This window comes from Lutjanus erythropterus, chromosome 5 (assembly GCF_056507025.1).
Source record: "Lutjanus erythropterus isolate fLutEry1 chromosome 5, fLutEry1.hap2, whole genome shotgun sequence".
NCBI classification, from domain to species: domain Eukaryota; kingdom Metazoa; phylum Chordata; class Actinopteri; order Lutjaniformes; family Lutjanidae; genus Lutjanus; species Lutjanus erythropterus.
This window is the reverse complement of record NC_139321.1, coordinates 25439814-25511902: the sequence shown is the minus strand read 5'-3', so window position 1 is coordinate 25511902 and position 72089 is coordinate 25439814. Positions and strand designations below refer to the sequence as shown.

Genomic DNA, 72089 nt, shown 5'->3' with positions numbered 1-72089 from the left:
AAACTTCCAGGTCAGAAAAGTGAAGCCAATGCAGAAGTGCCTTAAATAAATAAGTATGTCGCCCACCAGCCTCAAAAATAATTCAGATGGCAACCTCTGTAATGCCAAAATGGTAGTCCACAAACTAGTAGGTGCTAACTAATAGTTCACACCTTTCTTGTGTAATGTGATAACCACAACTTCAGAATACCCCATTATGAGACAGACAGTCATGTAAAGTGATGTGTAGAGCAGTCTGACAACTGTAGAAGTCGTATAGCGTCTGTGTGCCATGATGGAGAAGTAATGGTGTACATTGGATTCATTTCACCCACAGTATGGCTAATGAGTTTGTAACTGAAGGCGCCGACACCTTTGAACTTTGATTAAGAGAAGATAGTCATCCACACAGCTGCCGTACTCCATCCCCTCTATTGTTGGTTGAATGTCACCTCCTCTAATTAGCCCCTGGGTTGGAAACCAGCCATCTATTTTCCTTCGAACCTGCTGTCCAAGAGGGAGACCAGATGTTTCTCACAGTATGATTAAGTCATGAATCTTGGTTTTTGTGAGACTACATGGAGTGTCCTCTAAGTTTTTCGTCGCTATATTTTCTTTTACCGAGATGCCAGAGCTGGCATCGTTGCCAAGATAGTTTCTGATTTGTTGTACTACAACATAACAGGGGCAGGTCAAAGGAAAAAGAAAACTAGAGCAGTGTAAACGTTTAACCCACCCCATGATTCCACATTGTAGCGGGCAGAAAAAGAGTGATGAGAAACAATTTGATTATAATAACAGTGTAATTGGTCATCAGACAGTCACTCTCGGTGGCAATTGATCATCAGCCAATCACACTGATTACTGATTTTAAGATCCACCGAGGCAGCGGGTTATCATTGTGGATACAAAGGACCAAACAATCCTGCAAATATAGATTCTCCTCAGTCCTCCCTTCATCTGTTCTCTACAAAACTAGCTTCTGACGAAATGGAACTGTAGGTTATCTCATTATCATCATTTCATTTGACTTAATCCTTAATCTTAAGTACCCTGTGGAGTTTTAAACCATTATTAGCACTGAACAATGTTTTTTTTCTGACGGGGTTTAGATTGTATTGCGCATGAGGATGTTCATGCTTGTGCGTGGACACATGGGCGATTAAATGCACATTCCTGCCACTGGTTTCATGTTACAATGATCAATATTCAAAGACAGTAACAAGCAAGAAAAGGCAGTGATGCAACAAATTATTAAAACTATTTTTTAAATCTTTTTTTTTTTAATCTTTGTTTTATGTGGATGGAAATGGATTGGATGTGGAAGTGCCAAAAACAGTTGTTTGAATGGCCACTTAAAGCTAGGCCTGAATCTTCTAAGTTGAACAGATTTGGTGGCTCAATATGAAGATTCAGTGATTAATTTCTTTTTTTTTTCAGTTCAGCAGCTCACTAAGTTCTTATATCAGCCTACATGAGTGTGTTTTACCACTAAGATTCATGTTTTATTGCCTTTCTTTGTCACTTGTGGTCTGAAAAATCAGATTTCCAAACAGTTAAAAAGTTACAGTGTCTGTTTTCATGCTCGAAGCTCAGATCTAGAATCCCAGCACACTGTGGAGTTTACAGCACTGCACGTCACCTGCCCTGCACGCTCCGTGGTGCGCTGGAGTACCTGCAGTATTTGACAAGGTGTCACCTGCACTCCATTTCTATCTCTGTTCTCCGCTTCCATCACATTAGTTTTGTGGTTTATGGTGATTTTTAAGCTCCATCTGTCCATAACTTTACAGCTTGTCATGCTGTTGCATTGATATGTGTGTAATGACACAGCTTAATTCGGCCCGCCTCCGCTCCACCCACACACCTCTTTGCCCATTTTTGGATTAGCTGAGTCAGGCGCTGCCAAGATGGCCTGAGCCGCCCCACTGTATGCTTCGCAGTGGCTCTTCAGAAACCTATGGGTGGTGTCACAGAAACTGCATCCATGTTTTATACAGTCTGTGGATCAAAGAATACAAAATGTGTTTTAGTAAAGGCACTGAATGTAAACATAACTTTTGTTTGTTTACTATGAAACTCCACAAGGCAACCTACTTTTCAGGTGAGACATTCCTTCCTACATTACAAACTTTTATTCCCTCAAGGACAAAACAAACAAACATTCTTAAGGATAGTGTGTCCAGTACTGTAGTGTGTGTTGTGCAGAGATAAACATATGCCTATATTATCCCCAAACTTTCATCTGAGCAGGCCACAGCCTCACACTCAGACAGACAGACACACACACACACACACACACACATGCACACTGACATTTATTCATTGACATTTAAATAAATCTGGCCTCGGGGTCTCAGAGAATATTTGGATCCATAAAGAAAAACCCCAAATGGCAACTGTCATTTACTTACAAAAGTAAAATTGTCAAACAGCTCTGACAGTATGAAGGAGATCCATATTTTTTGCCACGGTCTACAAAGTATTAGAAACCACAACAGATGTCGACTAATTGACAAGCCATCTGCATCAAAGGAAATCTTATTTATAGTGAGATGTGTTTGACAATGAATGACAGCTTAATGAGTGATAGGAGGAGCTGTGCAGTTCATGTTGGTGCTCTTTTTAGATCAGATAGCCAGACTTTTCGATCTGCATTTCCCATAGTCTGTTGGTGGGATTTCACAAGTGTCAGAGCCAGATGGTGTGTGTGTGTGTGTGTGTGTGTGTGTGTTTGTGTGCCTGGTTGTATGTTTTAAGCAGAATAGAACAGGTGTGCCTCTCCATAGTCTCTGCAATATTCAATAACTGCAAATTAACATTCATCAACATACACATGAAAGCCACAGCAGAGTAGTACTCTGAAATGCTCTTGTTACCTAATCCACCCCTCCTCCTCTCTCTTTGTTAACAGCTCTCCTGGTGTGTAAATACCAGCCTGGTGATTAATGGTAGGATGTAGGTCCTGTTGTGTCTCTGTCACATCATCCATCATACAGTCCAGGATGACCAATAGCAACGACAAGATGAATGGGCCTGATAAAGCGGGTCTGCTGGCCTCTTACTATGCTATAACTGTTCACCTTTTTGTTATTAGTTACACCTCTCCAACTGGACACTGTTTACTGCACAACTCTGGCTAACATGTGACTCAAAAAAACCCACAAAGAATAGGTTCTGTTTTGTCAACTGGGACTCTAGTTGTTGTGCCTTTGTCTAAAAAAAACAATAAGTTTGTCATTTGTATTACTGCATTATCACAGATGAAATAGATGAGCAGTTAACTTCTGTGCCCGATTATGGTAAAGTTAAAGGCTAACATTTTAGTGATAATACAATCATACGGAGCACAGCAGGCAGCTATAGTACAGCATCCAGAGACAGTTATAAGCCTGCATCTTGGTCAGGGTTATGTAGATGTTTAAAATATGTTGCTGGGGGACCTGAAAAAGCCACATGTATAGTCACATCTTGAATCAGCCAGTGTTAGCAAAATGCTAGCTAATTAGCTAGCTAATTTAAATCAGTCGTTAGCTAGCTTGTTACATCCGATACCTAATGTTAGCAAAGCACTGACATGTACGGCAAAATGAAGGGCACTGCAAGTACCTGGATGTTGTAAGTACCACTGTACTGTTGTTGGATTGAAGCCACAAATACATTTATTTGATTAAGTTTGTAAAGATTTGGTACTGCGAATCAAACATATATCAGCATACTGTTGTGTTTTCAGGGGGTAGGAGGAATGAGGCCCGGCCCATTGTCAGTGGACATTATAGCGTATTTTTAGCCTCTCGAGAAATAGAGGGCTAACAAACGCAAATTAAAGTAAAAGGCTGTTCATTTTGAATGAAGTGAAATTGAACACAAATGAATGAAAAAGCCAATAGATGTTTTGGCGGGTGGCAGGAAAGCTCTGGACGGCTTCAGTTCAACCATGAGGAAGAAGCTGGAATTAGCATTTCCGGTAAGAGCAGAGCAGCCGTCCTCTACCCTGTCAAAATTTGCATGTTAGGCAAGTGAGCATATAGTTTGCAAAGACACATGACAGTGTATTAATGGAATTTGAATTGAGACACAGCTACTAACTAACTAGCTAGCTAATCTACATCAATCATTAGGTAGCTAGTGACATCTGACTGCTAAAGTTAGCAAAATGGTAGCTAACTAGTGAGCTAATCTACATAAATAATTAGCTAGCTAGTTAGCTATTCTTTTGTTAACTTTAGCCAACTTATATGACAGTATGTCACTTTTACAGGTCCCCCAGCTACATCTTCAACCATTCAACCATCTTCAAAATTTGGTTAGACGAGCTTTAAGAGCCAAGTACACAACATATCTAGGTCCAGAAAACAGGAAAGGAGGAAGTTCTGCCAGGTATCAAGCTTGCTCAACTGTTATTGGAGCACAGTGCAAAAAGGGGTGGGACTTAGGAAGGATCAGCTGGCATGAACACAAACACATACACACACTTGACCTCCATGCATCAGCCTCCTAGGGTGAAAACTCTGGCTAGCAAAGTGTTGGGAAATTTTTGTGGATGGACTGGCTGACAGAGCAACCTATAGAGCTGCTAGTCACAGCTGAAATAAAGTCCTGTTCAGATCTGTTTTTCACTCTTTTGCTTGAAGGAGTGCCAACTTTTCAGGCAGGAGTTTTTTTTTGTTCCGTGCCCAAGTTCAAATGGCATTGTTCTCACCTGCCAAAATGAACCAAACAAAAGAAATAAATGCTCCACAGTGTGACTGAACTGCTGTAGACATGACTGGTGTGAACATGCCCTCAGGGTGCTACAAGGAAGCACAGTGTAATCAGAGAGCCAACACATTACATCTGGAGCTGAATCCACATACCTCAAGGGCATGCCCTGCCCTTTCTGAAAGGCTGTGCTTTGCTTTTTGGCTCTCAAGTTCACAGGCCCGGCCTGGTCATCACCCGGACTCTTCTCCCTGCTGGTCTCCGGTGGTAAACTGACCTTCTCACTAGTTGAGAGAGCAGAGTCATACCATTTCTTTGATTGTAGGCGGAAAAAGTCAGAGGTAATGCACCCTAATGTTCACCTCTGCAAGCTAACTGATCCCTCTATCATAGTTGGAAATAGTTCCTTTTGTTTCTTTATACCATATTTAATACTGCTACACCTAAATTAGTGCAAATACGCAGGTTTTTTTTTAACCAGCCTAAACCCACTAAAAATAGGCAGTTATCCCATTTCCCACTGCCAGTAGATGAGTTCGCCTTTCTGTTTTTTTTTTCCTCATGTGCGCTGGGAAGCCAAGACTCAACTCATGTCTGTGCAGGAGAGCACAGCAAAATGTGCCTGTAAGCGTGTATGTGTGTTCAGCTCTCAGTTCTTTTATAGTTTGTAACTGCTTCTCTTTAGTTGGAAGTTTAGTTATTGTCCCGTGACCCTGTTTGTACTTTAAGGTAGTTGATTTATTTCACTGTTTCTTATTCCACAGCTGGATAGGAGTCTTTTTAAGTTACTGATGTTGAAAACCCAACATTTCTCAGTTATGCTGCTTTAGAATAAAAGCTTTTAGATAACAAAATACCAGAAGAATTTCATTTTTTAAAGATTTGCTTGATGAGTGCATCATCAGTAAATGGGTGCAAACTCAGCCTTGTCAAACAGAGTCAGGCCAAGTAGCACATGTGTATGGAAGTGGAGCAAAATAGCCACAGCAATTACCACTGGAAAGAACAAGCCTTCATTGCATACAGTGAATGCTACGTGTGGGAATGAATGCTGGATGAATGCTATTGGAAATGGTACACCCCTCCCCATTAAGACAAAAGCCAGATGTTAGTGGCTTAAATAAAAGTACAGTAATGGTTACTGTTTACACTTCAGTTATCTTATTTTCCCTCTTAACTCTTTTCTCACTTGTTCTTTATATATACCCTTACTCTGCTGTTGGACTGACTGCAAGGCGCTCCAAATGAGAACACGACTGAGAAGGTCATTCACTCAGCTGTCATAGAACAGATAAGATCCATGGGAAATGTAGCATGAATGCCATAAACCTCATCTTTATGTGTCATAGATCACACAGTAGTAATCTGTACAGAAGAGGCCTGTATGTTATATAATGTCTGAGAAAATTCACTATTCAGATGAGCAGTGAATGTCATCCTGCTGCTCAGAGAATTTCCTTCAAGTAGTCAATCTTCCCTGGATTAGTATTACCTAGAGTCCCTGCATGATTTGTAATAATTGGTGATCTTAACCTCCATGTGAACCTGCTGAGTTTTTAAATTGCAAAGTAAAAAATCCATTGCAGATGTCCAATATATTTCACCAAACACAAGGGTCATCAAAATATCAAGGCTGCTGTGAAAATTATTAATAAGGGCTTTGAAGGAATTTTAGCTTCAAATTCAGGATTCGCATGATGTCCCTGGGTAATTCTGGTCCAGTGTGAACAAGGCCATAGTCCAGCGAATCAGAGCAAGTCTCATTGGGGTCTGAGGTTCAGCTAAGTCCGCTGACGTTCCCGGGGGTCATCTACACAGAGCCGGCTGAGCTGGCGGATCCTGGCCGCTCTGCTTGACCTCCCGGCAGTCTGAAGTAATTGGCAGTCGGAAATCTCACCTCTCATCTCCAATAGGATGTGTATGTGCTCAGCATAAAAATAACATCTCTTCCATTTACACTTCAGAACACCGGCTTGTGGTGTCATTGAGCTTTTCCAGGGGAGAAAAAGAAAGTCGAGGGTATAGGTGAGTTCATTGTCTTGTATTTGTCTCTACTTAGGCGATCGATTGTGTGTTAAAAAGATAATCATAGTGAGTATTTTATGGTCCTTACCACTGGAGATTCATGTGCATGTCTGAGGAACTTGACTTTATGAGGTGTGAGATGTCCCAGTTTTATAGTGACCCGTAGGTACAACAGTTTGAACAATCTGTCAATATCTTTTTTTTTATATTGTATAAATCTTAACTACTTCGGTAGCCTTTACTTAAAAGAAAAGAGATTAAATGCACAGTAAATGCAGAAAGCAATTCTCCCTCCAAAGACAAAAGATGTTATATGATGATGTTGTGAAGTAGCATGGAACTATGGGAGCTGTTTTCTTCATTGTTTAACAACCACCAAGCTAATGAAAATTCAAATGACATGACTCGTGTCATGTTCATGGACAAGGTGATATTAACGTTTTATTCATGCTACCTTTATTCACTCCCTTCCTCACTCTGAAGTATCAAATGTATTCCATGTTTTTTTTAACAGAAGTTATAGCAACTAGCTAGCAACAGCTACCAAGAAATGCACCATTACCTTGAATAAATTACAGACTTTTCTGCATTTAAAGATTGTTGGAAACAATTGGAATATTGTAATCTTACAGATGTTACAGATTATAGCTTTAAAGAAGCAATTATTCAGTGACAATATCTTTCCTGTAACACTCCTGTATTTTCCAAAGCATGTTCGCATGATGACCGTATCATGTTAGGATTCAGTGCATAGATGCGTAATAGAACTGGATATGGCCACTCAGTCTTGCTTCCAATTTTTCCCAGTGGCCACTTGTAGCTTTGCGTGAAAAAGTCCCCTCCAGCCAAGAAAGCATCTTCCTTTTTTATTTTATAGAGAGGCGTCTGCTGACTGGACACCTCCAACTGCATCGAAGTCACCTACAACTCTTCCTGTTATGAATTTTTGATTCATGGGGGTTTTATATTTGTGACATCATCACAATGTAAACTCTATGAGAAGAGCGGGAGACTACAGTGGACTACATAAAACGGAAGTAAACCCAGAAGCCAAAAACCTTTTTTAGTGTATGCACTAGGCAAGCAATCAGCGTCATGTTTGGGTCGGAATCCAGTTTGTTAATGTTTAGCTTGTCATTAGTTTTTGGGCATTGGTTCAATTTCTTTTCACACAGAGAAAAATCCTGGGATGCAGGTCCAAGACAGGAAGAATGTCCTGTTCTCTGGACTAGCATATAGTGGTATATTTCTGTGAGAGAATCAGTACTATGCACGTTAACATGGAGCAACAGTAGAGTTGGCGTTTCCTCATAACTGTAGCAATTATCTAGGCCAGGGGTTCCCAAATGGTGTACCGTGGCACACTGGTGTGTTGTGAGACAAGTCCTGGTGTGCTTTGGGGATTCGTAACAACCACCAATTACAACATACTACATACTACACAAAATGTTAGGAATACATTTTTAATTTACTAAATCAGTACTTTGTACGTGCTCATTTCCCAGTACAGCGGCAAATTACAAACACTAAATAAATTCCTTTAAAAACCTTGTGTCAAAGCGAACCCCAGTTTTAGCAATGATGCAGTTGACAGCTAGCATCAGCCACACCGTAGCCAGGGAGCACATTGTATTTGCTCAGTTACGTTGCTGCTTTGATGTAATTTTTGTCAAATTAGTCAATAAAAAGAAACATTTACAGAGCGATGATGATAATAGTGTTATAGGTGTTATTTTACATGGATAGGTGTACCTTTAGACTTTGGCTTGGCTTTTGATGTAAAACTACTTTTCTAGGCAATAAACCTGCAAATTGTACTTGAAATATCTTGGAAATACTTTACCGCTTCAACATACCTGCTGCCTTCAGAGAAGCTCAAATTTGTATTATACACTTGGTAGCCGGGTCGTATGGTGTTCCCACCACAAACAAACCGCTCCAGAGTACATTTGGGACAGCACCAAGACCACTTCCTCTCCAGGCAGTGGTGGACAGTAGTGAAGTACATTTACTTGAGTACTGTACTTAAGTACATTTTTTGAGTATCTGTACTTTACTTGAGTATTTGTTTTTTTTGGAAACTTCTGACTTTCATTCCACTACACTTCAAAGATAAATATTGTACTTTTGACTCCACTACATTTCTAGGAAGGTTGTTGTTACTTTTTGACTGAGCTTTGAAGTCAGCTGTTGCTGTTTTTTCTTTTCTAAAATGCAATTGGTCACATGCTGTGTTCCCCACAGAAGGAAACCAATCACAGTAGCTCCTCTCAAATGGGACTGATGTAAAAGTGGAAATACATCATCCAGGTGCTCTATAACAAGAACAAGCAACCTCTCCCTCTTTCATTCAAACAAAAAGCGGTAATGGTGACGGCAGGAGAAAGACAAAATTAAATTTTAAGATGTTATCATAATTATTAATTATTCCAGGTAGCTTTTAAAGTTGGATTGTTTTTATTGGGGTGAAAAATACAGCATAATTAATGTATATACTGCCTCTGAAGCCAGAAAGAAATCTCAGTTATTTAACAGACACAGAGAACTTCTTACAGTTATCTTCAATCTGATTTTATGATGTGATTTTAATACATCAGAAAACAACAACAGCTGTCCTTTTTGTTTTTGATTATATTTCTATGTTGAAGTTTTTATAGGTGTTTCTATAGGCTTTGTGTAGCAGAGTGGTTCTACAAGCAGGTCAGTGCATCATTAGATGGTTTCAGAGAGTTACAAGCTTCTGTAAATGCATCATGAAAACAATACAGCATGTATTGATATTAGAAAATGTACTTTGTAATTTGTACTTTTGAATACTTAAGTATTTTTATTAAAAACATTTACTTTTCAATACTTAAGTATTTTTAAAAGCAAGAACCCTAGTACTTTAACTCAAGTAAAATTTTGACTGAGCAACTTTCACTTGTAGTTGAGTAATATTTGACCAGGAGTATCTATACTTTGACTCAAGTACTGGGGTTAAGTACTTTGTCCACCACTGTCTCCAGGCTACCAGTGCAGTTGTTTTAGTTATTGTGTTCACACCTGCCCAAACAAATCACACCAAGGGGGAAAATGAACCAAAGTGATTTAACCGCAATAAAAAGCACGGATGTAAAAATACCCTTAGAGATAGTTTATCATGAAGTGAGTGACAACTGAAAAATTTGATATGCTGGTGGTCTAAGATGATTAAGATGTCATTAGGATTCATTCTCTGCGTATCATGAATGTCTGCACTAAATTTAATGGAAATAAATCCTACAGTTATCAAGATATTTGCTCTCATCCAGCCAAAGTTTTGGACTAGTAGACTTACCAACTGCATTAGAACTGCACAATTGTGGCTAAAATGAAGCAACATCAGTAGTTTCAGCAAATGTTGAATAATGACATTGTATTTGCAGTGTCGTTAAAAGACCTCTTGTTGGTTGAAATACTGTGACATATCTCTGCAGAAGAAGCACCAATCAAATGTCTGACTTTGAGATGGAGGATGATTGTTCCCTTCCCTTTACAGTTCATGTTGGTTTCTTTTAACCATCACCATGATGGTCCCCAAATAATCAAATCATTATTCTAACTTTTACTGGTATGCCCTGCTTCATAAGCTGAAAAACGTTCACGCCCCACCTCCACCCCACAACCATTAGATCTGTCAATCATTAACAATGTTATGGGAAGCAACTGATAAAAAAAGATCGAAACTAAACTTTAGTGAAATACAGGTGAAGACAAAAGTATCAAATTGTTGTTTGTGTATTTCCCCTAAATAAATGATCCTTTCAGATTCGTTTCACTCTACATTCCCCCCTGGTCATCTGCATCCTCCAGTTTGGGAACCATGTATCAATCATTTTTATGCCTAAACCAAACCAAACCTCAAACCTCCCCTCCCAGAAAATGTTTTATTAAAAAGATTTATTTTTTGTTGTTTTTTGTTTCACACCTATTAAGGATCCGTTATAAAAGGGATTATTTTCAGCTCCTCTCAATACTAAATAGAAATCAATAAAGAAAACTAAACCTGACTTATTCCTACTCCTACAACATCACAAATGATGGCCTATGTCACAATTGCAACACTGAAGGGATATACTGTGTTTGTAGCGGGTATGAGTAAATGTTATTGCAAACACTTCAAAATTACATTTTACAGATCAGTGCATTATTTTAACATGTTAAAAACACACTGTCTAAGTTCTGCCAGTAGGAGTCTCTCACGTTAAAACAAAAGCAAATAATAAAAGTAAATAAACCATTCATTTTTGGGGTTATTAGAAACATTTGGAATAATCATAGTACACAACTCAACAAAATATCTATCATAAATACAGAGTTATTAGACATTTTAATGCAGAAATTTTACATACCATTGCTTTTAAAGGAAAAGTTTAGCATTGAGGGAAATTTTTGTATTTGATTATTTTCTGAGAGCTAAATGATAACATTTATATTGCTCTCATAAATGTACATTGTTTGGAGCTGGAGAAACTTCATGTGGACAAAATCATGCATGGATTATGATCCACAGGTTCCCGATCTCTGTTCTGGGCGGTATGTGTGCACACCTATAATACATGTTACAAAGACATGCAGCCGGTCCAACACACACCTTCACATATGACCGAGCAGCTTTCTTTGCTGTTTATTTATTCAGTTAAGCCATGTCTCTCTCACAGGGTGACCTTGTCGCTTTCACATCTGTCTCATTTCATCTCTGCCATCACACCTTTCATATTTTCACACAGAGGGACCACTGAACTATTCACTCTGCACCTTTTCCTCCAACCTCCAACACACACACACACACACACACACACACACACACACACACACACACACACACAGACACACACACACACACACACACACACACACACACACCCTGAAAGAGAGTAGAACCCCATTTCCAATGACACATCTCAGTTTGCAGTATGCATGACCAACCTTGCCATTATCTCAACGCAGAAATAATTTGAGTGTCAGATGTTTCGTCAGGGAGCAGAAATTATTCACCCTGTCATAGACGATGGAGTTCAGATGGGTGTTGCGGAGGGATGTTAAATTTAGTCCCTGTATGAAAATTACAGTGGTGATGGGGGAGAGATCTGACCAGGAAAATGAGGCTTGTGACTTATGGTCGTACAGATCAGCTTTTTAAAATGTGATGTGTTATCCCAGTTTCAAGATCGTTACAGCAAAGTCCTATTATCTCTGCTAATGACCTCATCATTCAAAGTGAACAAGCTTTATTCACTCCCCTCCAGATTCACAGAACAAAAGGCCAGACTGGGGGGGAGAGCTGAGTGTTTTTTTTTTTTTGTTTTTTTTTTTACGACAAGCCCACAGGAAATCATCGACCACTCACTGCTACTTCTCGAGTGCTATTGAGTGGAAGTTGAAGAAGTTCACCGCACAGTTACACAATCTGTTTCTTTTCAGCTTGCCTCAGCTGGAATGATGGAGTAGAAAAGATATTTCATCAATTGAAACTTAAGAAAATGGTCACTTTGAGAAAAACTCCCTCTAGACAAAAATGTCCTGACAAGAAACATCACACTAGGAAAGTAGGATTTATAAATGGCAATTATTGTACAAGCCTCCATTTCTGGTGCTCCTACATATCATCCTGACTGACTACTGACAATTCTCTGGGTAGTTTGCCAGATGGGCAGCATTATTGGGGAAGCTGGTTTCCTTGAACCAATGGTTCAATCGATCACACAAAATACTGAATTCTGACCTTAGTTTTGGTACCGAGGGAAATGTGCGGTGCAGAAAACTGAAAAATATCTTTCCAGATGCAGGGTTAAAGGCTGGAGAAATTTAACAGAATAAACTAGACAGCTTGACTTTCACTTTGCGCCCACCTACAGGTTCTGTGATTGACAAGTGCATTAAACCCTCAGCAATCAAACAACAGGCTCCATCAGCTGTTGGCTCAGCGTGATGGAGAACAAAAAGGCTGCGATATCTGATTAGACTGAATGACACCACAGCACAGGTTAGCCGGCACACCAGGGACAGCCTGTTTACAAAGCTGCGGCCGCAACGTCGTAACCTGACTATAGCAACATTACAGTCAGCCAAAACAATGGTCTAAGACAGCTCTGAGGGCATCAATATTTAACCAAGGAGGCAGCCAGACAGAAAGCGCTTGTCCTGGTTTATCTCTCACCGGGGAGCTCAGGCACTCCAGCAAGCTAACTGCATTACATTACTATGCAGGGGTGTAATTTACACCTTATTCCTTTGACAGCACTCAAGGAGGAGAGAGTGCATGTGCCCAGACGTGCCCAGACATGCCTTTTGAACCAAAAGTGCCACAAAGGCAACACTCTACTTAGCTCTTATCAGTGGCATGAGGTAGTTACAGACGGGCCCAATTCCAAGCTTTCGTAACGGGCCCTGCTACATGTTAGTTGCTCGTTATGAAGCATGTACCGGGGCAGATTTTGTCGTTCTGGGGCCTAAGGCAAACACAGGCAGGAGGCCCTCCACATCCATCCATTTTCAATCCTTGAATAAATCATTTATGGAAATAAACTTGTATAAATGGTGGCGTCCTGAGGATAAATTTAGGAGTCTCACAGCTATAGGTGATATAGCTGAAAAGTCTATCACAATAGTTATAGTTGTTCATTCATCCATATTCAGCAGCATAGCGTCCCTCTCCTCAGCAACACTTCCCAGCTGCTCCACCTTCGCTGGCTCCATTCAGTGCAGAAGGGAAACAGTTCTACTCCAAGTTTCCTCCGTATGTCCAAGTCCCTCTCCCTCTAGATAGTTATCATACTTTAAAAAATCCAAAAAAACACACCAGCAAGCTGGCCTGCCCATTCTAATCTGCGCTAATTTGCAAGCTGTTGTCTCATATGTCACTCAGTGGTGTTTCTCACTTGTCAATGGGGCAACAGAAAAACACACCTGTGAAATGATTGGCTGTTGGTGTGTCAGTGTTGACACCAAGAGATATGTAAGTACACACGAGGTGTGTCTGTAAAATGATTGGCTGTTTGCATGTCACTCGAGGCTCGCTGATGTGCTTTCATGATTGGTTGTATTCAGTGTATTCTATCAGATATTTTGTCAAAGTACTTATGACATGTCTATCACCGATAGATATCGCTATTGTTTTTTTTCACCCAGGCCTACTTACAGCCTCAGGAAAGAAGCGGTTCTGAAGTCTGGTCTTTTGCCAGATGGCAGAGGTGTGAAGAGGCTGAGGCTGGGGTGGATATTGTCTTTTATGATCCCCCTGCTTTCTTTGTTTTTCAGCACCACTGGGGTACCTTTTTCTTTTTTTTTTTTTTGATGGAAAATATCTGTACACCATGTAAAGCCATTTATTTACACGAATTGGCAACTGTCCTGCTGAACCGTTTCAGTAGATGCACAGTAAGATCCCTGAATAGTCCATGTTAGTTGGGAGGCTATGAGACACTCATTAAGCATTCTGATGCCATTTTATCAAATGATTTTTAGAAAAAGATAATTAATTATTGAAAAGTTAAAAAAAAAAGCTTAACCATAGGTGTGTGTGCGTGTGCCTTATTACCATAATACCATACCTATATGTATTTTCCCAACAATGTGTTTATTTCGTACATTTAAATTAATTATTAGGCTATTGCAGCAGAAAAGTGGAGAGGTAAAAGAGAAAGCTATCAGAACCATGTCAATCAAAGAGGAGCAGTATGGTGCTGAAAATGATTGCTGGCTTTAACAAAAGGCATTTTTGGTGTAATAACCACACAGGTGCACTCCTACTTGATATAAAGACAAGATATGATCATAAAATAAAGCTTATAGCACATGACAAAACAAAAGAGAGCTGCAATATTTAACAAAAAACAACACTGTGTCCCAAAAGCTGGCCAGCTACACACAGTCTGCATAAACCCCATAAAATGACCAGAATGTCAGTCATCAGGTCAGATAAAATTACCTTAATATACCATCTTATTATTCACGACAAGCAGCGCACACATTGGCTTCACCCATCTGAGAAACATATACACAATGAAACCTACCTGTTAAAAAGGAGCGCGGCAGCTCATCAGATATCTCAGATCCCCTTAAAAAAAAAGCATTTGTACTCCCCTTTTTGAAAGGCACTTGACAAGCCTTGTGAATTCCTAGAAAATGTATTTAATAGTCAAAAGCTTGTCAGTTTTGACAGGTTTTGCACCGAAACTAGCTATCATTGTATTGTTTTGTCACTTGATCAAATGGATACATATTACCCAGCAGTCATTGTTGCGTATCTGTATGACAAAAGTACTAGAGAAAATAAGAAATTATTCATTTAATTTAATAGATTGTCATAGCTCATTCAGAGTTTTTATAGCTTATAGATTTTAGAATAAGCCCATCATTTTGTTATAGACTGCTCCTGACAATTTTACTAAAAATTAATGGAAACCATGATATTAAGGGGCATGTATACCAAATTGCTAGTTCAAATTAACACAAGTTCTGCTGACAACACAATGTTGGAGCGTCTGTTCCCTCTACAGGCCCCCGACCCTATGGGCCCCAGTGCAGTTGCCCCTGGCTCAAGCCAAACTCCCAGGTGTGTGGAATATTATAAAAAATAACTCTCAAACTGTTGAAGCACTGTGGATTAATACTGTATGAATTCACAGCTGGTGATCGTTATAACAGACCTGTAATGCTTTTTTCACTGTTTTACAACATTGTACTGCCGAATGTTAAAAGACCTTGAAATCAGGACACAGACATGCTGTAATATGCCTCTGTAATATTTCATGATCAATAGCCTCAGGGTGCCTTGTCTAAATGAGATGTTTACTTTTCAAATGGAATCTGAAATGCAAAGTAATTCATTATGCAAACATGCTGACTCTTGGTGTTTCGTTCGCGTAGATAAGCTCCCTTAAAGTGGATCTCTTGTAAATGTCAGCGAGGAAGCTTTGCAGAATACGAGCACTGCTACAGTAAGTGATTTCCGTTTGCAGTGTAGAGGAGCTTAGATCACAGAGCACTGAGTATGCGAGAGCTGTATATTTTTGTGAATATACTGTACCTGGATGTGCATTTTCTGAGGTTACTGATTAGATTTCCTCTGGTGCCTAAATGGAACAATTATGTGTAAATGTATGTGAGGCACGTTCGGTGTTCAGAGGCACACTGGCAGATTCAAGTGTGCTGATGGATTTAAAGTCCTGCTTAATTGGATGGAGAGAATTGATGGTCTTCTCCTCTCTCTCCATCAGTGAGTGGGTAGTGCTAAACAACCTGAGCTGCTCTCTCTCTCTCTCTCTCTCTCTCTCTCTCATGCTCTCTCTCTCTCTCTCTCTCGCTGACATTTTAATGCATTTCATTGTCATTGAAAATGTTGTATATTTCTTCCAAAAGAGCTGCTTTAATTGTGCACTTCAACCTGTCCTCTGTCTTTCAAAGTCAGGAAGAAAATGCCACAGACCACTTGCTGCATGTCAGGTTAGCATGAAAGAAGCACTGTGGGTGGATTAACATTTTGTATATTTAGTTCTCAGCAAGAAATGGCTGATGCCTTTGCCTGAATAAAAGGCGACAGGTTTTGTATCCAGCATGAATATTTCTTTTGTTCTCCAGTTAAATTTTTGTATGCAAGATCGAAGTCTATGAAGAGTTGTGTGTCTTTTATATTGAGCTTATTTAAATGTGACTGCACTCCACGTCTGTGCAGAACTCCACCTACTGCATACTTGACCTCTGTGACTGGTCCTCTGGCTGGATTAACCTCTTGGAGCTGGTCAGGTTTTGGGGGGTTGGTGGTGTACAAGACAACCACTGTAGGCGATGTGGCTACATGATGCGGGAGGTAACAGTGGTTAATAAAGCGGTAAACAGCTAGTAGCCAGAGAGTTGGGGCATGTGCTATCTGACTTTATGTCAGCGGTGAAACACTGGAGACACAGAGTCCGCCAAGAAAAACAAATCCTTGGCCCTTTTTGAAAAAGTTCCTGTGCTGTATAGCTAGCTGAGCTAATGCTAGCAGCTCAGAGAGGAGAGGCTCTCTCCACTGTGTGACTGTCAGTACATATCTATAGCCGTGCTGTTTCTCAAGGGATCGAATGCAGGTGGAGCTTCTGAAATATATGAAATATATTAAGTAAAGGTTTAGCAAAAAACAGTGCAAACTCCTGTGAATGAGGAGCCTCAATCAGCATATATATTTGGAAAGGAGCGCTTTTTAACAGCCTTCCACTCAAGAGAGGGGGCTGGGGGAGGTTAGAGGGTATTAACTTGCTTTTTTAAGATAGAAATTTCATAACGTAGAGGCTCCCAAATGATGGACTCTATGTAAGCGTTGGCCTTACAAGTTTAAGGATCATGTTGGTGGTGTTTTGAGCCATAATTTGTAACATAATTTAGTTCACAACTCAAAAAGCATTTTTTAAATGTGCAGTATCTCTCTAAACAGTTTTCCTCCAGTGATACAGGATGTGGAGGAAACAGAGCAGACTGACATGGAGTGCAGAGCATGATAAGAAACAGAAAATCACATGAAATACAATCTTTTATTACTGTTGGCAGAGAGTGATTCAGAGGTTCAGTGAGATAGAGGAGAAGGAGTCAGAAGCACAGCGAAAGAGACGATTAATCAATAAGACAAACTGTGACCAAAAACCTAAATAACCATGCTCCACCTCATTCTGAATGCAGACATGGATCCAAGCCATCTGTGTATATATGCTGAACCTGTGTGCATGGAACAGCCAGGACGAGTCAGAGTCACATTGAGCCGAACCAATCTCAGATAGGTGTAAACAGGGAAAGTGGGGCCACAGAGACGCACCTACTTGAGTTGATTGAGTCAGGAACTCTGTGAGGCACGTGGGCCTCACACATAACCAGGACCTTAATAGTCTGGCCATGCTTTACGCAATGGGCTATCGTGATTGACATCCCTGCAGCCGTGACATCAGGGCCACAGTATTTAATTAAATGGCAGCTGGATATACGATGTCCACAGATGAACGGAGCCCCAGAGGAATTAGCCTTATTATTGGTCATGAAGGATGGAGGGATGGAAAAATGGCTGATAGAGTTGACTGATAGAAGAACGAGGAAACCAGACACTTTCCAAGTCAGACTAGTAATACACTATTCACCATGGGTTCAACAAGAGATTGGGTCATGTTTAGCATCATTTACATGTGATGCTGTAGGCAAGTCAAGGCTGTCAAGACTCACAGTAGCATGAAAACATGAACACACCATACTACCATTAATAATAATACTAATAATAATAATAATAATAATAATAATAATAATAATAATAATACTCTAAAGTCTGAATTCAGTTTATCTTCCTGTGGACTGTTCAGGCTAAGATTGTGTTAAAAACATGCCAGGAGGCTGTGATGTTGTTGCCGTGTTGCTACAGGTACCAGAGAGAAGATGTAAAAAAGGTTCAGTTTGAGTAATACATCTATGAGTTTACAGGCTCATCAGCCTTTACAACACTGCTCATCAGTTTATACTACGGATGCACAATCTGAAAAAAAAAAATTCACATTGCAGTTATTTTGACAGAAATTGAGATATGCCATAAGGTTTGTGGGAATGAACTTGTTTGTTTGACAAATGAAAGAAATGCAGCACTACAATACTTCATTGTAGTGGTGTTTTCTCACATATTTTTCCTTTTTCAAGAAAATGCAGTTTGTTCTGTTTCAGTTCTGGTTCTGTGATTTGGATATTACACTTGGCCATATGGCTATTTTGATGACATTGTGATTAATTGTGCAGCCCTAGTTTAATTTATACTGCTATTGTCTGATAAACAGACCGAATTGCCAGGTGATTTCTCTTCATTCATTAAGCCAGACTGTGTCTTCCTGTTAGCAGATTTCTAGTTTGGAAAGAGGGTTATTTTATTTTATTTTGGCCAGACCAGTCAATGGTGAGTGACATAATTACCACTCCTGTCTTTTTCATTTGATATGTATAACATGTTTTTGGCCACTTAGGGGTAGTGGAAAAGAGTAAAATAGTTACAACATTACAACATTATCAATAACTTTGAGTCATATTTCTGCTGACATGACAAATGTAAGTTCAATATTCACTCCCTGTTAGCTCTGGTTTTGGTCTCCACCAGCTCCTGAGGGAAATATCTGGCTCTTTAGCTGCTAAGTGCTCCACTATCTTCACAAGTTGCTTACTAATTGTGTCTATCTGCTATTTGTTGCTGAGCAGGTAATGTATGAGAGCCGTGAGAATGAACCAAAACAGTAAAGTCACAGATCGGACAGCTGAACATTGAGGCTGTAGGGACCACTGAGACTCCACAGATGAATTTGTCCATTGTGAAACAAGTGAACCTTTACTATGAAATGTAAGCCATCGAACTACACCCTATAACCCCATGACCAGGTCAACTAAACCCAAGTAAAGCCCCTTGATTTTTTCTGCCCTTTCTCGCCAGTCTCTCACTGACTCACACGGCTCTCTGATCTGTGTATTGATCATTGGATTAGACACACCAAGCTTTTTCCACAAGGCAGCGACACGAGAGGCTGCCAAAGACCTCTGGTTAGTTAAATATACTAAGCTAACCGAGTGTAGATGAGTTTGGCATTAGTTTAGTATTAGTTGGCATTAGTTTAGAGTTTAAAACTGATGTCATATAAGCCATTTTCCCTCCACTTGAAACTCACTGTAAATTTCTTTTTTTAAAACTATTTGTCATTCATGTATCTATATATGTAGCTAGATATAAAGGAATATATTGTCCCTACTCGTAATACAATCTACTACGTAGGGGTATAAAAGATTGATTCTTTGGACAATAATACAATATTTGCTGATGTGACAAAGTCTGCCATTCGCTTCAATTCCTGGGCCTGTGATCGATATCAGAAGATGAACACATGAAGCTTAGCATAAGTTCAATCAGAAAGACTATCTATATGCCTCACTCATTCACAACTCACTCTCTCTCTCTCAATTAATTTCTTTCCTGCTCATTCTCAATCAGCTGATTATGGGTGTTCACATCAGTTAACCTTCCTAGATGTAAACGCTGTCTTCATCAGCCAATTTTTTCTGTTCTCCTCTCTGCTGTTGTCATTTGTTGTGGCCCTCCTCCACCCTGTTCACCTCGAGTTCTTCATAACCAGTGCCCAGACTGAGCACATCAAAAGTCCACTCCTCATTACATCCTGATCGTCAGCCGTCCCTTCACCACCACCAGTGTCTAGACTCCATCAGGGGGTTTCCTACATTAATCGTGTCTTCACTATCCTCTTATACATGATAACATCACAATGGAGTCTAAAATGTAGGTGGTGAATCAGAGTTCTGGAACAACTCTTAATCACACAAATAATCTAGCAAAGAGTTGGGGACCTTTCTGGAAGATTGTTAACCAGCTCACACAACACCAGCACCCAAGCTGCGGTTGATTTTTTTTTTTTTTAAGCAGTGCTTTGTCAGAGCATTGTGTTGTGGCAATATGTGCTGTTGGTCCTGTGCTGTGCCAGTGCAGTGGCCTCATTGAAATGAATGAGACATTTAGTTTTTTGACACAGCGCTGTTGTCAGTCTGAGCACGGCTTTAAGCTGCGTGTGCTATGTGGTGGTGAACCTGCCAGCTGATGAGTAGAAGTCAAACTGCATTACCATGTAAGAGGAGTACCATCCGAGAACTGCACTTCTGCCTGCTCTTCTGTCTGGTGTCTTTGGTTGTGTAAAGTTTTTTTTTTTTTTTTTTTCAGACAGCTTCGATTCAGGGACCAAGTCTCCCACATGGAGAGTGACTCAGTGGCAGTGAAAAAAACACATTCAAATTCTTATTTCAACAATGGAGACACCCAGAGATAGAGTGTATCTTCACACCGGCACTCTCAGCATCTGTCATCTTTCTTCCTAGAACAGAGGGTAAAATGTATTCACACACACACACACACACACACACACACTTACACTCGCATTCACCCCCAACTGCACTTTTCAACTTAAATAGTACAACTTAATCCAACCCTAAATAGCCTCTAAAAATCTGAGTATTCAGAAGGAACCTACAGTACTTTCCTGCTACACAATAAAAGTGCCATTTTTATTTGTACATGCTATAATGTAGATATTCAACCTTGCCATGTTGGCGTTTTGTTGTTTCTCAAGTATCAGAGCAGTTGATAATGGTTAGTCTCTATTCAGTCTCAAAATTATGATAATTTGTGCAATCATAAAGCAATGAGAAATTGCTTTATAAGTCCCACACATTCTTTTTTATTTTGTTCTGTCTTTAGCACAGATGTTGCCAAAATAGCAGGGAAACTTTACAGTATAATCCAATACAACAACAACAACGGCTGCTACAGCCTCCAAAATGGTTATAATGTCATTTAACAGCTCTCCGACACAGTCTTCACCAAAATTACATACCCTTTATGAAGGTATATTGTTTTTTGCAGGGCTACTGGATTGCATTGGGTTAAATTGGATTAAAAAGTGCAAATGTTTGTTTTATGTGTAATTACATAAAACTCCTAAAATGCTGAAAACAAAAACCAATGGGTAGAGAACTGATATAAATATTATAAACACACACACATTTTAGATCCTATTCAGTCATTAAGTTCCTAATCAGCAGACATAAAGTCTCTTAGTAATTATATAGTGCATCAACATCAATCACTGATGAATGTCAAATGCAATATCAATCAATGTCACTTACATACTTAAACTTACAACGTTACATACGTACTTAACTACCAACTTCCTTACTTATTTAACCACTTACTTACTAACTTGTCTACTTACTTACATACTTACTTACTTACTTACCTAGACTGAGCACCACTTGTCTTTTGACAGACCAAAACCCAGAACGAGAGGCAGCAACCAGCAACAGTCTCTGGACATATCTGGACACATTTTTTTTATACCAAAATCTTAAAAAACAAGAGATATCTACTTTTAAAAACTCTACATATCAGTAAGACAAAAAAAAAAAAAGGTAACTTTTGGACAATCAGAGAAAATCATGTTCTTATTTTCATCAATGGGTCATCCATTGAATCTGTGGACATTTTTATACTCCTTATTTCACACATCACAGACACCCTCACATGGTCTCTCAACACCAGTTGTGCTCTATAAAAGGCGCAGCAGAGACTGTATTTTCTGAGGAATCTCAGGAGTGTTGGTATGAGCACCAGGACTCTTGTGAATTTTTATGGCAGTACCATCGTGAGTGTCCTGACAGGCTGTATCACAGTGTGGTTTGGACACCTGATTGCTCAGGACTGCAGGCAGCTTCACAAAAAGTCCCAAAACATCATTAAGGACACCAGCCACCCCACTCATGTTGTGCCCTCACTCCTTCCTTGTTAAAAAAATGTTACCACAACATCAAAGCACACGACCCGTCTCAGTGCCACTTTATCTCCACAGGCAGTTGCTGAACTCACAATGTTACGTTACTGTGTATTGTATATTGTTTATTTTATTTATGAATAATAATGAATGATTTATTAGAATAAATGAACTCTTTGTGTACATAGTTGTAGGCAAAAAGAGCCAGAGCACAAGAATTTCATTGTATTTCTAATTATACATATGATAACAAAGTTGAACTACATAAAACATTCAATATCTGGTTTATTCCTTTTCTTATTGGCATTAACATTAACCGTTTATCTGCCTATGACCAGGGGTGTTTCTTGAGTGGGGTAGCCTGAGTGGGGCACTATCTTATGCAGGGGTGGCATGAAGTGTGTGTGAAATGTGCCATTGCTCATAACTTCTTTCATTACTGGCATTAGAGTAGTAGAGTACAGTTTCTTCTTTCCTGTGTTTAGTTTTTTTTTAAATAGTCATAACAATCACAACACAACAGAGCGGCACCATATATAATTATAAAGCTTCCATACTTCATTCTTAAGTCCTCAAAAAGAAATTGTATGTAAATTGTATCAGCCTTTCTTAAGGCTGCTTAATTTATCCTCCACAATCATTAAACATAGTTACATTTTTATGATACATTATTTAAATAAATTAAACTAGTTAAAAAAAAAACTCATCAAACAGCTGACTCAAACTAGTCTTAGTCCCACCTCTCACTGGACAAATAACCAATCATACTTGCAGATAATGGATTGGAGATGGGGTGGCCAGTCAGAATTCAGGGGTAGCCAGTGCCCCCTGCCTCTAAAAATGCCCCTGTCTGTGGATCTCCTCTTTCAATCAGTGTGCGGCAATAACACAGTTCACACTTACTTGCTGCTTCAAATGAATCTCAGGGTTATATAATGGTGGAACACTTTATATCGGTTTGTCACAGGACAACAACATGAGCAGCCAGATAAAGAGTTCAAGTTCAGCCAGCATTATCAAAAATACCTGCCTCTGTGCTATTTTTCCCGCAGCTGCTAATTCAGCCCTAACACTGACTGCCAGCACCACTTTTCCATCACCGTGGAGGACAAAACGTACAGTGTTTGTACAGCAGTTTAAGAGAAAGGTCACAAAGAAGAGAGACTTTCCATCACATGTTGAAGCACTCGACTTGCCCCAATTAGATAGTTCCCAAGATGAATGATCACGTAAGGCCCTGATCGCCCCACCTGTGACAAGCTGTGCTGTGGAAAGACTCTCCTCAGCTGTCAGTTGAATATAAACTGGCATCAGAGCATCAGCACAGACACATACAGGCTGAACACTGTCTGTACCTAAAGAAAACTGACTAATCCATCGGACTATAAAGAAATAATGTCAGTATAATCATCAAAGGAAAGCTATTTTCATTCTTTACCCCCTCTAACGCCCATTATTGTTTATTGGGCGAATTTTTTTAATGGGGACTTAATGGGTGCAGTCGTAGTTTTATGATGCTAATTCAGCGACCCTGAAAGGATAAGCAGGTATAAAAAGGGAAGGATAGATGTTTCTCCGTCTGGCAGGTGTGTGTGTGTAGTTATTTTGCTCCTGTGCCAGGCTGTTATGTCTAGTAAGCTCATTGATTTAGTTTTTACGGCTTGTCCTTTGGTTCTTGTGCATCTTTACATGTGATTTAATGCTGCTGCTGTTGTGTCTTCCAGCTATGTGTGTGTGGGTGTGTGTGTGGGTGGCTGTGACTTCAGCTATTATCAGGGACAGACTTCTGACTCAAGATCGGTTAACTGCGGGCGGCTGGTGTAAATGAGGGACAAAAGCTGTGTCCCCAGTTGGAAAAATGCTGCTTTTTGGGCCAGTGGTTAAGGTCGGGTTAAGTTTCACGGTAGGGTTAAGGTTAGTCTACAATGTATGTGTATGTAATGTCCCCCAAAATGGATAGTTCCAGGGCAATACTTCCATGTTCATAGACTTTACAGCACACCATGGCAGGAATTTTATGGTGGCCATGATGGACATGGCTGCTGTACTCCCCAATCTGACCTTAGGTCCCTTCTTATTCTCTGCTTCTTTCCTACCAATAGAGTTTTCTGGCACCAGTGTCTTTAGTTGAGATCCTGATTGGTGAAACACTGCTCATCACCAGTGGTGGTTAGATTTCGCGCTTTATCAGGAGCTGCTGGACAAAATGGCCAATTAATGCGTGATGCAGACTCACAGAGACAGAGCGTTCAGGATGAGCTTCCGGAAAGGCAGTGCGTGAATATGGACAGAAGCGTCGACATGATATAAACTTTATTTGACCATGAAGTGCAATTTTACTCTATAAATCTGTGATTTATTTTGCAGACTAGAGACTCTGTAGCATGAACAAACAGCTAAATCTGTGTTATATGTGCTGAAACGTCTGTGTTTTTATTGCACTGCTGTCTCTGTCTATGGAGGCCCATTACTGCCACTATAATAACAAAACAAAGAAGACTCTGGAAGTCATTTTAATGTAAGTATCTCAGATTAATCTGATGCATTCTCCTTGGTCTGGCCCTGATATTTGGCCTTTGTGCCCTCAATAAAAGTGAAAACATCAAAGGCTTGGTAAAAGTAATGTTGCCAATGCAGTGGTCAGGCACTTTCCTCACATTTACTAGATAAAGGTGAAATGCAAAAGAAAAAAACTTTCAACAAACAAGTTTTCCACGTTTCTCTTCTGTGAACCCACCCGACATATGAACTTTGGCTGCACTAATGCCGTTCACAGCAACATGGTGCCTGATAAGCTGCTGTGATAATGAACTTACAGGCCGGAGGCACAAGCATGCGCTAAACTCTGTGATCGTCTTGATTTGTGTAATTTCATTCTCCATTTATCTGATTCAGATGTAGCAGAACGTATGCTTAAAGCCAGCAGCATATATCATTATTCAGAACATTACTTTCTGATGGCAGCCTAAAAAGTTCCTTTTGCCTCTAACTGCTACCATAAATCAGAGAAAAGCTTTTACGTTTCATTATGCGATGGAGGCATTATCCATCTTTTCACTGAGTTCGGGTTTGTTGTCTGGTCCCTGCACACTTAAAAAGGAACACTTAGGTGGTTAGGTGATGTTTTATTAAAACTAGTAATGTTTTAAGTGCTTCCTCTCTTCAAAAGGGTTACACAAGGCTAATTAAAATATTGAACTTTAAATAATTCCTTTAGGTTTGGTCAATACATTTCCTCTATTTAAAAGATTTCTTGCATTTCTGTGTGTGGTTCATTTAAGTTCACCCTGCCTGGCCACCAAGCTGCTACAGTCCCTCTCAGCTATTAGATCACTGTGTTTGTGCTCCAAACCAGTGTAAAAGGCTTCTACTGTGGTCAGATCTAATCTAACTCAGGTCTTAAGAGTTTTACTTCAGTCACTAATTGCGTTCTTTAGCCCAAATGTGAAACCAGACATGCAAAATAGTCCAAAATAAATGTTTCAGGTGAAATATGCACCAGTATAGTGTTCAAAAATGGGCACTGCAGTCCAAATTCAAATTATTTTTTTCCCTGCTTTCTCCTCCCCGAGCTCAAAACTCAGGTTACTTGCAGGCTAGGGGTGGGAATCTTTGGGCACCTGCCGATTCGATTACGATTACGATTCAGGGGCTACGATTCGATTATAAAACGATTATTGATGCATCTTTATGTATATTGATGCACTTTTTCACAAACACATTTCTTTTTGTCTCACTGAATAAGCATTCGTCACTTGCAATTTTTAAAAACAGCGCATTTGTAATAAGAATTCATTTCGATTATATTTTATTAAACTATTGGAAATATGTGCAAACTGGAAAGTACCAACAGTAGCCACTAGTAGCCGCAGCAACAGCAGCCTGCCGTCTCCCCGACTCCTCCGTCGGGTGGAATCGAGTTACGGCTTCTCATGTTTGTTGTGTTGCCAAAGTATTTTATTTTAGCTCGACACAGCTTACATATAACGTGGCTCTTGTCCAGTTCGCTTCCGCCGTCGACGTTGTAGAAGCCGAAGTGTTTCCACACGGCTGCTTTTAAATTAGAAGGAGCTGTTCGGACCTCATGGCGAGGTGGCTGCCGGTCGGCCATGTTTGTTTTCCGCTGTGCGCGTGTCGCTCCAGGTGCGCGTCCCAAAGTGTCCCGGCGATGACGCGTACCGCGCTTCTTAGTTCCACATTATTTAGAAGCTTCTGTATCACTTTAATTAACAGATTTAAATAATCGAAATTTGGACGTTTGTGAATCGATTCAGATTCGTCCACGTCCGAATCGCGATGCATCTAAGTATCGGAAATTTCCCCCACCCCTATTGCAGGCTGCAGGGACACCAAATTAACACAAGTGTAAGATGAGCGCAACATTATACAATGGCAAGTGAAGACGAGTCCTACACTGTTAGTCAGATTTTTATAACTCTGTCAATTGTCTTTTGATGTATAGCTGAGCCCTTTTTTCCAAAAACAAAAGCCCACTGCTCCAAAAATACACACTCTGCAGTTGGAAATAAGTGACTGCCTGTTTTACTATTTTCCAGACTCCATTAACATTTTGCTCAATTTAACTGTTAAGAAAATCTACTTCTTCTTAAAGATTATTAATGATTTCTTACAACTCATAAACCGATACAGATGCGTTTAGCTTACTTTTGGTATTAATTTTAGCCTCATGCAAAGTGGATGAACATAAAATGGAAAAAAAAAAAAAACATAACAGCAAAAAAAAAACAAATGTTCTGCTCCAAAACACCCTAGCATTCAAAAATGAGCAGTGAGTTGGAAACAGATGTTATAATAGGCCAAAGCCCTACTTGATATACAATCTTTGGTTGAAAAGAATTGTTCCCGCTGCTCCCTCCTCCTCAGACTCCAAGTTCAGGCAGTTTGCAGGGACAGAAGCTACACAAGCGCAACGTTTTATTTTGACAATGACAAGTGACAAGTCCCACACTGTAAACTGATCGAGTGTTTATAATTGTCAGTTGTCTGTCAATGTCAAGCTAAGCCCATTATCCTGAAAATAAAAGCCCACTGCTCCAAAAATACACACTCTGGCCTCACTGCCTTCCGGACTGCTTTGATTTTATTGCTCACTTTTACTGTTTTAAACGTCTACATCTCCTAAAGGATTATTAATGATTTCTTATGACTCATAAACAGACGGGTACTCTGTCAGCAAACGGTCAGCATTAATTTGTACTCTAATAAATATGAAAACAAACAAACAAACAAACAAAAACAGTCCATTCTGGACCAGAATGGAAATTTCAAAGAAGAACATGCTGGTTGTAACATTGTTGAAGTGAGTATTTCGACTTAGCATGTTTTAATTTCTGAAGACATATGGTTTTTGTTATTTAGTTTGAAGTGTGCTGGAGGTTTTGGTGGTAGCCTCTGACTCTCTGCCAGGGTTTTCATTTTGCTTTGATCTTTATCTTTATCCAGGTACAAAACAGTGTGCTCACAATCCTGTTCTCCCACAGAGAGTCTCCTGCCAGTGTGCCTCTTTTATAACATATCAAAGGCAACTCAACATGCCATCAATCATTTGTTTAAACCGTTAATCAACCAAGCCCACAAGTCCATTAAGACTAAAATTACCCCTCAACTTCACTGATATAACAAGCACTTGCGGCATGCTTTCGTTCTGCAATACAGTTTAGACAAATGAAGCAAACAATCACTACAGGGCTTAAATTTTACACAAAACTATCAGATTTTGTGGAGAAAAAGCTATTATGAGTCTTATTAACCACATTTGGGGCAGAAGCTTTTGGTTTTCTTTTTTCCCATTTTGTAATTAGCTCTCTGAGCACAAATTTAACTATTCTTGTGGAAAGCTTCAGTCAATTAACTCTGATTGCAAAAGCGCAAACAATGACCTTTCATCATTACACAACGTGCCATAACTATTCAAAGGTCCTGCGGTTATGTTTGTAACACAGATAGACATTCTGTTTTGGTTCATAAGGCTGCTGAGTTCGTTTGTAAAGAAATCTTGTCATTTTATCAACTTAGGTTTGTTGTGATTAAATATTTGTCATAAAGAGCAAATTTGAGATGTTTGAGCAAGCAAATTGATCATTAACAGTCAAAACATCTTCTGCATGTGCACTGGTGCAGCTTGAGCATAACATGAAAACATTAATTTTCCATGATTTTTACACATGGCTGCAGTTCTCTTTGGTGTCCCTGTTCTGCTCTGATAACACACTATCCCATTAATCAGCCAACAGTGTTTACAAAATGAGCTTTAAGAAGATATTTTACAATGAGCTGAAGAAAAATTCAACCAAACTGCTTTACTGACCCCAAATTAATCATAAACATGTTAATTTCAGTTGAATGTTTCCCAATATTTTGACCATACATTAACTTTTATTGTCTGCTGACAGCTGTATGCTCACACAGAATGATAACTATAAGCAACTAGGGTTGGGTACCGTTCATATTTGAACCGATACAGTACTGATACTGGTATCTGTAATTCTGTAATAGTACCCAACAGTACCCTTTTTTTTTGTAAACTGCAATTTCAGTTGTAAAAATTAAGTCCAAATTTCTCATTTTCAACATTATTATTCATTTTGAACGTTTTTAGAAAATTATTAATAGGATTTTTTACCCACCACACAAAATAAAATCCCTCCTTATCTCCCTCTCAAGATCGTCCCTCCAACCTGCAGCCTGTCACACAGATGTTGTGCAGTTTATTTATAGCCTAATGTTAGCTTTTTATTTCTAGAGATTGCATTTATGTTTCAAAAAAATCTAAAATGGTGTTCATTTGCTGGACAAAAGTGTCATAAAGTTTTGTTTGCCACAAAATCCAAGAAATTATTTTCCTCCATTAATGGTATGCAAAATATGAGTACTGGTTTCACACTAAGGCTTCAGACATGCTAATAGTAGCTGTGTGCTGGCTAATGCTAGAAAAAATGCTAACTCAACATTAACCAAGACAGTGAAAATAGCCCCGTTACTTCCAACAACAACTTATCCAGCGAGCTAATCGATCACCTGAAGACGTCAAAGAAGCTGTCAATACTTCACTTAAAGTTTTGTTGTCCAGGCAAGCTAACTTTAGCTGCAGCTGCTGTGGGGGACTTTCAGGTTATGACACGGTACACTCTTCAGCACTGAGATAAACCGTGTTTTGTGTTTGCTTTGATTTGTTGCCCTTGTCAACTTTCCATTAGCATCACAAATATTGCAGCGAGCGTTGCATCACGTTTTGAAAAGTGTAACTAGACTTGCAACTACTTGAACAAGCTGTAAACACCACACTCTGATTAATTTAATGTGAAGCAGTACTCTGTTGTACTGACATAATTTGGTCAGTACCCTTTAAAGTGCAGAGTTCGGTACCCAACCTTACAGATTAATCCAGTGCAGTACCGGAAGTTAACAAAGTTAACCATTGCTGGGGCGGCATTTCCCTTCAGTTTGAGTGCTAATTAATGCAAGCGTTATAAGAAGTTTACAATTTTCTACTTTTGTGCTTATTTTTACATGTTACTTTTGACTATGTCTGTGGAAGTCAGGAAAAACCTATGCAGTTCAGCTGCTCCAACAGTTGTGTCAAATTTCAACTTTGGACAAAAGTGGAGTGCAAAATACAGACATATTTACATCATGAAGAGTGCTGCTGTCTGAGATCAGACACTCAAACCTACATAGATTCACTGCACAGAGGACCATGGTGTGTCATAGTGGATCAAAATTATTAACAGAAAGGAATTTTGTTCCTGGAAATCTCTAATATCTGATGGAAAATGTGAATTTGTATATAATTTCTGATATATATTACACAGTACTTCATCCCTCAAATGTGGTTGAGGTGATCTGTGTTTTCTCTTTTCTATTATCCATCAGTGGATTCTGTCACAACCAGCATTTAACTACTAGGTAGTTCCAGATCCACAAGAGAGTGGACATTTTGACCGAAACCAGGAAGAATCTAGCAATAGTCTAGCAAATTTAGGGTTCCCTTCCAGACCCAACCAGCAGACACAGAGAGTGACAGACCGCAGCAATGGCGGCACCGCAAGATGGCAGAACACACAAAGCGGTCACTGGATTCATCTATAAGCAACACTTGCTGTACTGCTCCAGCACATATGAATGAGTAATAAATGCTCCTTTAAATGGAGGTGAAAGCGTCAGTCACTGACTACCATTATCAGAGTCACCAGTTTCTTTCAGAGGCCAACTAAATCGAGCACAAAAGAGTGACAGAGTGCTGAGAAGAGATAAGGTGCATTCTCGCCATCTCTCCAATTTACAGGCCTTGAGAATCAAAGGGTGGCTGCAGCTCTTATATTAAAGGTTTAAAAATGGAGTGGCGTTTTTATTTCTTTTCCCCGGACCTCATTTTATCTGCTCTGATCCCAATGGTGCAATTGGTTTCAAGTACAAAAGTGTCTCTGCTCTCACTCTTATTCCTCTGCTTTGCTTGTGTGTGTGTGTGTGTGTGTGTGTGCGCGCGCCTTTCTGCATCTCCACTCTTTGGTGTGAGTGTGTGTGCATAATAAGAGCATACTGTATGTGTAACTAAGCTGTTTGTGAATACTCCTTCCTCTGATTTGATAGGACAGTCATTACTGTAGGAATACAGGGTCAACTGGGAGACTTTCTCGAGCGAGGGCACTGAAGTGTAAAGAGTAGAAGGAGGATGAGAACATTGCTTTGAAACCGCAAATACCTTTGGGGAGAAAGAAAGTTAGAGAGTGTGAGAGAGTGTCTGTGATAAATACGCCTGGTGGGTGAGCTAAAGACATGCTGTCTTCAGGGTTAAAATGAGAGACCGCGCTCCTGCTGATAGGTGACATTTTATTGATCTGCAGCCAAGTTGAAGTTAAGCAGGACATGAGTGAGGTAGCGTTACATGATTGGACACTTAAATTGTGACAATGATGGACTTTTTCCCGCTGGGTCTTCATCTTCTCTGTGTATCTGTCTTTCTATTTCTCTCCTTTCTCTCATGGTGATTGAAATATATTTCAATTTTTTTAAAAAGTTCTAAAGATGCAAGAGACAAATGTGAGCTAGGCAACCATTGTATGCTTTAGTAGAGGCCTTGGACGCTCTGTATCCCTTCTGTCCCCAAGGGTCAGCCATGTTTGTGTCTTTCAATGCATGCCGTCTTGTATCACATGTGCACACAGGTTCACACAAACACAGATGCACACTGAAAGAAAAAAGAGAAAGGTGTCCTCTTCTCGCTCAAAAGCGGAGACCTTGAGACAGCTGCTGTGAATGGCAGAAAAACAATGAAGCACTTTTCGTCCTCCAGTGAAGAAGCGTTGCCAGGCAGCAGGAGCGTGACGTTGCTACCCGCCAGTAGTAGCTGGGAGGGGCGGGATGGAGGCAGAATGTGTGTGTGTTCATGGATCTGTGACAGAAATGTACAGTAGGTCTTTTTATCATGGTGTTCATGGGAGGTTCACTATATCAGAAACATGTGTATATAAGCCTTTTCCTTTCTGTATTGTAGGTGTGTGTGTGTGTGTGTGTGTGTGTGTGTGTGTGTGTGTGTGTGTGTGTGTGTGTGTGTGTGTGTGTGTGCGAGTGAGCATGTGACTTTCTAAATGTTGAGGCTAAGATGGAGGATCTCTCTCCCAAATCTGCCCCACAGTCTGGCATCATTGCTTTTAATGAGCACTTCAATCCCCCATGTCTTCCATTTCTAGAGATGGATATCGATTTCAGGGTGGAGAGACAGAGTGAGAGAGAAGTGCAGAGACGCAGACAGTAATATGCTACTCTTATTTAAAGGACACATTGAATATAAGTTAGACATTATTATTAAATAAGGAGCTGGGTATGGAACCTTAATACTTTATTCATATTAAATGAAATATGTCTGTAGCCAAGGATGTAACTACTATTGAGGACACTGAGGTCTTGTCATTTGCATTTTTTTTCTGGGAATTTGGAGCATTTAGAAATGCATGGTAGAGGCGGATTCCAGAATTCTTAACATGTTGATTCTTTCAACAGATTTCTAACATTAAAATATAGTTAAAGTTACTGTATGAAACTGTTTATTAATTAGTCCGTATTGCCAGTTAGACTTTGCCCAACTTACTCTCTGGACTGATATCTATGTAAAGGATGGTCTTCTGGGAAAATCCAAAGGATGTGATGTTTACACTCACTCCCACGTGCCTTTCCTCTCTTCAGCTCCCCAGCTTAGACATGGAGTCTGCCAACATCAAGAGGCAACCAGCACTCAGCACAACACAAGCCTAACTTTACTTACCTCATCCATGAACGTGATGCTGGTCAGTCATGCGAGGATACTTGCTAGTATCTTTGGAGTGTGAACCAAGCAACAGGCTGCTAACTTCAGTTCACATAATGGCTACTGGTGTCATTAATAACAAGGATTTTTATGAAAACTCCATCTAGTACCTTTAATATGTTAATTATGTATTAATGTGTATTTTCTAGATGTTCTTGACAGTGTGTAGAAGGCTTTAAAGTGTGTACTAATCAGTTTTTAGGCATGCTATCATGATTGCCTGCTGGCAGATGCAGACATTAAAATACAGTGCGTTTCAAAATGTACACATTCACAGGATTTTCATTAGTGCCTGTTTCTATTTGTTCTTCACAAATTTGTTTTAGTTATCAGGAAGATGGGAAAATAGGGAAAATAGAAAATAGAAAATAAATAGGGAAAATTAAATTTGTAGTATTGAAGGACTTGGCTCTTTCTCCTATGACCATATCATCATTGCACATCGCAGCTTTGCTATCTGTTTTTGACACTTAGGAGAACCTCCACACCACAAACTTACTTTGTTGTGTGCACAGCTTTAAAAAAAAAAATACGTGCACAAAAATATTGTCAGAAATGTTATTTCAGTCCAATACAGATATTTAATTTTAAAGCTTTGGCCAAAACTGATGACATGCTGATATTATGCACCTCTGTTGTAAACACATTTCACTCCAAACCACAAATATTAACCCATCTCTTCATCAGTAATATAATCTTATGTTCAGGTATTTAGTGGTTATCATCAGTGCAGTTTATAACTGTATTGGGACTATCAGTTATTCATGGAAGTGGCTGTGACTCACCTCAGAGCAGAGCAACAGCCTTAGTCACTGTTCTATAATCCTTCAAATCCTCACTGGCTTTTTCTCTGTTTAATACATTTTGTGTTTATATATTACATATGTTTTTTTTTTTTTTTTATCTCTCTAATCACTAATACCATATAGCTGTTATCAGCCTGTGCAGCAAAACCAATTCAGTGGATTTGGAGGTGTTGCCTTCTAGCCACAGTTCACTATGGACTCACAATGACACTGGATCGTATTAATAAGGAAACTAAATAAGAACACGGAGACAGACTCAGACAGACAGACATCATAAAAAATGAAGAAAGGAAAGGATTATGATAATATGTGCTAATTTTGTGTTAATTCTCATTCTGGAGACTGTAGTTCTCCAGTGTCACAGCATCAACCCAGAGATGATTTGTGCAGCTTTATCTCCCCCGGGTCTTATCTCCTCGCCACTCTCCCACCTTCTCTCACTACTTCCAAAAATCCTCTCTCCCATCCCTCCCTCATCTGTGTCTCCGCTCCCCTGTCTTTCACTTCCTGTGGTACTGCAGTACCTCACATTAAATGCAAATTCAACAGGGCAGAGGGATGATGCTGACGTCAGTGTGTTTATATAGATATATTAGGCTGATCGACCTTCACCCTCAGAGTCTATATGTTTTCCTGAAATGTGGTTATGGCGCAATTAAAGTCAAACTGAAGTCAAGCAGAGTAAACACTGCAGTCTGATGATATCAGTCTGATTATACTCGCAATCAACGTCTGCACAGTAGCAGTAACATATGTGGAATACTAATTTTATTGACATTAAAGCAACACATATTTTCCCGCTTTTTTTTTTTGCCAAAGGTTATTCAGTTCATCGAGAGTTGGTTTTCATGAGTTCCATGCACATCTATAAAGAAACAGCATAAATGCATATCAATATTTATGACCCACAATTGGCCATTACATGCAGTGTGATTAGTTGGCAGTGTTGCCATCCCTGCCCCCAATCAGACGGAAACAATCGGTGCTCTGCTGGAGACAAAACCATATCTGGCAGTATACAAATGAATTACATACTGAATTTCAAATGAGATGATGCATTCGAGGCCAGCTCTGAAAATACATTTAGTGTTTTTTCACCACAACAAAACATGGCTGTTATCTTTTCACAGAATAATTAAAAGACTGAAGTGTTTGAAGACGTGTATATTTTACATGCATAGGCTGCTTTTTAAAATAGATTTTATGCTGAAATGATATAATCACTACCACTTCCCTGTCAGCTAAGAGTAATTACTAAAATGCATATATCTAAAGTAATCTGCCGTGTTATTAAGCCCCCCAACTGGCTTAATAACCAGCCATAAACACTGCATGTTTACTGCTGGTTTAATGAGAAGTGCAACAGCTTGTCAGGTTTTATGATCAGTGCTTTACTGATCAATACAAAGTTAAGTGTTTGTCAGACTGTTTAGAGCGTCAGTGTGCAGTTTGGTGATGGCTGTTAGCTAGCTGTATGTCAGGTTTGATAGAGGTGACAGATTGATGATTTTGGATAAAAAGTACATCACTTTATTAGATTTGTTTTCAGAGATTCATTCATTTCTTCATTTTGTGTTCCACTGCAGCTGATTAATAATTGAACACATTAACACAGTTTCAGTTTCATTCCATTACGGGCATCCAACATGAATTTTTGAAGTATGATTTATTGCATCATATGTATAAGTTTTGATGTGGCACCACAGATATCTACTGTCATATCTGGTATTTTGCTGGAAAATGACACAAATTACATATGTGCTACTGGTATCCATGTTTTTAACCTGTCCTTCTGAGCCTTTGAGCCCAATGAGATTCAATATGTGACAGAATTGTCACATATTTTGTTGTTTTGCAGCAGGTTGCATTATTTCTGAAAAAAGCGAATGTCCATAAGTAGGCTTGTATGAGTTTTTTCTACCCTGCAGTTCTACACATCCTTGATCATTTGGAAGTAAAAACTCATCTATCATTTGGTGAGAGTCATTGAGACTTGTAGATATGAATTTGTAATCCTAAACAATGAGCTAAAAACAGCCGTAAGTTGTAAAGAGTTGTAGACTGGAGTGTTATTTCACAGTGAGTTTGGCAGTACTAACAAACATTAAACATTACAGGGTTTCATTTGGTTCAGTGGCACAAATAATGATCACTATTCATTATGATGACTGCAACACTGACACCAAGACTCAACATATTATCTTATCCCCCCAATTTTTAATTAAAAGTATAATCTGCAGCATTTTCCAAAAAATGTATAGACTCATATTTCACAATCCCCCTCAATTATCCCTCACAACCCACCACCACCACCACCCCAGTGTGTGGTGGTGTCTGAATCTGCAGACACCCTGTCCTCTGCCTGTATCTTCATATTTTTTCTCAATGTTTTGCTGTGCTCAGGATGTTTCACTAACCCAAAACGCTGGTATATGACCTCTTGATACATTGGCGAACAGCTGTTGTCACATTACACACTCAACCAACGAACGGACAACTTTTTTTCATGTTAATGTGACATAACATGAAGCTGCAAACACCAAAGCTTATAGATAAACTCTAAATATATACACTTATATTCACACCTAATTTCATTCATTCATTTCTTCTTCATGCCAGTAAAACCTTTGATGACATGCAAATACAATTTCTTGATCCAACAATTTATAGACATTTCACTAATTCTTTATATAGAAGATTAGACATAGCTTTTTTGGTTTTGGATGAATCAGCACAGTATGAGGTTGAATTCAACCATGGGAGAATTCCACCTTTTGATCTGTTTTCACAGCAAAAAATGAATCAAAACCAAGAGCAAAAATTACTCAAAAATGCAATGTCTTAAGAGAAACCTTAAAGCTTTTGCTCATATCCCTTTAGAGTCTACAAGAATAGAAGTGGGAGCCAGAAATGATATTATTTTTTGAAAGCATTTATTCAGTCAGATGAAGGAAACAGATTACAGCTGCACAGAGGTCTTCAAAAATATATTACAAACCATTTATGACTGAAGCATAAACATTAAATTTCCATTCCAGTGTAGCCAAAAGAACATAATGTCTGTCGTCTCCTAAATCAGTATACAGTAAGGGAGCTGTTTTCCTGCCCTTATACACTTTCAGACTTTTGAAACATTTCCAGAACATGGTGTGATTACAAGCAGGGGTCATTGAGGTGTGACAAACTGAGCTGAGTTTTACTGCATAATTGGATTTCTGGGAGAAATTTCAGGTTAGAATACACACACAAGCACATACACTCACACACAGACACAGACACATATACACAAAATACTGTAATACTACACTCTGTCCCTAAAAACGCTCACACAGCACAGTAATGGCAGCTCATGAAAAAGTGTATCTGGCTCACCAACAGGACAAAGTGTCACTCAAAGTGTTATAAGTACATTTCGTTCAGACTGCAGCTGCCGGTTTCTGTTAAAGACAGTTTTCATTTGTTTAATATCGAGGAGTTGGAGGTTTGGGAAGGAGATGAAAAACACTTCACACTTTATTAAAAGAAATGGCACTGTTCCTCAGAGTTTGCACACTGATTGTTATACTGAGATCTCTAGTGTTGGTCCTCTTTAAAACCCTTTGCATGGTGGAAATGTAAAATAGTATGCTTTCCGTTTTCAACTGAATTAATTTCCCTTAAAAATCAGAAACAATTTCTGTTTAAGTCTTGTGGGAAAATATGTCCAAATTCAGTTTCCCACATCAGATTTGGAAGATGACTCATCATATAATACTGAGACGTGGAGATTTAAAGCTGTTGAGGAGCCTTGAAGGGACCTCCCTATCCAGAGAGTCCCATGTATAAATCATCTCTTGCTGGATGATAGGAGCATTGTCAAATAAAAAGAACTTCTTGAACATTATTTTCCGAGATCCTTGCCCAGGTGCACAGGACCATCTCATTATGTCTAACTCTGCAGAGGCTGCAAAGCTCTGAAAAAGTGGTACAGAAAATTGTCTCCTGACTTCTAATGTGTGCTGCTGATGGACCGACATGATATATTAAAAGTATTAGGGGAGCTTTCCACAAGTTTTAGAGAATTTGCTCCAAAGGCTTTGTATTTTTCTTCGCCTGGGTGAGTGGTGGGTTTATCCTCCGTTCATGATTGGAGGCAAATTCATCTCAGACCTCCTGGGGAAGGCTTTGAGAAACAAATGACTTCTTTAATATAGCCATTGTCTTTTTTTATCTCAGAGATTCTAAAACATTTTCAGATAACTAGGTCCTGGAAAAAAAAAATGCTTTAGTTTCGTTAAAACAACCTTGCAAAGGAAAGCCCCTGCTGAAGAAGAAAATACTGGCAATGAATCCACTAAATGCCATCGAGACAGGTTAAGTTAGTGGTGAGACCTGCAGAAAATAAATTACTGGGATGACAAGGCGAAATGTTTTTTCAACACACTGTAGATGATAAGTCCTCTTTGCTTTGAGTGTCTTCAGGCTGGAAAACTACAGTGTATTGTGGTCGCTTCTGAAGAAACAAGGTCATACATCATGGTAGGCACTAGCGCTGTCGCCATGACATCATTTCCCTTGCGGTTATTTTGGTGGGCTCAACAGCACAGTTTTCAGGCTTAGCTCCATTCTTTTGTTTGTTGTTGCAAATAACTTCATTTATGATAAATGAAGTGATTTGGTGCAGTAATGTGTAAAGTGTTACATTACACTGTGTTGCAGGCAACTTTATGGTCTGAGAAAGCTAACTGCTGGGTGTTAATCATAGTTACACAACACTACAAATAAATTCCTGTAGTTTAACCTTTTTTTCACACACAGTTAGTTATATCGTTACCATCAGGGCAGGTCTATCAATTAGATTTACACACAGCAACAAACAAACACACATGCAAGACGATCACAGAGCAGAACTGGCTGTCTTCCATACAACAACAAGCTAATGCAGCTCACAATGCAGTATAAACTTTCACACAAAGCAACATGAGAAACAGTTACTAGCATCAGTCCTACTACTATCGGTATTTAGCTGGCTTCAAATGACACTTAATGTTCACTAAGTTTCTCTTCACTGCCCACCAGTATTAGTGTACAGAATTAGTCCAGTCACCCCAGCCTGTCAGTAGCCACACTAACCTTGCAGCATGATAACATAACAGATTAACCTATAACATGGCAAAAATTACAGCTTACATGCTTGAAGTCTGGTCACAGACAGCTGTTATCAATCCTTGACTCTGAACTGTTAGCATCCCACATATTGCTCGTCAAATTTTCTGAGGGTTTGATTTATTAATTTAAAGGTCAGTGCAATATGTAAATTCTGCTGCTATCAATCTTTCTCACATTTAACTTCCTGTGTTTTGGCTAAACATTGACCTTCGCTGTGTGGTCATGGCTACGTCATTTGACAACACATCAAGACATTCATTACATTAACATTACAATGGTCTTAAGGCCTCTCTGACCAGATTTGAGTTGGATATGTCCAACCTGCTTGGAGGAGCACGTCAAAGTCTATATCTTGTCCTTCAATGAAAGTAGAATTGCTATTATGAGGATAATGACATGTGACTTTTTAAAAATGGTTTATTTGTGCAAAAGATTAACCAACACTATGCATTATCAAGCCAGAAATAATGGACATCTTTTAATTATCCACCCACTGCCCCAAGGGCAAATGTTCAGCAACAATAAAGGATAGTTCACTGAAAAATGAAAATTCAGTCATTATCTACTCACCCTCATGCTGATTATTTTGGTAGTCCACAAAATACTGCTGGAGTTTCACAGGAAAACACTGTTGTAGAATGTCCTAAACAATCCGAGTGAATGGTAAGCAATTTTCAAATGGAAAAAAAAACAAAACAATTTAGTGCAGCAGATGAAAGACACATTATGCTTACTTCTCTTCCATATCAGGAGATGTCCAGCAGTGCCATCAGCTCAGAACTAAGAAACCAGTGGGACCCAGGGACACCCATCTACTGTTCAGAGAAGTCTGTCCAGAAGTGGTCTTCATGGAAGAATTTTGGCCAAAAAGCCAAACCTCAAACTGCCTAAAACGTTTGCACAGTGCTGCGTGTGTGTGTATGTATGTACACACAAATTTTTGCAATAATCCCTCAAAAGTGGTTAACATTTGTGACAAGTAGTGGAGGCATTATATTTTACCTTATTGTCCCACATGAAAAGGTGATGAAACTATAAACTTTAACCAGTGTTTTTAATACCTATGCATTTAAAAAATGAAAACAGAGCAAAACATGTATATAATAAACCTGAATTAAGAAATAAGGATCAACTTTATACAGAATGCACATAAGGGTTTGAAAATAATGCCAAACACAATAATATGAATTATTTTCAGAAATGTCTCACAACCTTGTGTTTCATTGTATTAAAAATAGTCTACCTGTGACAGCTGCTGAAAGAGTCAAGAGGCCCGAAAGATTCTGGAGCGAGCCGTTCGATTCCATGTTAGAGACGACAGTCTGCAGCACAGATCATCTGAAAGAATAGAAAATGCAGGTCAGTAGACTGGAATGATAAGAAAACCTGTCTAAAAAGATGAATGTGGATAACTACATTTACAACATTTTGCAAAAATCACTATGATGCACCGATTGTCAGCAAAATATTTCATCATTGTTTTTATGGTGCAGCCAGAGTTCATCTCACAATTTCCTGTTTGAAATTTTAAAAGGTCATTCCCTGACATGGATGCATGAATACACTGTCATAAACCCACTTTTCATAAAAAAAATGAACTACCAGAACAACGGCACACAAATAACCAGGATGACAACGCAGCACAAGTCAGTTCAGTATAAATCAGTGTATTGACAGGAGAATGAAAAAACACATTTAACCAGAGAGACAGAAGAGAAAGAAAGAGAAAGTCATTTTTAATCAAGTCCAAAATAAATATTCTCTGAAACTCTTCAGAGTTCAACATAAAAACGCAACTTTTCAGGTCTTCAGAAATATTAAAAAAAAAAGAGTAAACCCTCCTCACCAAAACAAATCAAATTAGGATCTGTGGGAAAGTTTTAGTGGTTCAGTTTAGTAAAGAGTAGAAAGACTAAATCAACTCACCAACAAAGTTAATTAGAGATCTGTGGACAGGTGTCAGTTGTTTGCTCAGTGCTCAAACAGAAAATCAAACACCAAAGGTGTTAAAAATTAAAAATTAACAGAAAAAAGGGGAAATGAAGATCTGGCTTTCGCCAACTCACCTGCTGTGCAGGAAGATTATTGATCGACTGGTTCCAGAGATATTTGGTCTTTTTGGAGGACTCACGTGGCATTTTGCCCATGCCATCTTTCGGAGACCATCACTTCCTTTTTACCTCCATGGAAGAACATTGGAGAACTCAGTATTTGTAATTAAACTTGATGTTAATATTTACAGTGTGTGTTTGTTTGAGTTATCCATCCATCCCACCTCCTCCATGTGTGGACTTCCTCCCAGTTTATAGTGCATCAACAGCCTGGTGCATCTCATACAGCCGCAGATCCATGTGTTTACATCGAATTCACTTAAAAAAGCCTGGTGCGGCAATTTCAGACGCTAACGGACACCACGGGGCAACGACAAGTCGTCTGTATGTGACGGGTTGGGAATGAGAACAGGCTGATTTAACACACACTGAAGTATAAAACAAGAAGGGTTTAGCCCCGTGAAACCAAAGAATGAATATAGCGGTTGTTGCTTGTTAGCTTGTCAGTAGGGCAGTATTTCAAAATTGCCATTGCATTGCGACAGCCCCAATGGAAAGCACAGTATATGATTAAAAGTTGTCTTGAGCTTCTTCTTAATATGAAAAGCTCTATGAAGCTTGACTCAGATCAGTTTTGTTGATCTTAGACTTCAGCGTTTTCAAAAAGATTAAAAAATCTAAGAGGGAACCAAAAGTCATCTCGCTCCACTGATGAAAACATGAAGTTAAAGGAGAAAAATCTGCCATGACATATTAATGCCCTGAAAGATCAACAGTCTTCCTGCGTGTCACATGGTAAAATAGCAACAGAGAGGACGGTAATATCAAATCATTTAGTCTGTTTTGTGCCGTAAACTTGACTTTACTGGCATTTACTGACACGTATGAATATCTAAAGTCTGTTCTGATTAGCCAGTATCAATGGTAAACGTAATATAAATGTAATGTTGTATCATTTGGTATTTCACTATACTATACTATACTTGCTCCGCAGCAATGGCCCAATTTAAATCTAGAATCAGTTTCAAGTGCCAGAACATTTCCCCACTCATATGTAGCGTTGTGATTGCAGTGCACAACCAAAAAAAAAAGTCTCCGTCACGTTTTGAATCAGAAAAACCTTTTAGATGCCGTGGTGGTGCTCTGTTCCTCCCCCTGTGACTCTGAGAAACCTTGACTCAAAGCTGTTCCTCTCTGTTGCACATCACCGACTCCCTCCGGACGCTCCCACCGCTCCGCTGTCACCACATGCTCTATTTCCTCTCCAAATGTGAATACTCTCAATCCCTCCGTCTTCTGTACCGCTTAGTGACAAGTGCTTGTGTGTCTATGTGAGCGTGTGCATACAGTACGTGTACTTGTGTGTGTGTTATGCTCCTGTCTGCATGAATGGATGGATGTGTGTTCAGTCAGTGTTTTCTCTATTTCCTCTGCAATTAAATAGACTCACACAGAATCCTATTTCATTCCACAGTATCCATTTCAGTGGAGGGTTTTACTATTTCTGACATCTGTCCAAGCTCTTGTTGGAGACTGGGGCTCTCTCATGAGGAGCAGAGGGAACAGTGGGACTGACTGTCGGACATTTTGGATAGCTTCCAATCCGATACAGTGCAATACCTTGCCTCTTCTTCCCCCTCAGGCTTGGTTGACATTTAAATTCTCCATCCCGGTGACCAATGCATAAAAGAAAAGGTCCTGCTGCAATTACAGCCAAGGTCAGCACAGTGGAGTGTAGTGTGCTGTGATGTTAAGATGTTGAATGGAGGCTTTTATGTCATAACTATTCTGTCGTGCATACACACACTCACACTAGTATGCATACATGGGCAAAAGGCGAAAGCAATCTTGATTTAATTCTGACAAAGACATTATTTCAGGCAGGGTGGAAAAACCAACATGACTATTTGCCTCAGAGGTAAAATAGTCTGTGTGGCTATTTGCACCCAGTGTGAAATATCCAGTGTGACTATTTGTAAACAGGGTTTACACCCGGGCGTGTAAAGCCTAGCATGGCAGAGACAAGCACCCGAGTGTCTCTAGCCAACAATGCTATTAGCAGCAGAGATGTAAACAGTCAGTGTGGCTATTTGAACCTTGTATGAAATAGCCAGTGTGGCTCTACTCTGGCAGAGACAAGCACCCAGGTGTCCAGAGTCAACAATGCTATTTGGATGGTGGGTGTAAATAGACATCGTGGCTATTTGCAGCCATGATGGACTAGCCAGTGTTGCCTAGCATTGAAAGCACCCAGATGTCTATAGTCAACAGTCCATTTACACCTGTGCTGCACCCCTGCATGAAAGAGACAAACCCTAATCTTTTCCTAAACATAACAAAGTAGTTATGTTGGTGAAACCTAAACAAACAGTGACTGAAAACAGAACAAATCATTCAAAAAACTATAAATAATAAGTCAACTTAGCTAAGTTAAAAACTGACTTCTCATTTCACATTAGTCTCGGGCACCAAAGATGGAACTTAAACCCCGCTCCCCTGCTGGAGAGTCCTGTGCTAAATTCATTCTTCCACTGCAAGCTTTAATTCACAGATAATTTGTTGCTTTTTATAGTTAAACTCACGGAGTCGGGTGTGAATAGCCAAGTGGCTGCCATGTGCCTATACACACCCGGGTACAAATAGACACTTTGTGATTTTTTTATCCACTGAATATATATTGTAGAGGCCAAAACCTTCTGTGAAATTACAAATGTAATACAGCATCTCTTTTACGTCAGTCAGGATGTTTGCATACTTAATTTAATCCATTTATAGCTATTTCAGTAAACTGGCATGGAATCCATGCATGTCATGAATTCAGCCTCCTGCTAATGGTTTTAACATAATGGTTTGGCTTCTCTCTGCCAGCCTGATAAATATGTGGGATTCCATGTTCATTAATGATCTGTCAGTCAAGGGGAAGCTGCGCCAAAGCAACCACATGCCTATACATTCAGGAAATGAGCAAACACATGCATACAAGGACATGAATGTGCCTACACAGAAACATGCATACATGAAGGTACAAAGGCAAACAAGGGCACTTGTGCAGTGATTTGTCCATCTCCAGCATGGTCATTAGGATAGTGCCTCTCGGTGTGCAGATGCTATTTCACCCTCTAATCCTGCCAAAGTGTTACATAGCAGCCTAGCTTAACCTAGCCAACTGAAGCAACAGAGCAACACCTTGTTATATATTTTTTTTTACCCCCCCAATTACTGCAGCACTCTATCCTGCCAACTTTGTTTCTCTCTCTTTCTTTCTATCTCTTCTTCCAGCTCTTCTTATCCTCCACTCCTCTCCTCTCTCATTTCGTTCCCTACTGGATGCTCATTAAGAGCTTTCCCTGGACTCATGCCTGGCCAGAGATTCTGCCAGTCAAGCTGGGAGAAATCGTACCTGTGAGGTGCAGTGGCAGGGAACAACCACCAGGGGTCGGTAGTGTGCCATAAAGTATTTGACTTACCAGTGTTATTCCCTCAAAATGCATTCAAAATTACTTGAACTCTCATGTTTCCGCAGCAGATGGACCGACTGAATTAATAAGTGAGGATCACATTTTCTGAAAAGCATTTTTTTTCCTGTGCTGTCTTGCAGATCCTGACAGTCAAACTCCTGTGCTGAGCAGCCCAAACACGAGTGGCAGGGTGAGTGACGTGTCTGTGGAAAAAGGGTTAAATCAAACTGTACGCAACGTAACATCGGAGCGAGGAAGTTAGAATTATGGAGCAGATGGCAGACAGATGGAGGCGGGGGGTAGAGAAGAGAGACACAGAAAGAGGAGAAAGGGCAGGATCGAGGGTGAATCCATCAGCATCTTCCTGTGAGGCGTGACAGAGCGCTGGACAGCTAGATGGATGCCTGTAGGTGTGCTCACTGAGGGGCAGAGCAGCTGGTTGTTCACTCCTCCATTTTTTGTTAGATTCACCTGGATGCCTCATTGACACATAAGCTGACACAGCACCGGTACCACAATCACACACTCTCACACATCCACCCGCAAACACGCAAACATGCTTAAAATTCACAGTAAGCCCTGCAAAACCACAGAGCAGTGGGGCAGACAGCATTGTTTACAATAGGATTAATATCAAGGCAATGCCAGGCAATTTCAAGGCTTCACTCGATCAGCTATCTTAAATGGAAGTTTGCGCATCTGTAGCTTTTTTCAAAGCAGCAATCAGTCTGGAGAAAGAGCCCCACGGGTGAAACCTGGATGAATACACAATACTAATAACACTGTGGTCCCTCAGCGCAGTGGATGTGGAGACAGAAAGAGACAGAGGGAGATAAGTTGGTGAAGAAGTCGAATGCTGAGCAGGTCCTGCCTGAGGGCTGTGAGCCAATATCCGTCACCGTGGCATTAATTATATTCTCTATTCATTAGAGCACACCCTGGGGACGGCAGTTATTAGACACAACCCAATTAGGCCTGTGGTGTGCTAACGATGCCGGGCCGGGGCGAGGGGCAGTGGGACAGATATGGAAACCTAGAGGGTTGCAGCAGAGCCCCTTTTCTGAGAGTGGGAGGACTCAGAGCAGATGGAAAAGGATGATGTAAGAGAAAATGTAATCTTACGAGCCATATCCTCAAAGAAATCTATTTTGCTGTTATTCTCTCTGAGTATATTGAGAGAAAAAATGAGTATGGTTTATCTTCTATGGAATATTCATGTGAGTGAAGGCGTGCGTCAGAGGATAAGGAGAAAGAATAGATTAAAGAAAACCCATCTCCCATACTGGTATTGAAATTTGCACCAGAAATAAACCTCTTCATAGACAATAGCCCAGTGGCATATTTTGAAAGCATGATGTTGATATGATGGACATGTGAATGTGTGTCTGGAACACTATCTTAGTGTGGATAATTTTATCTCAAATTCAGCAACAAAAGGTATTTAAGCCCACCTAAAAAGGAACTTGTATTATATTAGATTTTAGAATTAGAATTTAGAACTAGAATGTGAAAAAGCTGTGGTAAGAATCAGAGCGAAGTAATGAATAGGGTCAGCAGCAATACATATTTTAGCCACTTAAAGAAAAGGTCCACTCAAAAGAATGGGAATTTAAAATTAGAAGGAAGAATTAGATTTAGAATTAGAATTAGAGTTAGAGATATAATTAGAATTAGCTTTAGAATTATTTTCTTTAGATTTCTTGACCATCACAAACATGAGCAGTCAGTAACAAGTTTGAATGGCAGAAGTCAAGGAGAGGAGTGAGGAGAGTTAAAACAGACAGTCGTGCAGTCAGTTTCCATCCCTTGCTCTCTCGCTCCCTCTCTTCACACAAGGCAAATAATAATAATTATTATTGTGCTTTTTCTGACTGACGTTATTCCTGCTGTGAGATTTTAATAACAGAGTTCTTTTGTTGAAATTAACTTTCATTCAGTCCTAGCAACATAGTGCAGCCCGACCAGAAGCTGCAACTTATAGCTGTAATGCATAATGAATAGCAAACTAAGACAACTCGCTGCAGCAGCAAAATTATTTCTTAAATGAAAATCAACTGTTAAAATGTTGTTACAGTTCCATAAAAAAAACTGAAATGGACGCTGTGAAAGGTAGGCATTAGCGAATTGTATACTGTTTGAATGTTTAGGTGCGCTTGGGTGCAAAAAGTGGAACAGACATGTTTTTACTTTGCATCAATCATTTTTGAACATACGCCATACAACCCCGATGTCAAATAATCTGAACTGTCCCTTTAAAGAAAGCTGCTTGCAAAAAGTTACTGTCTCATGAAAGACAATGACGTCTTCCATTGCTCATTTTTAAGGTCCCTCAAGGATAGTGGAAGTGAGACAGAGCTCTGGTATTGAGGAGATAATATCTCATCTTTATGATTTGGTGAAGAGCTTCCAAATCTAGATGAGCATTAGCGGATGAGTGGAGCCTCACAGTCAGCGTTGCAGCCTGACTGTGAAACATTTGTCAAATTTTATATTAATGTATATTTCATGATGACTGTAGTGTCAGGATAAATTAGTCTTTGAAGTTAGAAGCCCTCAGAGTGAACAGGAGGTCTGGATCAATTCTGTTCTGATGTTAGAACACAGCGATGCTTGAACACAATATTGATCTTCCAGCAGCACACATCCTCCTTTTCCTGCTCAATATGTTCTCTTTCAGGTTATCTCTTTCTCTTTCTGTCATGAGGAGTGTATGTGTGCACGTGGATTCTCCAGATCAGGCAAAGCAGATAGGCTGTTATGGCTGGAGGTGAGGTGAATCAGTGTATCAGCACTTCTTTGATGCAGAGCCATTTTCCCTATAGCATGTCTTTTGGTTGATTAAACACATCGACTGGCCTGTCAGCGGCTTGGAGGGATGGCCCACTGCAGCACTCTGTGCAGGCACCACTTCTCCACCATCTCTGAGCCTTGGCTGGAGGCTAAAAGGTAAAGGCAACACTGGATGAAAGGTGATGTCAGCACTATAAATTTGACAACACAGAGAAGCGTGTCTTCATCTTCTCTGTTTTGCCTCTCTTCGACTGGAAACTTTTATCTTTTTACCTCCTCTTCACATCCTGCAGCCTTTACCAAGCTGCAAGACTAAACAACTTCAGTATCCGTGGCAATAGCAGTCCAATTTCAATGCTAAATAGACGGTCATATTCTGTAATTGCGTTGGCCTGCTCTCTGTCCATTACTGAATTAATCGTTTTAGACTTCTCTCCTTCTCTCTATTATTCCCCCTGTCTCTAAATGTCTCTCCCTCTGTCTCTCTAACTATCTCTGTCTCTCTGAGAGTGAGCTGATGCAATGATATCGATGACTCCCCGACTACAGTGCATCCATGGGCTGATTATGCACTTTTCCCTCCAATCTAATCCAGCTAATGATCCAGGGATTTCATATTTATTAGGCAGCACACCACCATTTATCATTTCCCAGCACCCTCCACATTAATAGTCATATTGGCTTTGAGTAAATGAGAAGCAGGCAAAGGCAGAAGCTAACTGTCTGGAACCTGGGAGGGATAATGCCCCCATATACTATAACCAGCCCAAAGCAGGTATTTGTCCCACAGGATCATTACTATCAGATTCTCTGCAAAAAAAAAAAAAAAAGAGACGAGTCTCACGCAAAGCTGTAGATGCAATAAGACCCACAGTGAACATACTTTAAATGACTGTTTATTACATTTCCTTGCACATGAGTGGTTGGAAGGTGTTGTCACATCAACACATCTGGTCCCTGTGAATAGGTTAAGCACAGGCACACCATAGGGTTTCATTTAGAACAGAGCAGGCCGATTTTACAAAGACAAAGTTAATTTAATCTTCACAGGGAGCCTTGCTCCTCTCAGCCTGTGAAAACAATTGTATAATGCCAGGCTATTCAATTGGCAGTGGATTTTGTGCTGGCCCTTTGAGCGGACCATAGATATTACATGTGGGTAGTCTCATATACAGCACATGGCTGTGGTACATTCTGATGCAGTAAGTGTTGGTATGCACCCATTAAGCCATGGTGGCAGCCTGCTGCGTAATCAAAAGAGGAGGAAGAATATCTACCTCTTTTGGTCGGACACATTTTTAGGGACCACACTTGACCAATCAAAGTTGTCCATGCGTGCTGTAGTGCTCCGCTCTGACCTGTCTGTTTTTTTTTGTTGTTTTTTTTTTTGTTTTTTGGTTTGTTTTTCAAGCCAAGCACAGAGCTTGGCTAACAAGACAAAATGTCTCTCTCTACCTTAAACAAACAAAAACCCACTCAGAGAATAGGCAGTTTGACAATGAATGGACAGAGCAATGTGTGCTAATTGCTGTTGGTGCAAAGCCTGTGTGTTTAATCTGCAACGAGTGTCTCTTCGTGTGCAAGGAGTGTAATTTTAGAGGGCATTTCAAGACAACACATGCTAACTTTGACACCAGTTTCCCACCGGGGTCTGCTGCTCTGGCCAGAAGATTTCGGGGCTTACATCTTGTTACGAGCAAAGACATCGCACCTTGTTTTGGGCCTGTATGAATCAGGAGAGAGCAACGGCGGCATCGTTATGAGTGACATGGATATTGGGCAAACAGAAAAAGTCATTTACAGACTTGGAGACGATCAAAGAGTGTATGCTGGTATCAGCTGGTTACAGATGAGAAAACCTGAAAAAGCATAATCGATTCAATGAAGCAAATTCCGATATCTGACACATCAAATATGAGGAGACTCGAGGCCCTTGCATTGGACATTTCCAAGATGCTTTTGGACAAGCTGAGGAAGGCTGATGTCTTTGGCTGTGGATGAATCAATAGATAACAGTGATGTTGCACAGCTGTGCCTCTATGTGCGATTTTTGATGGGGAATGTTTTCGCGAGGATATGCTTGGACTAATTCCCATGGAGGGACACACCACCGGTGAGATTCCATACACCAAAATTGCTTCATTCTTTGGATTTGGCACGCAAGGCTTGCCGCGAGGACACCAGCCGCGGCTCCGCAGCTGAGATCGGTACCTTGCCTCATCCACCAAAGCCTCGTATGTCCCAAACGAAGTGATGAGTTAAAAAAGACCATGGACTCTGTCATGGCAATTATAAACTTTATCCATTGTATCTTCAGCTTACAGCAACGACTTTTCCGCAAGTTGTCGACTGACATGTCAGCTGAATATAAAGATTTGCTCATTCACCATGACATTAGATGGCTTAGCAAAGGAAACAATTTTGTGAACTAAGAGAGGGGATTCTGGTGTTTCTGAAAAAAAAAAAAAAGCTGGCAAGTATCTGAGAAGTATTTCCCTCTTTCCCTGTAGCACTGGAATTTATCTCCACATTATCAATTGAGGATAAAGAGCTGTCAAGATGTGTTGGTACAGCTATGTGCAATTAAGTGATGTTTTCTGTTAGTTAAATGCATTTTTCTGAATGTCTGTGTAATATGGTTTGAATATGGCTCACCTGGTCTGATTTTTGAACATGGTATTGCCATTTGAATTCAACAATGCCTTTGGCCTTTGTGTCTTAGTCCAGTTCAAAGCACAAATGTTGTTCTGCATTTACATAATAGAATATATTAAGTCCTTCAGTATGTTGTTGTAATTTCTTTATTTTTTTTACTGTTATTACTCATATTTTCTGGCCCCTTATTTGGCCTCAGTTTCATGCACTGGCCCCTGGTTCAAACTAATTGAATAGCCCTGGTATAATGGCTTCTAGAGGAGCTTTGTCCTGTCTGAGAAGACAACCCCTATGAATGCTACCAGTTGCATTAAAGGTGCAATATGTAACTTCTGCCACTAGGGGTCTCTCTCACATTAAAATAATAACAAAAGATGTAGGCTGATGATGAGGTACCGTGGGATTACAGGAGTTATCTTTACTGTTAAACAACCACCATAGCTGATGAAAATCTGTCTGACACGACTCAGGCAGAAATCATGTTCATGGACAAGGTAAAACTAAAGTTTTAGTCACGTTATGTTTAGTCATGTTTGCCGTCTTCCTTAGTCACTCTGACATATCCCGCGTTTTTCTGGAAGTTATAGCTCAAGTTATAGTGGAAGTTATAGCTCACTCACCGTTACGTTGAATAAATTATGTATTTCTTTAGGTTTGACCATTGTTGGAAGGATTTGAGATAATCTAAGTACCCAACTCAACACAATATATAACATATGTCTGGTGTTTTTAAACATTTTCATGCATAAATGTTGCATATTATAGCTTGAAAGGAAGTGTAAGCGTCAGTGTTTTTGGAGCTTGACCCATACAAGGAACTAAAGGGGAATTTTTACTTACAAGCTAAGGGGTTATGGCGTAGGAGCCTACACACGAACATACACTTCCTCAAACATTTAACTACACGTCAGGACTACGGCAGCTTCATAGATGCCTCATAGAGAATGGTGAAACTGTGATTGCTCAGCTTTGGCTGCTTCTGTTCTTTGATGATAGCTGAAAGTGACGACTAGGGGTGCACAGAGACATCATTATCTCTCTTTATCTCTCTTTTTATTTTAAACTAAACTAGCAACAACAACAATCAGACACTAAAAAAATGTTTTATTAATCAAAAGGTTCTGTTTTGCATTGAAAATTAGAATCTCTGCATTAAAGATACACACATATATGAAAATATCCCTCAGGTGACAGGAATAATCTTGGTGCATTAAATTAGTGATTGATGACGGTATGCAACATTTATTAACTATGCAGACATAATCATGGTGCTGACTTTTTCTGAATAATAATGAGCAACTTTGGACAGAAGAAAATATCTGTTTGCCTAATAACGTGTCCGGATGCAGGTGCAAACCCTAGTGAAAACAATATCATGCAAGTTGAATAAAGGCTCAGTAATCTTCTCCTTTTTAGTAGCACGCATCCAGCCAAGATATTTGTAATGCAAGCTTTCTGTTCACTGTGATCACTGCTCTGTATCACCATAAGTGTGTACAGTGTTCACTGTACAAGTACATAAATATAAATATATATGTGTATATACATGGAGGGGATTTAATACAGGAGATTTCTGCCAGTACGTCTTAGATTTTGAATCTTTTAAAATCTGTCAATTGTAAGTGGCCCAACCATATTGTAAATACAATAAGTAGTAGTATCAATATTATATATTGATACTTAGATTATCTAATGTCTAATATCTAAAACATATCCAATATGTTTTATGTTTGTTGTTAGGTTTATTAATTGTTTGTCCAACTATTCCTTCCTTTGTTATATGTGAATGCATGGTTTGATTAGGCATAATATGCAACAATAGATGACCCAGTAGAAATGTGTGCTGGTGTCTGAAAATAAGGAATGCAGTAGAGGACGTGGTCTGATCTGCACAGAGGCTGCCCTCTGCTGCTTTCCTTATTTTCTCATATTTTGCTGTGCTCACGATGTTTCTGGTCTTCAGCCTTTGGACAGTGGTGTGTAGCCCCCTGCCAGCAACAGCCCCAAAATATTTATTAGTAGCAGTATTCACTGGTTAGCTGGCTAATTGGATTTCTGTGTGACTAATGTTGGTTAGTCTTACTCAAAGCTATCAGTGTTTCTTTAAATTAGATGTCAAATCCTTAGATGATCACAGTATTGTCACATCTGGAAGGCAGAACTTGCACTTTACTGTGATGTTGCTCCTCTTTTTCTTTTTTAAATATGAAATAATGTTTTTCCACACAGGGTAGTATATTATTCTCTATTTTAAAATATACTTTAAAATCATAATCTGCCAATAATTTCAACTCATATGAGTAAAATGTATCAGTAATCAGATTACAGTTTAACTGTTCCAGAATACAGTTACTTTTTGCACAGCTTTGTTAAATACTCAGTTCTGAAACAATAATTAGAATATTTATATAATTATCCTTCAAGGTGATTAAAGACCCCTGTGTGTACCTTACTAATATCTTAATTATGTAACTCTGGTACTCCATTTCTCCCTGAGCCTGCTCTCGAGCATTTAACACATTTCAAAACATTTGTCTTATACGACATGTGATTGTTTGCTTCTTTGTTTTTTCCCCTGGATTTCAATAGAACACAAAAAACGATGCGAGCCTTTCCTAAAATAAAAGAGAGATTATATATGATCTGTGCAAACACTTCTTAATTTAATGAACTCTATGTTTTGTAACAGTGTCTTTCAGTTCTCATCTCTTTTTTTAAATCACCCACTCACACCGGTCTTCCTTCAACAAGGGAAAATCCCTTTTTTTTTTCATTTTGTCTTTAACTGCATACCGTATGCTGATCTGAAGTATTCACATGCACCTATACAAACATACACATACACACACTGGAGAAACACATAGTGGATTACAGATGGATTTGATATAGTGTTTGCTTTCACTCGGGCTACATGTTAATTGATCCCATTGATTCTGTCAGGCTGATCCAGAACCTGCAGGCCTCCCCGCCCCCTTCACTTCACATCCCTGCAAACCTCAGTTCATATTCCTTTGTCCAGCACACACATACACACACGGCATTTCATCAGTGCAATACACAGCATACAAATACATATTTCACAGGTCATGGAACTCCCATTTACTTTACTCCTGCCCCATAATGGCCACACACTGTTCTGTAATGGGAATTTTTTGTTGTCTCATCAAATATTTGGTGCCTTATGCGTTCATTCATATGCCTGAGCAATTGTAATGTAATGAGGGGCCTGGCCAGGATATATGACATGTCACATGCAGTATAGAAACCCCACAGCACTGCTGAAGAGATTAGCTCTACACAGGCAGCAGAACAGCATTATGAGACCTGCTTACTGTCAGGGCTAAGTCTGCAGGTGAAGATCGATACTTCATAAGGTCACATCTTGGCCCAGTGATCAGCACATGAATGACACTGACTGACTGTCTCATGGCTGATTACCGGCTGGTGTTCAAACTGTCAGTGTTGGATGGCAGCTCTGCTCTCTGTGTCCAGGACCTTCACAGAGCAAGTAAATGCAAAAGGCAAAAGTTACAGACCGTGATGTCATGCACAACTGTTCAACCATGTAGTCTGGAATATAGTTACATATTACTACATGGTATTATGCTTACATCATATTTGATATGTCAGGTATGTATGGAAATTAATTGATCACAATAAATTTATTTTATAGATAAAAGCAAATCTTGGAAACCTGGAAAGTTTGGCACATTTCAGATGGTTTCTGTTTTTTTAACAGAGACCTTTTTTACCTTGTGGTTGGGAAAAACATGAACGTGAATGTAACATTTGCAACATTCAAGTGATTATAATGATAACTGTGTAAGCTATTTTATAAAGTTAAATGTGAGTAAAGACTCCAAGTGAATTTAAGTTTCCTTTTGATGAGCAGTGTATGTTTGCTTTATTGATTCATAAGTATAGGCACAGTAAAAACCCTCAGCTCCATGATGTGAAGGCAACCATATTGGATTTTGCCCTCACAGGCCAGCTGCTTCCTGCAGTGCACTAATAATCCACCTGAAGGCAGAAGACATGTCTCAGATTGCGTACGTTTTTCAGGAAAGTATTGATTGTATTGATGTTGTCTAAGAAACTCATGTTGGCTATCAGGTAAGCTACAAACGGCGGATGCTTCAAATACGGTGATTGATCCATATTTTTTAGCCATTGCAGTAAAGTTCTGTAGTGAGCAAAGAGTGAAAGGGGTCTAATGTACTCCGTGGTGCTGAAAATTCTACTTTGTAAAGAGTCTGTTGTGTTTGATTCTTTGCTCTGACATCTTTCCAGCTTCTCTGATGCTTTGCATGTTCGATACAACCCTCTCTCCCTCGATTCAACTCTCCGGCGCTAAGCCAGTGCACAGATTAGTGTGCAGGGAGATGTGGAAAATGAAATCTTAGGAATGCAGCCTGCTGTGTTATTGCATACTCCTGCTGCCCTTACACCTACACATACTCTTTACCTGTACAATATTTATTATATACACACACTCACACACATACAGGCTCATGTGTTGATGGATGTTCATGTGACGCCTCAAGTCAGCGTGATAAGCAGATCTCTGCATCGTTTCTAATTAAATGAAAAAGATCCAGGCAGCATTTCACTGTGATTGTGATTCACAGTGTAAGAACGCTGTACTGCTCTATAGTTTTGTCAGCTATTATAATTTCTACAGCTGATAAATAGGGGGTCATAACCACCAGATGGAGGTCCGGGCCAGAAATGCAAAGTGTTTGGCTCACATCCCTTTATCCAGCTGGAGAAATAGAGGAGAAAAGACTGAAGGAAGGACAGAGGGAAGGAAGAAAGGATGCAAGGAAAGAAAGCACAGAAAAAGAGCAAGGAAAAAGACATGAAGGATCACACAAGGAGATAACGGTGCACCTGGCTGGACTGCAGATTTAAGGGGACCAGATCAGATTTACTCCTCAACAGTATAATCTCGACAGTGAGCCAGGGCTTTGATGTATTGAGGCATGGCTGGGCAGAGAAGAGTCATGTTCATAGATCGTCCCTAATGAGCTCACCCATGTTGAAGTGCAAAGTAGGGTGACATTAATTTTTAATGGGAGCATTAAAAGCTTAGTTAATGGAGAATAGTGGGCATTTGTGATTAACTGGCCAAATTAATAGCGTCACATTAAAACTTTGCTGAACTCAATCTGCCCTCCTGTCTGCAACATGGGGCTTTCCAATCAGAGGGGACTCTGAGCACAGAGTTAGAAATCCCTCCAGAGAAAACAAAAGCACAACTCAAAGGTCTTACAGGATGAGGCTGATGTTTTTCAACTTTTTGGTAACTGTTAAGAATTCACAGGAAAAGACTGGAGGTTACAGGCCAAAAGTTAACTTCTCAATACTTTCTAACTTGTCCACCCTGTCATGGATCTCTGCTCGAAGCCCATAGATGGGTTTACATACAGGGTGTATGTGCATTCAGGGGGCAAAATGGATTTGATAGCTGGTCAAAAGATTATAGTCAGCAGTTTTAATCAATGTTCATTTTGCATGGTTTGTAAGTCTTTGTTGACTCAATCATAAAATGGTTCTAAAAATCTCTTTGTTTACCTTTCAAATACATATTCATATAATTATGTCAATATATTGTGTAAAATGTTAGCTAACAATAGTTCAGTACAGTCATTGGGTCTGAATGAAATAACCCCACTAAGTTCGCTATTCAAGTAAATATATGTTCAGCTAAAAGAAGCCGAATCACAAAAACTTCATGGGTTGCTGACATGTCCAATTAATTTTGCTCAGTTTACCTGGTTTTTATTGGTTATTGAGCCTGTTTATCCTCCCTATTAGCCATATCAGAAGTATGGTCATATTGCTAATGTCAATAAGCTAATTAATTCAAAATAAAAATCTTCATGACAAGGTTACTTTACAACCTGCCACATAAAAAAAAGACAGCTACAGTAAATATCTCATACAAGACATGAGACACATCTGACAGCTGGGTCTGTGACAGTGACAAAATGGCTGATTACATTAGAAAGTAACTCGGACCACACTGATTACATCAATAAATTTGTTCTCAGTAATGGTAAGACCAGGAAGGAACACACTAAGCTCGAAATCCAAAGAGACAGAGTGAGAGAGGAGCTATAACAAACTATTTACATGTTTACAGGCTATAGGAACAATTCAATCTCCTACAGTGTCATTCTGGGTCATATCTACATTTCACACATTTTTTTTTGTTTGTTTGTTTGTTTTTTGTTTTTTGTTGACATAAAATCCGTCAGTAAATCCAGAATTTGTTTATTTATGAATGATGATTACGTTTTACATGTCTTTAAAGAGCTAAAGCTAAAAGAAGCGAAATGAGACTACAGAGGTTGTTGTGCCCATTAAGCATCATCATGCCAAACACCAGTTACTTATTGTGTCCCTCAGAGTTGCCGTAAGGTAAAATGTGTTAGTTTTCCATTTTTTGGTGAGAAAAAAAAGCTATTGCTGCTGGTCATTGCACCAGCAATGTCTCCCTTTACCAATTATTATTTTCCTACTAATCCTGCCCAGTTCGGCAAACCCAAGATGCTTGGTTACATTGGCGACAACAGTGTTTCTTCTCTGCGGGCCTCTGTCACTGTTTCTTTCAATCATGCCATTGTCATTTGCGCTGTTGTTTTCTCATCTTAGATTCCTCAGTATGGTCAGCTAACTTTGTTTTAAGCTTCAGAGACTCAACACAAATAAGTTACAGATATTTTATGCAGAGACAAAGAACCGTTTAAACCCGGCACGGGGTGTTTTTCTGGATGCCTGATGTGAGAGCTGAGAGGTGACTATAGTAGTGAGCTGGTGGACAAGTCAGCTTTACTGCTATGGGGCAGATTTGGTCGTGTTATGCTAGTAGCAGCTAATGTAGCCTCAAGCAGGGCTGAGGAGGAGGCAACAGAGACCTGGAAAGCTCACTTCTTTCCCACCACACACGGGTTTTATTTTTTTTATTTTCAAACTTGTAGTCTTCAACCTCAACTGATGCTAAAACATGTGACATCACTTGAGGCTATTTATCAGATTTGGCCTTGCTCCCTCTGAAGCCACAAAGCACGTCACTTTCCCGTTTGATGTGTGAAACGGTGTTCCCCTTTAAAGATTTTATGCTCCTAATGTCTCTGGTCTTTTTTCTCCAGAGGGCATTGATCAGTTATAAAGCTCTGAAGTTATCAGATTTATAAATTCAGCCTTCATTGTTCTGAATAGTACATGACACAATAGCTGATCCCTCTCTGTCAGCCCTTGTACCTGCCTGGCTGCCTGTCGACACTTCAGGCTTTATCTCTAGCAACAAGATATTTTACAGCCTCTTTTGTCTCTGACTTTGCAGCAATCTCTTTCATGTCTGTAAATCTTCAAAGGTCTGTGTGAATTTTGTTGTTGCGGTCGGGTAGTACCTTTCAAATTGTTATACAGAAGAGTGGTGCATCATTACAGGTGATCAATATCAATTTAGAAGTGCTATTATCTTTATCTGTATAACTAGCTTCTGTTTTCCAAAGACACTGCCCATTTAATAGATTCCCCGTTTGTTTTCTTGGTGTTTTTGCCACCCAGTGCAGAACACTGAAATGATGAAATGCTGCATGCAGCTAAGATACCCTGACCTTCCTCAAGAGAATTTCAGAGCCTGAAACAACACAAGTTTGCTTTGTGCTTTTAAAGAGCTTTTTTTCATGCTAATATTTCCCAACAGGGGAAGGTCGAAGGCATGACATCAGATGCTTAATTAAAGAGCCTTTTATATTATTGACAGCTCCTGCTTTTAAAATGGCCTTCAGTTGCATGCTAAAACATTCTTCTTCATTTGGAGGACACAAATGTTTTATGCCTCATTCTTTCTCTCTGCCATTGCTTGTTGCATTCATATGTGATGCACGCAACTATGAATATATTTTATATGCTCCAAGTGTAATCAGTGTGACAGTGTGCCATGTGGAATTAATTATATAAAACCTGTCTTTGTGGATCTATGTGGAACTCAGTCTATTCTTGGTTTTCTAGTCAGATAAATGTATGCAATTCTGCTGCACTGCTGCCAGAGTAGTAATGCACACATCAATGGCAAAGTAAAGCTAAACTTTATTTTGACATATACAGTTATACAGAGTACAATTATATCGTCAGACTCGGTCTGCACATTTAATCCATCCTTGCATAAAGAGCAGTGGGCTGCCACTGTGCAGCGAACGAACTCCATTCACATGGATTCAGACGGCTAAACATACATCATTTTAGAGAACGAGAAAAAGATCCAATCCAATCCAACTTTATTTGTAAAGCACTTTAAAACAACCACAGTGGACCAAAGTGCTGTACAGAAATAAAATACAAGAATAGATTAAAAGACATAAAACAGCTATACAATTTAAAACAATAAAATTAGAATAATAAACAGATAAAAATAAGTATATATCAATAAATATAAATAAAATAGAATAGAATAGACAAAAAAATAACAATACATTCAACATCTCACATGGTGTTAAAAGCCAAGGAGAAAAGATGGGTTTTAAGATTGGATTTAAAAACAGACAGAGAGGAGGCCTGTCTGATGTGGAGAGGCAGATCGTTCCAGAGTTTAGGAGCTGCTACAGCAAAGGCAGGTCACCTCTGAGCTCGCACTTAGTCTTTGATAGTAAAATTAGATGAGGCCAGCAGAGAATAGTGTCAATGGTAAATAGCATTGTCATCATTGCCAAAGTTAAATTATTTTAACTTTATCATCCTCCGTAAAGGAATCTAACCTCCTCAACAAGGAATTAAATGAGGAGAGCTTAAAATCATACCAAGATGCTGCAAGAAAGGTTGACAAATCCAAACATGAAAACAGGATACGCATAGTACCAAACTCTGTACTTTAAGGGTATCAAATGAATTATGTTTTTACTACCGAATACCGATTAATGTTAAATCATTCAGTGCCAAATTTTTGGTGCCTAGAAGTGAATCTAGGGGAGAGAGTATCTCAACGTATAGAGAGAAAGAGAGCTAAGTTACCCCATGCAGCTTGTTCAAGCCACAGTGAGTCAGGGCAATAGAAAGTATGGTTAAACTCTACGCAGATATCATTTGTGCTTCCTCTATGACCCAAACAACAGTAAAATGACCTGATGACAGACTGTCAGGCTGGATGGGTGTGGAGGAGAAATGAGGGACGTATTTTGTGTGTTGTGTAAAATGTTCTGAATAAACAATAAAAATGTTCTAAATAAATAACAAAGCTGACATTTATAAATGTGGACTTTTTTTTTCAACTGAAATTACCCGTTGCTATCACAGAGAGCTTAAAGTACCGAAAAAGGTACCGGTACTAAATCCCAGGTAATGGTACCGCATTGGTTCAAATGTGTACAATACCCAACCATACTGAGCAATAATAAGTACTAGGAGTGTGTGTTTGTGTGTATGCATGGGGCTATGCGTGCATGCAAGCTTTCCAGTATGCTGCCCCGCGTGTCACTTCCCCTATGTGGTAAACCAGGAGTTGACATCTTAATCCATTGTTAAATTTTGACAGAAATTCTCCAGGGCCTCCACTTCCGCTCGCACACTCACCCATAGTCATGCAACAGAGATACACTCAGCACTCTTAGATCTTATACTTGAGACTTACAGAGATGCACTCAGTCACTGAACCTGCAATATTTGGTCAAATTCAATCATTGACCCTGGTTGAGTTGGTCAAACTATCGCAGCTGGAATCTAAGAAGGGGGAGTAAGTAGTAGAGTGCATCTTCAGAGAGACCTAATCCAGTTCAAAAACCCAGACTTTCTCCCTTTTCAGAATTCAGATGTGGCACATACAGGAGTGGCAGTAACCCAGCAGAGCTATCCTCCTCTCAGTCGTCCTCACTCCATGGGATGCTCTCTATTCCTCTCCACAATCTCCTGTTAGACTAAAAATCAATCCCTTCGCGGAGCAGCAGCCCATTTGTCCTTGGCTTTGACAGAGGCTTGGGTCAATAAAGGCACTACATCGCTACTCCCTCGTTGGGCCTCCCAGCAAAGCCCCTGCTTGGCACAGCAATACTCTGACTGGCGTTCATGATAGATGGCATAGGCTTGTGAATGGAATCACTGGAGCAAGTCGGAGCTACTGGGCAGCACTGACACATTTTGTTGCCTCTCCTGCTTTTATCTCGTGGTGGTGCATCAGATGGTAAAATGACAGCAACTTTGACTCAGCCCTCTGGATACCACAGTAGATAACAGCACTCTATATCTCTGCTGGCAGTTTGCAACAACTTACTGTTGTTGTCTGAATTGAGAAACCAGGGTCAGTAATTCAGTGGAAACATTTTATGAGCACTACACCATTGTTTTTATTCTGAATCTAAGTACAACACAGTTAGTTAATTTGTTTTAGCCTCACTCATGAAATGGCTCTAGGGATGACAACGCAGGACTGTAGATCCATGACTTTGCTCCTATCTGAAATATCTCAACAACTACTGAATGGATTTCCATGAAATGTGGTACAAATATCCATGGTGGTCAGAGGGTGAATGCTAATGACTCTGGTGTTCCCCTGACTTTTCCTCTACGTGAATGTTTCAGGAGGGATTCCCATGAAATTCAACATGCTCATTTTGTCCCCCTCGAGATGAGTCACTTTGGGGATCCCCTGACTTTTCTCATCATGATGCCATCACCAGCTCAAAATTTGTCTAATACTTTGGTCTGTTGCCAAATACCTACCAAACTAATGACAGTACCATCAACCTCAGTTGTACTTTGTTTGCTTGAATCTATCAAAGGCTAATTGGCAAACATTTTTGTTTTTATGTCATCCATTTTAGCCAGCAGCTGGCCTACAGTGGTGTGACATCCTATAGTTTGGCCAGATGTGGGGACAAAGGTTGTGTCATTGCCTTTCACAATGAAAAAAAAAAAACTTTCTGGAGTCTGATTAGACTTAATATGATTAGTGGATTTAAATGTCAAAAATACTGCACAATTATTTTCATATCTGATTTCTCCAGAGAAAAACTTAATGTGTTATATGTGTTAATTATTCTCATTCACAACTCCCCCTGCAATTAGTTAATTTTTACCTGTGCCCCTGAATTTATATAAATATATTTTTTACCTGTTACACAACTTTTTATATTTTCTTTCTTTCAAGTAATACACGATATATTTATTTGCAAATTTTCAAATAAATTGTGCACTTGATAAATACAATTGTGCAAGCCTGAAATTTATCCTGAGAAACATCTTTTTCCATTCATATCCCAGGTTTGCTTCAAGTAACTGGCTAATTTAATCAGTTTGTATGTAAATATCCAACTCCATTTTTGTGCATCAACCATGCTTTAAAACCATCTGTTTTTATCTAATATAATCCATATTCTGCACAGGCAAATAGTAATGTGTGATACAAGCTATAATTGACTTGGCTTGACAGAATTTTGCCTGTAGGTTTCCAATGAAAATGACATGCTGTAATGATGCTGACAAGTTCCACGGATAAATGTGCAGCAAATTTGTCTCTTTTTACCTTTGAACACCCAGCGTAAACTATGAAAGGTCTTCATGAGCTGTAGAGCAGCTGCGCCACTGAAGTGCAGCTCTTCTTTTTTTTTTTTTTTACCATGTAATACAGACTATTTCTCAGGCAAACTCTGTACCAGAAGTGGCCTTGAATCTCTTGGACTCAGCCGGTGGAGGAGAACGTGTAGCAAACGAGGTCGGCAAATTAATTTTCTTAGCGTTAATAAAAGACAGCTTAGCCTGACTAAGAGGAACATAATTAACAAAAATCCTTTAATTTACTTGATTGTCCCTTGGATGAACATGTGATTTCCTAATTAACCTGCTGCAGCCTACTTCCCTCAATCCCAGTAATGAGCAGACTGGTGAATGCAATCAGCCTGACCCTATCATTATTTGTCATGAATAAATGTATGCATCACTGTTATTATCAATTACACGTCCTGCAATATGTAATCATGCAGACATTATGCATATCTATTCAGCTCTGACACTTTCCAGCACTGAGTTGCTCATTTAGAAACATAAGACAGTAGCTTGGCTAACAGATATCAGTCTCCCAACACACAGACATGAGCACACTCTTAGAAATAAAGGTATTAACTAGAACCATAAAGGGTTCTTCAGCTTGTCACAGAGGGGAACTTGCTTTGGTATAAAGTGTTGGTTGACCCACAACCCTGTCTACCCAATGGGACAGCACAAGGCTGTGGGTCAGACCAACCCAGACATCCTCCATCAATCCCTCAGAATTTTAGGGGTCGTGACAGACTAAAACGTCTCCTTCAGTGAGAGGTGTATTTAGTTACACCCTCAGGGCCACCTCATTGCCACAGCTAAATGAGAAGATGGATTTCTCCCCCTTCCTTTAATTGACTTTATTATTGCACCTCAATGAATTTTGAAGAACTTTTTTTTTTATCTTGTGACACTATTTTAAACTGTTAAATACCATTAGTTGTGTTTTTCTGAAATAACACACATGTCCCTTCACCAAGGCATGTCTTTATGCTCTGGTAAAGACTCAGTTAGAACATGTTGGTGTACCCATAATTTTGAATAAAGGTTTTTTTTTTTATTATTATCACAGTGCCTCAGATATTTCCAGACTGCCATCCATTACTTTATATTCCAAGGATTTTATCTAGAACCCACAAAGAACAAAAGTACAAAGAACCCTTACTCTGTGTTTCACACAGGGTTCTTTGAATTAACAGTGTCCTTAAGTCTTACAAAGAACCCTCGACAAACCCTTTCTTCAAAAAAAAAAAAGGTTTCTTCAGAAGCAAATTGTTCTGGGTAGATCCTCAGACCTCCAGGAAGAACTCTTTTGGAACCCTTATTTCTGAGAGTGCATGAACACACACACACTTCTGACACTGAGTGGAGTTTCCCAGATTCCCCAGATGATGTCAAAACAGAATAACCTGTCATTTGAGTGAACATTTTGAGTACTGTACAGTCACACTGTGTAAAGTACAATACGTTTAAACAATTCAGCGCAGTGGGACTGGCCCTCTTTAACATAAAGCTCAAGCAGTTGTCAGTGTCACTTCCTATTCTCATAACTTTGCATCATGTGGCTCCTGGTCTCGGCTACTTCCTCTTTTACTACGTATCAATACTGATGACACTATTTACTTTCCACCATATGCTTAGTGGAGACTTTGCCTTGTGTGTATAGCAGCCTTTTAATTTTCTTTTAGACTTTATGAAGATTCGGTCATGGATGGAGACGTGCTGTCTTTGTCATCGTTCTCATCGTTAACATCGGGAACAGAAGGAACACAGAAAGACACTTCACCAAAAAGTGACAGCAGCCTCCCTCAGAGCCAACAGGAACACAAATCAACTGAAGAGTTATGGTATGTACTCTTGTGTTCCACATTTCCACATACACAGGGGTGGACACAAAAACAGGAACATGTAGTATAATCTCTAACTGAGCCATAAATAATAGCATTAAGCTAAATCAACATTTTTTGTCTGAGTGTTAACAAATATTAAACGTTATTGAATAAGTGAGAAGGTAATATTTCTTATAGGGATGTTTTATTATACTGTACAGGGTGTCTTTTAACAAGCTTCTGTAAATATACAGTTTGCGACTAACCAAGCCGATGTCATGGATTTGAAAGTTTCATTCTTACTATAGTCTGATTCATCTATTCTAATTCTAGAAAAGCTTTCAAACCCACAGTATATATAAATTCTGCTTCTTGAGTTCCCATTTTCAGAGATGTTCAGATAGTTTAATGAAGAATTTCAGTCTGATGAGAGGAAGAATTCAGAGTGGCTACGGAGTTTCCCATGAGGTCATAAATATGTAGGCTTCAGTTCATTATTTCACAATGCCACTACTCCACCATGGTGCAAAAAAACCACTTGTAAAATGATATGGTAAGGGTATGGATAGGGTGTGCATAAGACTTCACACTTTTATAAGCGTCTAATGACACCTGTCACAAACATGAAGGAGTCTTTATGAATGTTTATAACTGTTGTCATCCACCAAGATTGATGGTAGCCAGTTTGATGACAGGGAATACAGTACCGAGGTGTTTTTTTGCTGGGTTTTTTTCCCCAGCAGTCAGCTTATTTGGCACCTAGCTCCACGGCTAACCAAGCTAACTAGCTAATGCTAGCTGCAGATAACAGTAGACAGTAGTTAGCTTACTTTACCTACAAGTAAACTAGCTAAACACTGTCTGTCCCTCAGCTAACTCTGTAAGATAAATCACACTGGTGCCACTTAACCTGAAGTCAAAGAAATCATTCATGACATTGTTATAAAATCTTTTGACAGTGTAATAAAACTTAAAGACATTTTTATGACAAGTTCAGAATGTACCACTTCACTTGAGGTCAAGGAAAATATTCATGACACACTTATAAAGTTGCCAGTATCAAAACCCACTACATGTGACAGTTTAATGTAATGTTTAAAAAAAGCTGTCGTAACAGACATCTCAAACAATGTCAGCTTTACATTAAATATGACATATAAATGACATATTTGTCCAAATTAAATTTAATGACAACAATCATAAACATTCACACAGACTCTTTCATGTTCATAACAGGCATCATGACATGGTTATGGCAGTGACTTGAGTCTTATGCACCCCTCTTCAAATAAAGTGTTACCAGTGATATCAATTACATAATATCAAGCCATCAACCTGCAATATCTTATTTTCTATATTATTATGGTCGCTTTTTTTTTTTACACAAGTGACTAATAGTCATGGTTCTTACTTAATGTGGGCACACTTGGTAAATGCCGTGACCACACTACCTACAGAAGTGATTCGTCTGCTTTAAAAACATCCACGTTGAAAGTCCACGCTTCTCTCCCCTGTAAGCGGATTTGACTGCGGCCATCGACCAGTGGCACACAGAGACAAATCCAGAGTGATATTTGTCAGAGTTGCCACCAGCAAGAAGGAAAGATATTATCTGCCTCTTTATCATACTGTATGCCTTGACAGTGAATTACCATATTGCTGCTGGAAGCGGTGGCATTTTGGTGTCCTTCCAAGACGGCATACGATTGAAAACTTTGTGAAAGTGGGTCACACAGTGTGTTTCGGCTGTCAGAGAAGCTGAAAGAGAAAAGGCTGTGGATCGGGGAGACATGGAACATGGTGTGGTCCCAACAGGATGGCTGAATACACAGTGCTGACTTGCCAAGACAGGGTACTGGACACGGGTATGTTAGCATTTTGTGTTCATACTGGCTGCTAAAATTAGGCGTGGGTTCATTTGTTTCAGCCTCTGCCTTCATCCGACACTTCACAAACTGCAGAAATGTTGGTTCTGTGTGGATGATTCACTCATTAGTGGCCAGAAACAGCCTTCACTAAAGCGCTTTTCTGCCTTGTTGAACCCAGAGGAATGACAGATGGTACAGAGCGTACATTTAGACAAATATTTTGACTCCGGGTAAACTTTTCTTTCATGTAATAACCCTTCGTGATTACTATCTGATGAGGACATGTGGGTTTCACACAAACTGCCATGTATCCTTTGAAAATAGCGATGAATTTTATGGAGAAATTTAGGGCGCTCTAAGACCAGGGGTTTAAAATGTGAGACTGCAAGTCTTCCCTCAAACAAAGCTTCTTGAGTAGGTTGTAGGGAGTTCCCAGCAAAAGGAGGGTTAGAATATTTTAATTTTTATCACATTTTTTGGAAGTTATTTAAAAAAGGAATATCTAAAATATACATACATATATACATTTGGATCTGTGATCAAATCTGCATCTATTGTCAGTGTCCTTGACATAAAAAAGATTGGGAGCTTTTGCCATAAACAATCAACAGTTGAGCCAAGATAGCCTTATATAGCTATTTGACTTAACTGCACACTACACTAAATACGTAAAAAAGGTATTTCCAAAGGCATTTATTAGTTTCTGACTCTTGGAAAATTGACAAAGTAACCCCCCAAACTACTGTAAGTCTGGTCTATCTGCTTGACCCATCCATTCATATTTAAGATATTCTATGTGATCTCCTTTTCATAACTAATGTAATATTTTTATTTATTTATTTGCATTTACTGAGTCTTCCCTGAACCTATCGAGAGCCCGCCTGGGAAGACCTTCCGCCCACTTTAAGAAGTTGTGCTCATTAATAAAATACAAGAATAATATTGAGCTTGAGCTTGATAACAACACAGTTATACAAGGGCTTTGAGAAACTTTCATTAAGTAATAGCAAACTTGTTAATTCCCTGCTTTCTGCAGGGTAGATAAGAGGGTTGATACCACTCTCATGTCTGCACATAAAAGCAGCCAGTTAGCTTAGCTTACGATAAAGGCTGGAAACAAGGGGAAACAACCAACTTGGCTCTGTCTAAAGATATCAGAATCTGCCAGCACACTTTATATCTTGTTTGTTAAAACGTGAACAAAAATCAAAGTGTATTTTGTGATTTTACGTGGGGTTGTTATTGAAGGTTGCCAGGCAGTCAGCAAAAACTACAGTAAAGAAACAGGCCCACACATAATTCCCTGTAAAACCGCAAATTTTGGGGGATTTTCTTGTTTGTTTTTTTGTTTGGGCCCGCTTAGCTGTTTCCTGTTTTTATGCTAAAATAAGCCAACCCACATGGCTTTAGCCTTACATTGAACAGTCAGGCATGAGAGTGGTATCTTCTCATTTAACTATTGGCAAAAAGAGCAAGAACATTTCCCAATGTTTCCCTGACAATACAAAGTTTTCATAGAGCATCAGTACCTTTTTACAAATCTGAGAAAATTCTGATGTATGCTGAATATAAGCTTTTAATCTCCTAATATGTAACTTTCAGACCTATAGTCATTATATGTACTGTAAGTATATATGTATGTATGTACTTATTCATTAATTCTTAATCAACTTGAACCCCCTTGTTTTTGGTATTTTACCAAAGTTTTTAGTTTTTATCCTCTGTCAATTGTTTTTGTCCTTTTTGCTCTCTTGGTGTACTTGTTTGTAGAACATTTCCTTTTTTTTCTTTTTTTTTTAAAGCTCATTAGTATCTTTTAAGATATAGACCTGTGTTGAACAATGGACTATTCATGTTTTATTTTGGCATTAAAATAGACCTGCATCTCACCATTTGCACTGCCTTGATTTGAAAATACAACTCTCAAAGATTGTATAACACTGGTTTCTACATAGCAGGACACTGTGTGTAAGTGGATGAAAGCATGTGTTTGTGGGGGAGTTTAGCCTTGAGGGGGATGAGAGGTGATCACAGATTGTGATTCTTTATAGTACGCAGCTCTCTTAGGTTACATCCATTCTACAGTGTGTTTGTGCGAGGAAGCCCTGGGGGCTACAAGCAGAGTTGTGTGCTCTTCCCCGAGCAGATTTCCCCTGGGCTTTAGATCTCTGCTGCCTCCCTGTCAGCTATTCCTTTCAGACGAGACCTCACAACAGAGCTGCTGGAAACTGAGAGCTCGTCTGACTAATTAATCTTTGCAAATATTTCTCTCCAAGTGGTTCAATAGAAATCAGCATTTTCCAGGGATCATCACCCACATTGTTTCCAGAGGCTACCAATATGCAAACACGTCTGATAGTAAACAGAGCTTTTGATTGGCTAGAACTGTGGATGCAGAGAAATCTACCATTTTGTGTGTGTGTGTGTGTGTGTGTGTGTCTGAGTGTCTTGAGTGCATAATGTGACTGTGCATGCATGTGTGTGTGTGGGTGTGCATAATAGCTCCGATTTGATTCTGTAAGTGCACTCTATGCGAGTGGGTGTTCAAAAGTACTCTGACGTACTTCTTTTGTGCGCACATGTGTTTGCTTATTAATGGAAATCCTCTGCTAATGTTCTTTATCATGACTTTATTTATGGCACATATTCTCTGTCTATCTGTGTATGTGTAAACTCTGTATCTGTGTGTGTGTACAGGACAGAGGATGTGAGTCCTGTGGATGACAGGCTGCTGTCCACAGAGGAGCAGGTCACTCTGATCACTGAGAGTATGACTGTCACCTCCACTGACCAGGAGAAGCTGCTGCTGCTCAACAAGAACACGGAGCTGCGCAGGGTCAACAAAGAGGTACAGGTTCTCTACAGGTCCACATTTGTATTGCTGATGTTGGCAATTACATTTAGTCCTCTCTGAAAACCAGAGGAGGACTGTGGGCGTTGTGTGAAAACTGCTGCTAAGCTGTAAAGAATCATCATTTAAACTACATTTTTCACAATTATACAACCTGCGCTTGGTGATTTTAATTAAGCTCAACAAAAATATGAATGCAACAGGTTTTGCTCCCATTTTTCATGAGTTGAAGTAAAAGTTTATTTCTCACAAATTTTGTTCACAAATTCGTTAAAATCTATGTCAGTGAGCATTTCTTGGCCAAGGTAATCCATCCATTTGACAGGTGTAGCATAGAGAGATGCTGATTAAACAGCATGATTGTGACACAGGTGTGCCTTGGACTGGTCACAATAAAAGACCGCTCTAAAATGTGCGGTTTCATCCTGACAAATAGACATTTATAGTGCTGCGGTAATGAGTCCTAAAACCCGGAAATGAGTTTTCACTTCTGGTTCCCTCATCTCAAGGTCAATGGGGTTTTTGAATGAGTTTTGGCTGGTTTAGGCAGTTAAAATAAGGTCTGTGGTTTACACTAGTTTTAACATTTTGTCATACAACATAAGATATGTCAGTAAATGCCCCCACTTGTGAATTTTGAGCCTTTTATGTGGCTTTAAAAAGGCAGCAGCTAAGAAGTGACTTATTGAGACTGCAGGTGTTGTCAGGGAAGTTAAACGCCATCATGCCAAACACAAGTCACTTAATGGTGGTAACATGAAATCATGTGACCATTGTGTAAGTCATTTACAGCCTAATGTTAACTTTTTACTTCTGTTGATTGCAATTACACTTCAAAAATAATGAAGTGAAGATTATCTTGCTGAACAAAACATGCCAATATCATAAACTTTTGTTAGCCACAGAGCCTTTTTTCTGCACTAATCCAAAATCCAGTAGAAAACTCCTATTGGTTTTTGTAGAGAGATGCTACCTTCTGGGTTGGCTTACACTTTAAAGATGCCATTTTGGGCTCTGAGAAATTGTGATGAGAATTTTTTTTTTTACATTTTCTAGAACAAACAATTAATTATGAAAACAATCTGCAGATTACTTGTTATTAATGAAAGTAATTGTTAGTTGCAGCCCAAGTCATAATCATGCTGTTTAATCAGCATCTCTATTTGCCACACCTGTCAGGTGGATGGATCATCTTGGCACAGTGCTCACCAACACAGATCCTAACAAATATGTGAGCAACATTTGAGAGAAACAAACCTTTTGTGAGCACAGAAGAAGTCTTAGACTTTTGATGCAGCTTGATAAAAAGAGAAAGAGAAAGAAAATGATTCTCTCTAAATGTGATGTATTTAGAGACCACACAAGTGAAGAGTCTCACCTCACTGACCTAAATTCACTTCCTTAAGTCTACGTTGTTGTGGGGACGGACTGAGAGTGTTGACAGTAATGATGACATAAATGATGGCCGCAGTAGAGGCCATGACATGGATGATTATGTGATGACAATGATTGTGTGTTGCAGCTGATGAAGCTGAATGAGGACTGGGATCAGGTGTATCGCAGTGCCACGATGAGTCTGCAGCACAGGATGGAGGCCTTGGAGCTAGAAAACACCGCCATCAAACAGCTCAACAGCAGACTGCTGCTCAAAGTCGAGCACCAACAGGTAAACGCATACACAACAATACTAAACGTAGATACACAACTGATGGCACACAAGTTCACTGACCTTGTATAGACCCTGTAAACTGGGGGTAGATACAGTATGCGAGGGGATTTCTGAAGTGTGGGTTGTGGTGTTGCTGGTATCGATGGTGATAGGTAGATGTGGTTTACATGTGTTAGGTTCACTGCTGTGTTTGGGGTTGCAGAGCGCAAAGGAGTATTATGAGCAGGCGTTGATGCAGGAGCTGAAGAAGAACCAAGAGCTGCAAGAATACATCCGACTGCTGGAGAGCAGGATGCACCACCCAGACAAAGACTGCACACCTGCAAAACAGGTATTACATATCTGTCAGCACACATGTGCACTTGATCAGACTGTACTTTTTCATTTCTGAATGAGAAGGAAAGACAGCAGTTAGGAGAAGCAGAGAGGGGCACTGGTCTGGAAGCTATGCAAAGAACTGCTGTGGATGAGATTAACAGCAAAACAAATGTTAGCCACTTGAAGAAGGTCCATTCAAAATATATCAATATTTGTGTACTAGTGTACTCTGTACACTGCTTTATCTTGCTGTCAGACAGACCTTTCTAATGGAGAACTGCTGTTAAATAAGCCAGATATCATTCTCTCCACGCTAACCAGACTCCATAGGTGAAATAAGTAATTTTACCTCACAGAACAAAAGTTGCTGGTTCACCACTGCTTTCATCTTTTAGTGCGTTGGTATTATTGTGTGACTTTTGTGAATCCCCACTATCCTTTTAAAAAGCCAAAGTCACACAATAGCACAAACAAACCAACAGACTGAGGCAGCAGTGGACCAGCAACTCCTGTGTTCTGCATGATAAAATGACTGATTTTTACCTGTGGAGTTTGGTTAGTATAAAGAGAGTGACAGTTTACTCATATGATGGCAGTTTCCTGTCAGAAAAGGCTGCCTGACAGCAAAATAAAGAATCGAAAATATTCTAAATATAGTGCACACTTAAACTTTTTAAGTGGCTAAGAAATTTTTGTTGCTGACCTCGTTCACAGCAGTTCATTACTTAGCTTCTGTACTGAAGCTCCTCTCTTCTCCAGACTGTCTATTAACTACCCATCCGGACTATCCCTTTAATTTGTTTCATCTCTTTATTAAAGGGCAGCTTCAGCGCTGTGATTCGTGGTCCTGTGCCATGCCCCTCCAGTAATCCTCCTGGAGGTCCCAACCTGTCACCCGGTCATGTCTCTGGATACAACCCCTCAACCTCCTTTTTCCCAGCCTCTTCCAGCCCAGAGGCAGGACGGCAGGGAAAAAGCCGGAGCAGCAGTGCCCCACTGGAAGCACTGGGAGACTCCCAGCAAGAAGTGCAGGATCTAAAAGAGCAGCTGGAGGCTCTGAGATGTCAGGTGGGCTGCTCTCTTCAGTACAGCATCAAAAAATGTTCCCATTTCTGGTGTGATGAGAGCAGAACTGATGTCAGCTCACTGTTGCCAGGGAAAGATTTGCTTAATGCTTAAACCTGAATTAGATGGTGAACTGCTCCACCAAGTGGCGACTCTGTGCCGTTTTGAAATGTGTTTACAACGTAATAAGAAGTGTCTGCAGATCACAAGATGTGGCTCTGATACTGGCTCACTACCATATTGACGTCTTGTGCCAGCAGACCCAGATTTATGAAGCTGAATATGAGTCGGAGCACAACGACCACAAACACACACTGCAGGAGAACCGCAAGCTGAGGAAGAAGAGGGAAGAGATGCGCCAACAGGTGGCACTACTGCAGGAGCAGGTAGTGTTTTAAATGTCTGTATACATGCACAAAAGCACACTTACAAAGTCATGCACAGAGAGATCAGACACACACATGCACATTCAAATTTAGTCATTAATTATTAAACATATCTGTGGTTTAACTTAACAAAAAAAGTGCTTAGGCACCTGATGCAGTGCTGCAATTATTTTGTTAATCATATCAAACTAGAGACTCCAGTGCCTTGTTGGATCGGTGGAAGGAATAACTTAAATATGGAGTGTATACTTTGTGTAGTGCAGTAGCAGATTAAAGGGACAGTTCACTCCAAAATCAAAAATACATATTTTTCCTCCTATCGGTTGTGGTATTTATCCATCTTGATTGTTATGGTAAGAGATATCAGCTATAGAGATGTCTGCATTTTAATTTAAAGAAACCATATTGCACTCAGCTTGTGGTGCTCAAAGTACCACAAAAAAAAAGAGAAAAAAGAAAAAAAGAAAGAAAAGAAAAGAAAAACTCTGACAATGTCTCCCAGAAATCATGATCCAAATACTAAAGATACAAAAGATAGACAGTAGCCTTGTGTCATCAAAAGAGGTCCCCACAGAACTGTAATATCCTTGTTTTAAAATAACCTGTTTTGACAAAATGTGGGTGTAAATCCACACTGAGCTGCTTCCTGAATTTCTTAAACATGTGTTTGTCACTGGAATCTAATGCTGTTTTCTGACTTTGTTGTACAGCTGAAGGTTTATGAGGATGATTTCCGACGGGAGCGCTCTGACAAGCAGATGCTGCAGCGGCTGTTGTGGAAGAAAACGTCTCCAAACAAGGACCCTGTGCTCATCCACCGCTGCAATAACGAGCAGCATCCACTAGGTGGAGACAAGAGGACACAAAGTGGAGAGAAAAGAAAACAGCACCACCCACTCTGCCCCAAGCACCCAAACAGGGACAAAGAGTCAGACTGAGCCAACCGTGATCATGTGCACAGTAAATTCAGTTTTAAACGTATGAGATTAATCCAGTCGAACGAAACTCTCATACAGTGATTTTTACTAACTCTCATCTGGAAAAGCAGCATAGCGTCATTATGAAGGAGTGTTCCAGTGAATTAAATTGGGCTCTACATGCAATTTTCTCTAACAGCACTTTTATCTGATCAGTGTAGACAAAAATAGCATGTAGTTGGAAACACCCCTTTTTAAAATCTGGAGTTAAAGTGTTTGCTCCCATATGGTTCTGCTTGTTACCCTTCTTAATAAAGAAAGGTGGCAGAAAGAGCTGATCCATTGTGTAGATTACGGTAATACGCTCTATACTGCATTA

The 72089-nt window shown here is 39.6% G+C and overlaps 1 protein-coding gene across 2 annotated transcripts; it reads left to right on the top strand.

The window, feature by feature from the left end:
• The first annotated feature begins 43968 nt into the window (after positions 1 to 43968).
• On the top strand, positions 43969 to 71795 carry LOC146327009 (uncharacterized). 2 transcript variants are annotated; one of them, XM_084719381.1, is made up of 8 exons: positions 43969 to 44020; positions 62496 to 62654; positions 67202 to 67352; positions 68878 to 69021; positions 69227 to 69355; positions 70162 to 70410; positions 70668 to 70793; positions 71504 to 71795. In XM_084719381.1, the coding sequence occupies exons 2-8, from the start codon at positions 62515 to 62517 to the stop codon at positions 71729 to 71731; spliced, it is 1167 nt and encodes a 388-aa protein (XP_084575507.1). In that variant the 5' UTR covers positions 43969 to 44020; positions 62496 to 62514; the 3' UTR covers positions 71732 to 71795. The 2 variants fall into 2 exon arrangements, with proteins under 2 accessions (XP_084575507.1, XP_084575506.1); XM_084719380.1 differs by lacking the exon at positions 43969 to 44020 and having other exon boundaries at positions 62450 to 62654.
• Positions 71796 to 72089: the final 294 nt, after the last annotated feature.

Excerpts from the sequence above, each read along its gene's own strand:
- LOC146327009 (XM_084719381.1), top strand. The coding sequence starts at position 62,515 with ATGGATGGAGACGTGCTGTCTTTGTCATCGTTCTCATCGTTAACATCG. Across the intron at positions 67,353-68,877 it reads TGCGCAGGGTCAACAAAGAG|CTGATGAAGCTGAATGAGGA; the intron begins GTACAGGTTCTC and ends TGTGTGTTGCAG. Across the intron at positions 70,794-71,503 it reads TGGCACTACTGCAGGAGCAG|CTGAAGGTTTATGAGGATGA; the intron begins GTAGTGTTTTAA and ends TTTGTTGTACAG.